Raw genomic sequence first — 72,089 nt, 5'->3', positions numbered from 1 at the left:
GTTGAAATTAGAATGGCTATATTAAGAGCCCTAAAATAATATATATCAAGTAAATACTCAAATATGTAGAAAGGCTTACATATATTTAGAGCAGACAGAAACCAGGCACTCTGTGGAAACTCAAGGGGAGGGGGTGTCTGTATCTATGTTAACAATTAGTGGTGCAACAGCTGTGAGTTGGTTACTAAACACTGCTCTGAGGATATCGAGTTTATGTCATTGAAATGCAGACCCTTTCTATCTCCCAAGGGAGTTCAATGGTGTGAGCATCTGAGTGGTGCATATCCCCCCAGTGCCAATACCAACAAGACACTGAATACACTTTACCAATCAGTGAGCTGCAAAACCAGAATCCAGAGTTTGCTCACACAATAGGTGGTGATTTCAATCTAGCAAATCTGAAAATAGTTCTACCTCATTACTTCCAACTTTGGAGTGAGGGGACAGAACATTCTGGATAAGGTCTACACCAAAGCCAAGATAGCATATAAGGCATTACCTCATCCACATCTGGGCAACTCATATCATCTCTCCATTATGCTACTATCAGCATACAGGCCATTGTTAATCAGAGAAAAGCCATCCTGGAAACAAATAAGGGTATGGCCATCAGAGGGAACAGTCTCAGCACTCCAGGACTGCTTCAAAAGCATGGACTGGAATAAGGGTACAGCCAGAGGGAGCAGTCTCAGCACACCAGGACTGCTTCGAAAGCATGGACTGGAATATATTCAAGGATTCGGCGACTATGGACCAGAAAATTAACATAGATGAGTATACAGAGTCAGTGATGGCCTATCAAAGTGGGTGGATGACGTGACTGTCAGCAGGAGCATCATCACATGAGCAAATCAGAAACACTGGCTCATAAGTGGAGTGTCCAAAAACCAAGAATAAATAAAACCAGCAAACACAAATCCAACAGACGAGGCCAGGAACACCAGCTGCACGACCAAGCTTTTATTTACCACAAAATGTAAGCGCTTTCGTTTGGTACTTGTGACCAAACTTTATCAGACAATTAAAACAAGTAACCCATTTGCTTAAATACATAAAAACTAAGCCCAATGAATTAATCAACCAATGGTTAACATAATTAATAAATAGAATAATTACATATTTGAAACTTTAAACAGTGAAATACCAGAATGCAGCAACCAGTCTCCTAACAAAAGTTTAAACCATATGAAATTGAGAATATTGTTATTTCAAAATTAAAAACAACCTTGAAAAGTTTTCATTTTATAACAAATTAATTATTTTAGACAAATAAATATTGTTTAAAAATAAAACAGAAACAATGCTAGTACTTAACACAAAAAAAAAGTATTGAAAATTTAATCAAAAAGTATTGAAAATGTAATCAAATCTTCACAGAAGCTATACAATCCCTGGCCACACAATTCAAACAAACAACCAGCCCACTCCACTACCCATGCCAGCAGAATACTACAACTACATCAGATCATCTATTTACCTTCGATCCAGTACCCATATCCTCTATAACATCTCTTCTTAAAAAACTAAAACCCACTAAGCTAGCAGCTGACCTTCTCCCAGCTGTTTCTGCAAAAAGCAGCTGAGGCCATTTCCTATCCCGTCTCCATAATCATAAACCGTACCTTGTCAGAAGCCTTCATCCCCTCCATATGGAAAATGTCCCACATTATTCCTCTCCATAAAGGTGGTAGCTCACTAGAGCTAACCAACTACAGACCTATAGCTATACTCTCACCCCTGGCCAAAATTATGGAAAAGTGTGTCCACAAACAACTGATGGAACACCTCACCAAAAATAAAATTTTAGCCAACTCCCAACATGGCTTCAGGCCAAATCACAGTACCACATCAGCCCTACTATCCTTTTCTAATACCTTCTCTAATACCATCAATAACTTCAGAAACAATAATAAACTATCATCTGCTCTTTTCTTAGACCTCTCCAAGACCTTTGATATGGTGAACCACATTCAACTCCTCCGTACATTAAAAAAACTATCACTCAGCAATTCCATGCTGAAATGGTTCCAATCCTACCTGTCCAATAGGCAACAGGCTGTTCTATGGCAGGACAAATTATCCACATGCCTACCTGTTACACTTGGAGTTCCCCAAGGATCTATTCTTGGCCCTCTTCTCTTCACCATCTTTGTTAATGACCTGCCCACAATCACCCCCATGCCACATGCATTCAATATGCAGATGATTCGACTATCATCAGCACTGCCTCCAACCTGGCAGACCTCACTGCTTCAACCCAAGACACCTTCAACCTAATAGAAAAATGGTTCTCAAGTCGTCAACTAGTTCTCAACCCCAACAAAACAAAACTACTTACTTTCTCACCCACTAACAAGACTCTTCCCCCCACCTTCTCTATTACATCCTCCAATGGAATCACTGTATCACCAGAAGCTCACACAAAGCTATTAGGTGTTACCATTGATAACTCCCTTAAATTTGACACCCATTTCAATCTAACCATCAAAATCGTCAATAAAAAGCTTGGCTCTCTATAAAGTAAAACACTTTCTCACTCCTCACGCTAAAATTACAATTGCCAGCACACACCTACTATCAACTCTTTTCTATGCCTCCCCCCTCTTTAGAAACCTAAACAAGACAACCCTTAACAAACTTGCTTCTTGTTACAATCACATAGCTAGATTTGCCACAAATTCCACCTTTAGAACGCACCACTGCACTAACTTGAAGCAACTAGGGTGGTTAGAGTTTTCCAGCCAACTCCATTTCACCGAACTCAAAACGGCTCACCAGATACTTTATCACCCAGAGAAAACACCAGCTCTGAAAAACATCATTCACCCCTATATTAACCTGCAATCTTTACGCTCCTCCAATAAGATCTTGGCTCAAACTACCAAAGCCAATAATTCTGCTGGGGATTCTCTATTCTCAAACTTTGTAGGTAAAATGTGGAACTCCCTACCGACCATGCTCACCTCAGATCCTTCACTCCTACAATTCAAAAAAAAGCTTAAACCCCATCTCAATACTCTCTGGCAATGTCCCTGTTCCAAACCTGATTAACCACTATCATTTACCCTTCTCTTACCTCACTATCCTTAACCGCTTTTTAACAAGGCGCCTCGCCTTTGTAACTGACCTGTTTTTTTTTTTATATGCTGCTGTTATTTTTTTCCCAAGATGTGATGTATCTTTATATTGTATTTAGAACTCAACTATCTTCCTTTTTTTGCATTAACAATGTTCATATGTCTGTTATGTACCTGGAGCTTTTCTCCCTGGGCCTCCGCTGAAAATGGACATGTATCCAGTCGGACTCTCCCGGTTAACAAATGTAAAATAAATAAAATAAGTAAATAAATGCTTCTTTGTCTCACCTAAAATTACTTTGAATTAATGTTAAATACAATAAAAAAAAATTTATACAAAAGGAAAGTTAGGTTTGTACATTACCTAATCACCTATCAAATACTTTTAGTTTTAATTTACTAGTAATTGAAATTACACAAGTGGAGTGTACGAGCTCTTGAAGGCACGCAATGCTGCCTTTAAGGCTAAAGACAAAGATGGCCTTAGAGAAGCAAGAGTGAAACTAAGCAGAGGAATAAGATAGGCTAAGCAGGCCTAGGGACAGAAAATTCAGGGTCACTTCTTGGATCTGAGAGACTCCAGGCATCTGTGGCAAGGTATACAATCTATATCAGACTACAGGCCCCTACCTTCTCAATGTGATGATTACACGGAGTTTCTTAATGAGTTCAACATCTACTTCAGCAGGTTCATGAAGGGAAACAATATAATGGCAATGAAACTGCCCACAAACCAAGAAGATGAAGTGGTTTGCCTTCACCCAGCAGATGTTCAAAGGGTGCTGCGATAGGTAAACCCAAGAAAGGCAGCTGGTCCTGACAATATTCTGGGGCAGGTGCTCAAGGACTGTGCTGACCATTTAACTGCTGTTCTCAATGACATATTCATCTTCTCTACATCAGGCCACAGTACCCAAGTGCTTCAAGAATGCAACCATTATACCACTGCCCAAGAAGTCTCCACCCTGAAGCCTAAATGACTACCGTCCAGTAGGACTCACCTCCACTGTAATGAAGTGCTTGGAGAGATTGGTCAACGACTACTTAACATCAAGTCTTCCTGCAACACTCCAGTTTCCTTATAGATCCAATCACTCTACATCAGATGCCATCACTGGCACTTTGCTTATCCTTAGCACACCTGAAGAACAAAAACTGCTATGTCCACATGTTATTTATTGACTTCAACTCAGCCTTCAACACAGTCATTACCCCAACATCTGATTGAGAAACTGCTCCATTTGGGTGTTAGCACTCCTTTATGCAACTTGATTTGGGATTTCTTATTGACTGACCAAAAAAGGTATGCTTAGGCAATAACACCTCAATGAGCATCACACTGAACACTGGGGTACCTCAAGGATGTGTCCTGAGTCCCATGCTGTTCACCATACTGACACATGACTGCATTGCTAGGTAACAACACCTCGGTGAGCATCACACTGAACACTGGGGTACCTCAAGGATGTGTCCGGAGTCCCCTGCTGTTCACCATGCTGACACATGACTGCATCGTTAGGCAATAACACCTCGGTGAGCATCAGACTGAACACTGAGGTACCTCAAGGATGTGTCCTGAGTTCCCTGCTGTTCACCATGTTGACACATGACTGCATCGCTAGGTACAACACAAACCACCTTATTAAGTTTGCGGATGATACTACAGTGGTGGGTCTCATCAGCAATGGGGATGAAAAAGCCTACAGAGAGGAGATGAACCAACTGATTGTCTGGTGTGACAACAACAACCTGGCTCTCAATGTGAATAAAATAAAAAGCTAATAATAGACTTCAGGAAGAGATGCAAGGCTCATTCTCCACTCTCACAATCAAAGGAGAAACAGTAGAAAGGGTGACCAAGTTCCTGGGGTTGCATATTGCTGAAGACTTGTCTTGGTCAATAAACACTAATCACATTGTTAGGAAGGTGCAACAGCATGTACACTTTCTAAGAAGGTTGAGAAGAGCAAAACTACCACCTTCGGTTCTCATAACCTTCTACAGGGGTACCATCAAAATCATCTTGACTAGTAATCTCTCAATGTGGTATGGAAATGGCACAGTTTCAGAACACAAATCTCTCCAGAGGGTGGTGAAAGTGGTGGAGAGAATTACCAGGTCCACGCTCCCATCTGTCCCGGACTTGCACCCTGCTCAGTGCCTCAGCAGAGCCATGAATATAGTCAAAGACTGCACTCACCCTGCCCATGGTCTGTTCTTGCATTTGTCTTCAGGCAGGAGATACTGTAGCTTAGGTTGCAAAACCACCAGATTTAATAGAAGCTTTTTTCCACAAGTCATCAGACTTCTGAACTCCAGTAATAGCATACACCATGCTGGTCATCGAGGTCTGGAGTTACAAGGCTGAAGTAATTTACAGACATATGCAATAACTCTATAAAAGTACAGTCTTGTAACTTATGTGCAATATTAACGATGCCGAGTTAACATTCTGTGGAATATACCAAGTTAGCATCCCATGCAATTTGAAATCTGTCTGATTCTGATGTGCAATATATTATTTCTGCTATATTTTGGGTCCTGACAAAGACGTGTAAGTGGAATAGTCTTGGTGCATGTCATTGTACTTGTTACTGCAGTGCATAAATGCCTTACTGTTGTTATTGTTTTATTATCATTAGTATATGTGTTATTGTTGTATTAATATCAGTATATGTTGTAGGCACATTGAGTCTGAAGTAGCACAATTTCATTCAGGTGCACTGTTGTGTGGTCTGAATGACAATAAAGTTCACTTTGACTTTGTCTTGACTTGAAACAGTTTCCATTTATCTGTTTGATCAAAATAAATTTGAGTAGACCTCAGCATCAGTCTTTCCATCCCTTGAGAGAAGAAAAGAGGAAAAAATCATTTAAGTTTGTTCTGTATATTTAGACTTACCAGATAAGAAAGAGTAGAGTTCATTTGTAGAAGCCACAGCATACATCCCAGACCATAAACTTCCAGCAAATCTTCACCAAACCCCCCAAATAGTGGTGCAGCTCTGCTTTTAAAATAAAACTTGCAGTATAGTAAGTCATCAGATAATCAAAACTCATGTGAACTGCTAAGGATAATCAACAGAAACCAGTCCAGCATATAAATTTCGTAAAATTCCTGTACAGCTTGCAATGAGGAGGTGAACAAGTGAAGCGCCAACAGCTTCCTGTAATGACGGGAACACAGAACCTTGCAATGCGAAAGCCAAAGGAATGAGAGTGACAGTAATCATCAGGGTAGGTTTGTGCTACACGGCATGTGATATCGAACAAAACGCAAGGTAAAAATAATGTCAAAGGATGTATACATAGCTCTTAGTGCCAGATAATCAGAGGCGTCAGATAAAATAATGTCAAAGGATGTATACAGAGCTCTTAGTGCCAGATAATCAGAGGCGTCAGATCCAGCTCAATCCACACAGTATGCACAACAGTCACAGGTCGCGCAAACAACATCCCTACATAACAGCTACAGGGAAAACAGAACATATCTTTTCAGTATGATCTGTGTTTAAAAAAACACCACCTCAAAATGAGCAGTTTAATGGCTACTCTGACACTATACAACAGAAAAACTAAGGAAAGCGTTTGACATAATGACTCTAAGGTTTAATGAAATGCAAAGCAGATACATAAAAATAAAGACTCATAAACCAAGAGATTCAGCAAAGTAAGATTATGTTATAGTTTAAGTGACCCAAGTAAACTTTTTAAATAGGAACGTTACCTTTGTAGAGAGTGAAACATGTGACTGTTTTAGAGAATCTAAATAATCACTTTAAGTTTAAAATGTAATAAATGACTACCTTCTTACCAGCATTACATATTTAAATATCCCATCTGGAATAGGGAAAATAGTTATTAGTTCAATTCAGGTAGACATAACCATTCATAAAAGAAAAAAGTTATATTCCAGTTGAAGGTTTTTAAGCTTTGTTGGTATTAGTAATGATTGATCATTTTTTTTCTTTCTTTATTGTTGGTATTAGTAATGATTGATCAGTTTTTTTCTTTCTTCATTGTTGGTATTAGTAATGATTGATCAGTTTTTTTTTCTTTCTTCATTGTTAGTTTTAGTAATGATTGATCATTTTTTTTTCTTTCTTCATTGTTGGTATTAGTAATGATTGATCAGTTTTTTTTTCTTTCTTCATATCTGTCCATGCGGTTTTGTCTGAGGTTCTCTTCAAATAGGGAGGTGACCAGTCCATGTCTTCTATTACACGTGTAAGGTTATTATTTTTGACTAATGATGAGGCTTCTTCCAAATGATTAAACATTCTTATTCCATTAGATAAATGTATTTTTATTTTTGCTGGAAAAAGAATCTGGGATTTAGTGCTATTTTGCCTATGAATTTTCACAAGAGGCTAGCAGCTCCTTCTCCCATCTATTGTTTTCATGGTACAGTCATTATCAAATCTGATTGCATTTTGTTTATATTTCAAGGGGGCTTTCCTCCATGCTGTTTTAAGTATTAATTCGTTGTCTATATAAGACAGAAATTTTCCAACAATAGATCTTGGAGGTGAAGTGTGGGAAGAGAGAATAGGTTTGCCTATAGCTGTATGAACTCTTTCAATAACATATGATAGACCTTCCTGTAAATTTACTATTTCAGGAATCCAAGTGTTCAAAAAAGAAATTAAGTCCTCACCTTCAGTTTTTTTTTCAGGAAGACCAAATATCGTTATGTTACATCTCCTTTCCTTATTTTCCAGGTCATCTGTTTTGTTTAGAAGCCAGGTATTATGTTTTAGTAAAAAATCAGTTTGTGTTTCATGTTCCTTTAGTCTGCCATCCATATCATGCAATGCAGTTTTCATGTTCAGAATTTTTGACTGTTGTTATTGTAACATTTCTTTAAAGACTTTGGTTTGTTTAAAGCAGTTTTCTTTCAGATTTTCCAAATTCACCTGAAATCCATCCATTTCCAGAGATAATTCCAGAAGCATGGATGTTAAAAGTTGTAAGTCCTTTCTCATTCAGGAATCAGCATGTGAGTATTTGGAATTGCTCACTCTCATTCAGTCATTCAATCTACAAATAAAAGTGACAGGAAAATTCTTGTGAAACTTTATGAAAATTGGGAAATAAATAGCCCAAGTTGTTATCTATCCACCTATATAAAATTATTTCAGTTGAATAATTATTTTCTAGCATTTAAAAGTAATTATACCTTCACTTAGCCATCTTGGCTCTGCCCCCCCACCCCAAATCTCTATTTTCTTAATATATTCTTTATACTGTTCACATTTACAGAAAGCACTGTAAAATTATCATTCTTCCTTTTCCTTAGATTCATGGTTTCATAAGTTCACAGCTACTCACTAGGCTAGCTTTCTTAATAGGTCTCTCTAAGCCTAAACAATTTCCTACCTTGTGTCTGAGTTAAACACCTTAACCATTATAACAAGCCCCCAATCTTTAGCTGTACATAATTTGTTTAATCCTTTTCCTTTGTTTTTCTCTTTTGTACTTATCCCTTTACATTGTCCTTGGTTGTCGTTTACCCTTTTATCAATATAGTTCTTTTTTCATTTTACTACCTCCCACTTTGTCTTCTTCATCACTTGTTTCCGAACTCTCTTCTATGTCCTGTTCATTATTTTTTCTCATTTTATTTTTCTTCTATTACTAGTACTTCTAAAATTTCTTCTCTTAGTTCATTTTTTTCTATTTTTATTTTGCAAGCCATCCATAAATGTCCAGTTTTGTTATATTTCTAACATTTCAATTCACATTTTTTTGCATCATGATCCATATCCTCACAAATATAACATTTTCTTTTGTCACTGTTACTTATCAAATGTCGTACTTTTATACAAACAAACATGTCTTGGATTGTCGCCAGTATTTTACAAAACATGCTTCTGTTTTTCATTTTCATCTCCTTTCTTTTCTTTTACTCTACTTTTGCCTTCTTTTAATTTGTTTGCATATGTTTTCTTTTTCATCTCAGCACTATTCTTCATGATTGTCTCTGCATTCTCCTTTTGTGTTTTCTCCAAAATATCCCCCAAGGAAATATCTCCTTCATTTTCTGGCTCACTCTGCACCACCATTTCTTTAAGTAAAACATCCTACAACCCACCTGACTGGAGGGTTGTAATTATACTTCCATCATTTGCTGATTCGTGTCCACCAAGCAGCTTTCTTTGAAACATGTCCTCAGAATCCTGCACACATTCTGTGGTCTTGATATTTGCTTTCTCCCTCATTTCTTTCACCTCCTCATCTCCTTCTCTCTCTATCTGCCTCCGTGCTTCTCTGGGCTGTCTCTGTGCCTGGAATGGAAACAGGAAGTGCTCCTCCAAAATGGGTCTCACTCACAACAATGATGAATAGGAGAAATTCCCCAATACCCTGGCAAAATTTTCCCTACTATTATAAATACCACTTGTGGTCTCCCATGAAAAGAGGATACTAGCCTAGTGAGAATAACTCAGTCAACAAAATATAAAATAAAAAATGACTACACAACTCCAGCACTCCATAATAATAATGCAAATGCATAAGCTGTGCCAGCATCAGCAAAGATTTATTCCGCAATTTAATACAAAGCAGCTTATAAAAACAGGCTGTATATAGTGAAAATCACATTCCAACAAAGACTGGTTTTGCCCACTGGTGTCATCAGTAAAATATATATAAAATAATAATTCATGGTGGTTTTACATGTAACCATATAGATATCAGGATTTTGTACTCAGCAGGAATGCTGCTGTTTAAATGTGAGCATTTGATCACCACAGAGTTTATTACTTGGGTCATTTCATTATGAACATCTAACTATCTGATGTTTTGAAAGCACAACTTACAAATTGAGTATGGAGTGTGAGTGTGTCCATTTTTGTTTTTTGATGCAGCCCTTGGTTTGTATAAATATTGTTTTAAGACAAATGACAACAATTTCACTGTACATCTGCCAGCTTTTAGGACACCTTCCTAAATGCAACTGTAGTCTCTAAGACTGGAGACTAAGCAAATATAAGTACCAGGAGTATTGCTGTTAGCTCTGCATTTCTGAGATTGTTTTTTATTTCATTTTTTTGGCACCTGCCCATACCCCAACCCCATGTCCATCTGTGACTACTCCTTATTGACTTATTCATTCCTACTACCCTGCACCGTAGGACACCAGTATAGATGGATGAGTACTGAGTCATATGGCTGCTCCCAGAGGGGCTGAGAACATCTCCCTTTGTCCAGAACCCTGCAGCGTAGGGCACCAGTATAGATGGATGAGTACTGAGTCATATGGCTGCTCCCAGAGGGGCTGAGAACATATCCCCTTGTCCAGAAAGACCTTTGCACTGCTTCCTGTGCTGACTTAGAAGTATTTTCACATACCTGTGAATCCAGCTATCATGTAAGCACACCCCAAGGGAGGTTCTTACTCCCTAATGCAGGTGGTGTAACTCCAGGTCTCCTCAGGTGAATCTTTTATATCAAGGCTCTGTCTACATTCTCTCTGTAGGAGGGGGTGGGCTGGCAGCTACTGCTTATTCCCATTTCTCCACAGCACGTTCCTTCAGCACCCTTTACTCCTAATAAATCTTAGGTCATTCAGGGTGAAGTTAGTGCCAAAATGTCTGTGCTGGGGAGTCAACTGGTTATTCTGAGAGCTTGATACGCTGTTTACGTTTGTCTGCAGACTGATGTAATAGTAATGACCTAAAGCTCATGTTTAATTGTTTGTACCAACTGGTTGTTCTGAGAGCTTGATACGCTGTTTACGTTTGTCTGCAGACTGATGTAATAGTAATGACCTAAAGCTTGTGTTTAATTATTTGACCCACAGTGCCATGAGTTTTATGCACTATTTCTACCGTTTGTGGTTTTGCCTTGAGTATTTGTACTCAGCGGTTTTAAGGTGTTAAACTATGTCTGTTTGTACTGGATTGAAATAATTGTTTTTTTGTACTCAGTATTTTTAAGGTGTTAAACTATGTTTGTTTGTGCTGGATTGAAATAAGTGTTTTTTGTACTCAGTGTTTCTAAGGTGTTAAACTATGTCTGTACTGGATTGAAATAATTGTTTTTATTCACAACATTTTCTAATCAGGCAGATTATAAGTCCTATTGTGTCCTACTTTGTAATGTTTTATTCGGCTAGATAACATGGGAATCTACTGTGACAGTGACCCTTAATGGCAGTTCTGCCCCCCCCCCCATATTCTGAACTCATTAGTTAACATCTGTCAGATGATGGGCATTTTGCTGGAACCACTAAGATGGGGGAGGGATAGTTCATGTTAGAATTCATGAGTACCTACACAGAGCAAAATCACACAGTGTCAGGGTACCCCTTGTCTTCATGATCCCACCCCAGGAAGTCAAAACACCATCATAAGCCTGCAACAGGAAATCATTTCCAGCTAGTCCCATATAGTGGGCTATATTCAAAGATGGTGGTTTATTAACAAGAAGCTAGCGATAACAGTGGATTTTCTGCTTTAATCTGGCCTCTCATTCATAATAAAAAACAAGTTATATTCCATCTTTGGCCTCCATTAAATTGTGGTTTTCCCTCAGGTTCCTCAATTATTCAGTAACCTGGTGGGGTATCATTGTGAGGGAAACTTTTTGGTTTAGATCTACTTTAGATGTGACCCAAATTTCTGGTGGAACTGCCAACTCTTTTTACTATATTAAAATCCTCAAAATCAGCATGGCTAACAGATGAAGGTGCTTACAGCTCTTACAGACTATATAGAAACCATAATCCAGAATAATGAAACACACTGTATCCAGAAAACTGCAATACATTATTCAATCTCTCATTTCTCACTGCTGTTACTGCTTGAGGTCTCATGAATGTTTGAGCAAATGAATCATGTGATCAAGCACTGAGAAGTTTGGAAAACAGTGTAATTCTGAATAAAATACTGTAACATTGGAGATACAGGCTGTGTGGCTATGTTAGGGTATGGGTTCCTTTGAAGACATCCTAGAAATAGTGACAGACTGCAGATTTCTCCTCATATGCTTTTCCTTCCCAGTAATATGAGGACATTTCTGCAAGAGGTTACCAATTTTGTCAGTGACACAGCTTTAGAACATTCAAATTGTATAATGTGATGTGATTTTAGCATTTGGCATAATGGCAATTTTTTTATCTGTTACACAGGACCTCCTCTCAGTTGCGGGGGATCTAGGGTTTTCTCAGGCCATTACCACTGGTATTTATAAAAAAAGGCAATTGGTAGACTTGATATTTCAGCTGGATGTGTTGATCTCAGGATCAGAGATGGATGTAGTTTCTTGGTCTGACCACCATTTAGTTCACTTCCTGGTAGAGAGCCACCTTATTAAATCAATTGATATTGAGTTGGCCTGAAAAAAGAATATATGTAATGAGAATGAAGATGGACCAACGTTTACATGAATGTGACTTGAACAATATTAACACATTAACATAGGTTCATAGACTGATACTAGGCTATCTGCCCTAGGGCATTTATAAGCCTAGCCAGAGTGTGTTTGGCTTTCACCACCCTTTTAGACTAGTTGACTGTGCCTCTGTATAGTAGGTCACAGAAGATAGCCCTTTTAAGGTTAGTTTACTGTGCCTCTGTCTAGTAGGGACACAGAAGAGATCCCAGGGGTAAACCTACGATCTCCCATCCACTCGTCAAGATTTCTCTTGAAGAGGGTCATTGAGGGGCTCTGCCTAACATGGGTTGGGATTTTGTTCCAGAGTGAGGGGAGCATCTGGGATATGAATCTGTCCCTCCAGCATGTCCTATTTATTTCTGTGCTGAGGTTTAAGTCCCTGGAGGGTGTAGCTCTAAGGGATTTGGATTTCCTGACGTGGAGCATGTCCATTAATTCTGGGTTGGACATGGCTTTATACGTCAGGCACAGATCGCCTCTGAGTAGGCGGTAAGCAACTGAGTAGAGCTGGAGTTTCTTTAACCTAACTGCATAGGGCATCTGTTTGAATCCCTTGATCCTCTTGGTGAGGTACTTTTGGGGTCTTTCCAGTTGCTGCAGGTGTCGGGTAAGGCACATCCCAAATGGGGCATTGTATTCAATTATGGGCCTGATGAGTGATGAGTAGAGGGGCACAATGACCTCTCTTGATCTAGATGTGAACCCTTTCGTAATAAGGTGGGCTATATAGAAGGTCTTTCTAACCACTTTGGCAACGTGGATATCAAAGGAGAGATTGCTATTTACTTGGGTCGCCAAATCCCTAATTACTTCTTCCGTACTTAATGGATTACCACCTATGTGGTAATTTGTAGGCACTTTGTTTTTCCCAAAGGGGATGTCTATGCACTTTTTGGCATTTAGCTTTAGGCCATGGCTCTGGCACCAGCTATCCGTCTCTGTGAGACCCTTTTGGAGGATGCTTGTGCCAGTTGGCGAGTCAATTATGGCACCTAGTTTGCAGTCATCTGCGAACTTGGTCAGCCATAGTCCTCCCGTGTTAGCCTGTACCTCAGAGAAATATATACCAAACAAAAGAGGTCCCAGGACTGAGCCTTGTGGGACACCACTTGTAACTGGTTTAGAGTCTGACATGGCACCTGTAATTCTGACCAAGTGAGTTCTATCCCTGAGCCAGTTTGCAACCCATCTTGTGACATAGGGGTTGATATTTAAGCTGGTGAGCTTATTTATGATGCCCGAGTGGGGTTTTGTGTCGAAGGCTTTTGCGAAGTCCAAGTAGGCTGTGTGGACTACCTTCCCTTTATCTATGGCCTTGGTGACTGTTTCAAAGAAGTCGACCAGGTTCAAGAGGCAAGATCTGCCCTTAACAAAGCCGAATTGGGTAGGATCCAGTGTTTGGAGGTTCCCAATGTCTTATAATCACTGATGCACTTATTTACTCTGCTCTAGTCCAGAAATCCCTGCCTCAGCTGTGGTCTGTGTGGGTATTTATTAAACAAAAGAGCAAAACAAACTCTGCAACATTGAGTTAGATTCTTTAATAAGAACAAAGTAAAGCTTTCAGATAAAATCCTTGATCAGTACACAGAATCATAGTTTTTAATTTCTAAAACACAATCACATTTTGTTAATACCTAGTAGTTGGTCCACTTGTAAGTGCAAATTCTAGTCATATTCGTTAAGTTCCAACCTGTTATTTAAATCCCCACCTCCAATATTCTTAGCTAGTGCCTCCATTATTGTAAATGTAAAGTAAAATGCTTACTTTGAAACCAGTTCTTGAACGTAAATAAATGTATTTCAGATAAGAATTTATTTTTAAGATATGTAATTTAATAATTATATTATTAGTTGCATCTTTTTATTAGCTGCATGATATCATGTGATTATGTGTTTTAGTACTTAAACTGTGATTATGAAAGAAATTTTATGTGCTGATGAAGGATTTTATCTGAAAGCTCTACTTTGTTCTTATTAAAGAATCTAATTCAATGTTGCAGAGTTTGTTTTGCTTTTTTGTTGGACTTTGGTTTGATGTTTCTCTGCTTTGTCATGCTTCTCCACTGGTGTTGAAGACTGGGTATTTAATCAACTCAGAAGTAATTATATTAGTTGGGGAATATCGGTGCTATCCATTTATGGTAGCTGTGGTAGATCACCTCCATGTAAAACTACTTTGTCAGAAACCTATTTGATTATCTGGGCATGCTTGAATGTGTACTAGATAAATGGTACATGATTTAAGGTAGCAAGTGTATAAGTGAGACAAAGTATTATTTGTAACTGCAGTTCGTGATCTATGCCAGGCACAGGTGGGTGTGTCGGTAGAAATGCACCCACCTACTGGAGGAGGAGCTTTGGCTTGATGAGCATTACTTATTTATCATTCAGAAGTCTCCCACAAGAAGGGACTCTTTTTTTTGTCTATGGGACTTTTTCCACTTCAAGCCAACCAAGCTCTTTCATATTATGAATAGGCTGTGCAATCTAGCCTGTCACAATAATCAGAGGGCATTTTCTGTCTCTCTGTGTAATGCAGCCACTTTTTACCAAGGACTGAGTGCATTAAATGGAAGCACATTAAGATTACCTTCATTAGGGTGAACACAGATTGCCCATGATTGCCCTCAAAGTTTTTGGTTTGAATTTAGCTATTGTCTGCTCCAGGGTCACTGATCTGATTTTGGTCATTTCTCCCTCAACATGTGAATTGGACCTGGTCCTGAGCAGGCTGGTTAAGCCCTGTCTGAATGTACTTGGTCCAGCTATTTTTCACATTATTTGGTGCTGTCTAAGGATGGGATGGGATATCCTTCACATTATTTGGTGCTGTCTAAGGATGGGATGGGATATCCTTCACATTATTTGGTGCTGTCCAAGGATGGGATGGGATATTCTTCACATTATTTGGTGCTGTCTAAGGATGGGATGGGATATCCTTCACATTATTTGGTGCTGTCTAAGGATGGGATGGGATATTCTTCACATTATTTGATACTGTCTAAGGATGGAATGGGATATTCTTCACATTATTTGGTGCTGTCTAAGGATGGGATGGGATATCCTTCACATTATTTGGTGCTGTCTAAGGATGGATGGGATGGGATATTCTTCACATTATTTGGGGCTTTATAAGGGTGGGATGGGATATTCTTCACATTATTTGGTGCTGTCTAAGGATGGGATGGGATATTGTTCACATTATTTGATGCTAAGGATGGTATGAGATATTCTTCACATTATTTGGTGCTGCTTACGGATGGGATGGGGCGGGGTCTATCTACCTTCAAAGAGGCATTAGTAGTCCCTATATTTAGAAGCATCTTTGAACCTTTCTGGCCTGGAAAACTGTCTGTTTCTTCAATTTGTCTTTTACTAGCAAGGTCATTGAGAAAGTGTTTGCAGCGCCACTTAAAATCATTCTCAGATCTCTTGGATTACTTACAATCTGGTCTCCGGAGATTGCATAGTGCAAAGCCATCTCTTAATAAAGTTGTAAATGACCTCCTGTGTAGAGTGGGTGAGTAATGACCTCCTGTGCAGAGAGGGTAAGTGATGACCTCCTGTGCAAAGAAGGTGAGTAATGACCTCCTGTGCAGAGAAGGTGAGTAATGATCTCCTGTGCAGAGAGGGTAAGTAATGACCTCCTGTGCAGAGAGGGTGAATAATGACGTCCTGTACAGAGAGGGTGAGTAATGACTTTCTGTGCAGAGAGGGTGAGGAATGACCTCCTGTGCAGAGAGGGCAAGGAATGACCTCCTGTGCAGACAGGGCGAGTAATGACCTCCTGTACAGAGAGGGTGAGTAATGACCTCCTGTGCAGAGAGAGTGAGGAATGACCTCCTGTGCAGAGAGGGTGAGGAATGACCTCCTGTGCAGACAGGGCGAGTAATGACCTCCTGTGCAGAGAGGGTGAGGAATGATCTTCTGTGCAGAGAGGCTGAGTAATGACCTCCTGTGCAGAGAGGGCGGGTGATAACCACCTGTGCAGAGAGGGTGAGTGATGACCTCCTGTGTAGAGAGGGCCAGGAATGACCTCCTGTGCAGAGAGGGGGAGTAATGACCTCCGTTGCAGACAGGATGAGTAATGACCTCCTGTGCAGAGAGGGTGAGTAATGACCTCCTGTGCAGAGAAGGTGAGTAATGATCTCCTGTGCAGAGAGGGTGAGTAATGTCCTGCTGTGCAGAGAGGGCGAGGAATGACCTCCTGTGCAGAGAGGGTGAGGAATGGCCTCCTGTGCGGACAGGGTGAGTAATGACCTCCTGTGAAGACAGCGTGAGTAATAACCTCCTGTGCAGAGAGGATGAGCAATGACCTCCTGTACAGACAGGGTAAGTAATGACCTCCTGTGCCGAGAGGGTGAGTAATGGCCTCCTGTACCAACAGGGCGAGTAATGACCTCCTGTGCAGAGAGGGCGGTAATGACCTCCTGTGCCAAGAGGGGGAGTAATGACCCCCTGTGCAGAGAGGGCAAGTAATGACCTCCTGTGCACAGAGGGTGAGGAATGACCTCCTGTGCCGAGATGGTGAGTAATGACCTCCTGTGCAGACAGGGTGAGTAATGACCTCCTGTGCAGAGAGGGCGAGTAATGACCTCCTGTGCCGAGAGGGTGAGTAATGACCTCCTGTGCTGAGAGGGTGAGTAATGACCTCCTGTACAGAGAGGGCGAGTAATGACCTCCTGTGCAGAGAGGGTGAGGAATGACCTCCTGTGCCAAGAGGGTGAGTAATGACCTCCTGTGCCGAGAGGGTGAGTAATGACCTCCTGTGCAGAGAGGGTGAGGAATGACCTCCTGTGCCGAGAGGGCGAGTAATGTTTTTTGTTTAATCTCTGGCTCTCCCTGATCTCTTTACTGCTTTTGATACCATGGATCATGAAGTATTTTTGGAAAGCCTGAAGTCCCGCTGTGGCCTATTTTCTATTGTCTTCAAATGGGTCATCTTTTTCATCTGTCTGGGCACATGTAAATGGTAGTTTATGGGATTAATTCTTCCCCAGGCCATGCTTTACACTGAAGGGATCCTCACATCTTGATGTTCTTTATTTAAGCAATAACCAACAATGTGGCGTGGTATATTGAAGATTTACCCACGGCTGGCATGGTTTAATGATGAGGGTGAATCCAGATTGATTAAATAAAGCCAACCATGGGTAAATTTCAATATACCACAACCATGGAGTTGGTTATTGCTATTATACAATGACATTATTTAAGAAAATAAAAATACTTACTTTTCTTAAATAATGTCTTTCTATAACGGCACATTACTGTTCTTCTGCCGGTGGTGGCATACTGCTTCCTTGTGTTGATGTACTGCGCATACGTATGGGACTTGCATTCCCTTGCATACCAAGTACATCAATGCTTTGAAATGGAAGCAATGGAGAAAAGAAAGTCTCTGTTGCTCTGTTTTTTTCTTTTTTTTTATTTATTAAAAAAAAAAGGTTTTGGACACTTTATACCAATGGAAAAAAGTCCGGGCGACTGGACCTTTTCCCGTTGGTATATTGTGGGATTTACAACAGGTACAGTGGCCAATCAGTGTGCACGTTTTGGAATATTAATGGGGGGGGGTCATTGTATAATACTGCTCATGGTACGTATGCTTCTCTTTAGAGAGGTCACATGATACAGAGGCTTGCATTACTGTCACTATACTGATTATACTTGTTTACAATGCTCCTCTGATCAGAGATATACATCATGCCTGTTATCCTCAGAAGGCCACTCGGACACTATCCTTAATTAAATGAGCAGTCAATGCTTAGCAAGAGTGAGTCAATGGCTTTTCATGATTCCTTCAGGCCTTCTGTTATTTCAAATCTTTTTCCATCACCACTGGCAGAGATTATAGGCTGGAATTTAAGTGCCAAGTGAGTCAACTGGGCATTGTTCTTGACAAGCAACTCACACTAAGAGGCTAGGTGTCAGTCATTGTTAAGTCATCCTTTTTTCCTTCTCATGGACGTCACCTAGATAAAATCCCTGATTCCACCTAAGCACCTTTTAAATGTGGTACATGCATTAGTCTCAGTTGTAGTGCCCTACATCTTGGCATCAGCTGTGTACAGACAGTACAGAATGCCTCTGTGCAGTTATTTCCCCACATGAAATATTTTAACTCTTATACCAGTTTCATTTTGTCCTTATGTTTAGTTATTGTTTGCTGTACTCATTTGTGGTATACTTCAGTATCAGAATACAGGTGATGTTGATTGCATGGGCTGTTACTGGAGCTTTGGTGACTTTTTCGCTCAGACTGTATCAGTACTTTCCAAATCTCCATATTTACTATTTTTTGAAACATCATACTACTGCCCTATATCATGGCAACTACTGCCTGTGGGGTAGCTGCATTGCTGCATTTTATGCTGTGGATTTCTTCTGTAGCTGCCATCTTTCTGCTTCGCTGTTCCTAACTGCACATCCATCACATTACATTTCATTGCTGTTTGTACGATGGCAGTATACAGCTGCCTCATTATTTGGATTGTATTACGCCGCATCGTTATCTTTGAATTAGACCATTTCATTTTCCATAGTCTGTTATCGCAGTAAGACCAGATTAGTCTGCAGCTCAATGTGATGTTAGTGGAAAACAAAAACCTGTTGAAAATGGCTACTGGAATTTGTGGACAATTTATTGAATCAATGGCAGCAGCCCTCGATCAGCCAGTGTCCCAAAGTCGGGTCCAATGTCGGCTAAAGTCGCTCCTTCCCTGACGTCAGTGCGCCATGGGTATAAAGGCCTCAGCCGACACCATTTTCCCCAGTTTTTCTTGCCGTGCGGTGCCCGTAGCAAAGCAGTTCGCAAGTGCTGGTCGGCCAACTCCTGTTTACTTTTGGTGACTTTTGTATCGAAGACTTCTTATTTTAAGCTAAGTACCCCATTGGGGAAACCTTTTTCTTGCTCCAGTCCGATGTCAGAAAAAGTTAATAACTGTATTTCTTGTGGGAAGCAAATACCTCATAAGGATTTTCACTCTTACTGTATATCTTGCCTAGGCCCTGACCACGACATAGCTAATTGAGGTTTTGTGCTAGATTTAATCAACGCACTATTAGGCGTAGGTACAATTTTGCCTTCCATTATTTTGGAAAAAGATTTAATTACAATATGTCGTCGGATTCTTATCCGGCTACTGGAGTGTATAAGAGGCGCAAGGATAAAGACAGGCCTCCGAGGTCCAAAGCGGATGACATTATTCAACTAGAGCCAGTTGCCGGTTCGTCAGTCATCAGTGATGTGCTTTCGCAGCCCCTGTCATCCGCCACTTTTGAACTGGTTGCCTGTACCGACTCCCACGAGGAGCCAATTGTGCCTTCAGAATTTCCAGGGATTGGACCTCTGGATAATGCTCTCTCAGATGGGTCCGGATCTGCTGTGCAGGCACCGGCTTCTGAGGGAGTTTTCAGGCCTACACAGCTTCATGTAAAGATGGCTTCAGTTTTGCAGTCAAAGACAAAGACTAAGGCTCTGGCAAAGACAAAGCAGCAAGCACAGGCACCTTCTGATCAGGGCCCTAGACCTCAAAGACAGATGCTTAAAATGGCAGAAGACCTGTTAACTATGATCAGGGGTTCCCATCCCCCTTCTGACAAGAGACCTAGTCTAGAGCCAGTTTATGATTCTTCAGATCAAGTTTCAATTTCTTCTGCTTCTTCCTCTGAGCAGGATTATTCCTTCCCTCCTTATGAGGATTCTGATGCTGAAGAATCCCTTCCTTCAGCTTCTCCTTCTGAGGATTATTCATTTGGGGAAACTTTGCATGACATGAGAGAGCAGTTTCACTGGGAAGGGCAGGAATACTCTGAATCCAAGGAAAGGCTTAGGGATTTTCTTCTGCTCCCACAGCATAGGCCCCTGGCTATTCCCCCTGTATTAGACATTGTGCATGATGTTTTTACAGAGGCATCTCTCTCTCTCCTGATTCTTTTCCTCCTGCTCCTGTCAAACTGGATAGGTATTATAGGGTTCCAGATTCTCACAAATTTCTTTTTAAGAACCCTTCAGCTGATCCAGAAACTATCTCTCAGGGCCCTAAGGGTGTTAAAGCGGCCTCTGCTAAGAATCCTATTCCCTCTGACCGAGAGTCCAGAGCCTTGGAAAGATGGGGCAAATAAGTTTATACTTCTGCTACATTGTCTATTAGAGCTTTGAATTGTCAATTTCATATGTTGAAATATCAGCAATACCTTTTGTCTGTGTTAAAACAAAAGATGTCTGCTATTTCTGGTGGTGCAGAAAATAAGGAATTACAGGATTTATTGCATGCTACTGATCAGGTGGGTAAACATACCCTGCACTGTGGTTTTGATTCTTTGGAGGCTTCTTGCAGGGCTGCAGCAACTGGCACAGTTATTAGAAGGCATGCTTGGTTAAAGGAGCAAAGTTTGCCAGAGCAGGTCAAGGCAAAACTTTTAGATGCCCCTTTGCAGCACAATGTTTTGTTTGGTGCCAAAACTGAGGAGGTATTGAAGAAAATGGAAGACAAAGCCAAATCTATGCAGACGGTTAAAGATTTTCTACAGGTACAACCCCCTAGATTTAGCAGGAACTGGCCAGCTAAACCTTGGTCCTTTCTGAGCTCGGACAGACCAGAGAGATTCAGATACAGGCGTTCCAGATGTAGAGGACAGGCACAGTCCCCTTTCAGAAATAAGCAGTGGAGTGCCCCCTCTCCCAAGGGAGGAGAAGATAGGTCACAACCTTACAGGAAACAGTCATTATGACTCTCCCTTACTAGCTCCAGGGGCTCCCCTCCTGGATGCGCCTTTGGGAGGAAAAATCTCTCTCTTTTATCACAATTGGAGCCGCATATCCCAAGACAAATGGGTTCTGGACATAGTTTCAAGGGGTTACAAGTTTCATTTCCATACCTTGTCAAAACCAAATGGATGGCCAGATCTGCCAAAGCATCAATGGGCAGAGGCACTACAGCAAGTTCAGTCCCTCATGGATATGAGGGCCATAAGATTGGTACCAAATTCAGAAATGGGGCAAGGATTTTATTCAAGGCTTTTCCTGGTTCCCAGGAAGGAAAACACATGGAGACCAATCCTGGACCTTTCCGCATTAAACACCTTCCTAGATATACCAAAATTCAAGATGCTCACTCTGCAGCAGCTGCTGCCTATGCTGAGCAAGAACTCTTGGATGGTGACTTTGGACTTGAAAGAAGCTTACCTGCATATTCCCATAAGGCTAGAGTGCAGAAGGTACCTGAGATTCAAAGTGGGCTTGAAGCATTACCAGTTCTCTGTGCTGCCCTTTGGCTTATCTACTGTGCCCAGGGTCTTTACAAAGTGCCTGGCATCAGTAATGGCATTTTTCAGACAGAAGGGAATTCAAATATACCCTTATCTGGATGAGTGTCTCATTCAAGCAGACAACAAGGAGACTTTACTTCAGCATCTGGCTTTTGTGCAGCATCTTCTCCGGTGCCTAGGGTTCACAGTGAACCTAAAGAAATCGACCCTGGTGCCCACACAACAGATTACTTTCCTGGGTGCTCTTCTGAGCACTACAACCCAGATGGCTTACTTGACACCAGATAAAAAAGTGCAACTGGCTTCTTCTTTCAAAAACCTGGTTTCAATGAGTCAGCTAACTGCAAGAAAAATTCTGTAGGCTTTGTGTTACATGGCATCCTGCATTATGTTAATACCATATGCAAGACTGCATATGAGGAAGATACAGTGGTACCTCAAGAGTGTATGGTCTCAGCATTGCCACAGTTTGGAAACAGTGATCACAATTTTGCCTTGTCTCTGGCAGGAGTTTCTTTGGTGGGCCGAGGCCTGTCTTCAGAACAAGGGGAAGCCTTTCTGTCCCACTCCAGCCAATCAAGTCATAATGACGGATGCTTCGGACTATGCATGGGGAGCCCACATGCAAGGGAGATGTCTTCAGGGTGCCTGGACAGAGGACCAAATGCACCTGCACATAAATGTGAAGGAGATGCTAGCTGTACAGAATGCCCAAACAGCCTTCAAGGATCTTATTCTACTGGGGCAATTACTGATAAAGACGGACAACACTACAGTGATGTGGTGCATAAACAAGCAGGGAGGCTCTCACTCTTACCCCCTGTGCAGATTGTCCGTGACTCTGTGGAACACAGCACTGGCCAGCAAGGTAAACTTACAAGCTCAATTCCTGCCAGGAAAGGACAACACTCTGGCAAACAGTCTAAGCAGAAACCTTTCAGATCCACACAAATGGATGTTGGATGTTCGAATATTCAGGATGATAACAGAGGCATGGGGGTGCCCAGACATAGATCTTTTTGCATCCCCCCAAAACCATCGACTTCAAACATTCTGCACGAGGACCTACCACAAACTAGTATGGAAAGTGGATGCTCTTTCATTCAGTTGGAAACACCTCTCAGTACATGCTTTTCCTCCTTTGCCTCTTCTACCTCGGGTGCTTCTGAAGATCAGTCAGGACAGACCGCAAATGATTTTACTGGCTCCCAACTGGCCTCGGCAATTCTGGTATTCCACCCTGATGAACCTGGCTCAGGGTCCACCCTGGATTCTGCCACAAATTCAACATCTACTGTCTCAACAAGACAACCAGATCCTGCACAGCCATGTCAAAACTCTGAATCTAGCAGCCTGGCGGATCCAGGGTCTTTAAACAGCTCTACCCTTACCAAACAGGTAATGGACATAATCCTTGAAGCTAGAAGGCCCAGCACCAGGAAATCTTATGCAGGTAAATGGAAAAGATTTTGCTCCTGGAATCAGGCCCAGGGTTTTGATTCTGCAGTTCCAAACATTCCTCTGCTTTTACAATACCTAACAGAGATGTTACATAAGGGCCTATCTTTTTCATCTATCAAAATTCATGCTTCTGCTATTTCTGCACATTACAATACGGATCCCCCAATCTTTTCTCATTGTTACTTAAACAATATCTCAGAGGGGCAAAGAATATAAGGCCCCCTATAAGAGCTCCAGTTCCCACTTGGGATCTCAACTTTGTTTTGGAAAAGTTAACTTTGTCTCCTTTTGAACTTGCAGCTTCCACAGATTTAAAGTTTTTATCATAGAAAACTGCTTTTCTTTTAGCTATAACCTCTGCCAGAAGAGTTTTGGAATTACAAGCACTCATGGCTGTGGAACCCTTCATTATTTTTCATCAGGACATGGTGTCCCTGAGGACTAACCCCACCTTTATGCCTCAGGTGGTTTCAAAAGTAGCCTTGAATCAGACTATTAATTTGCCTACCTTTTATCCTAATCCTCAAAGTGAAGAGGATAGAATTTTGCATTCTTTAGATATACACAGGCAGCTTCATTTTTACCTGGACAGGACCAAGATTTTCAGGAAATCTGACCAATTGTTTGTAGCTTATGCTTCTACTTCACAGGGGAGAGCAATCACTAAGCAAACTATTTCTAAGTGGATTGCCCACTGCATCAAGTTCTGTTACTCTCATCATGGCAAACCAGTTCCTGTTAATGTTAGAACACATTCTACCAGAGCTACTGCTACTTCAGTAGCTTTTATCAGTGTAGTTCCTATCAAGGAAATCTTAGAAGCTGCAACTTGGAGTTCTTGCATACTTTTTCTAAGCACTACAACCTCCCTCTCTATTCTAAATCTAGGGGAGGCTTTGCCTCTGCAGTCCTGCAGGGTTTTGTAGCCGCTCCTTCTGTTCCTTCTCCAGCCACCCTTTCTTAGCTGTGGGATTCAACCCTACAGTAATGACTGTAACAGTGAACCACGATGAACATATTACAGTTGTGTACTCTTACCATAAATGTAGATGTTCGAGTATGTTCACTGTTACAGTCTGGGTTGCCCTCCCTCCTATCCCCTCTTTTGTTGTTTCTTGAGTACTGTCTGTATCTCCTTGGCACTACTCTTTCTCTGAGGTATTTTTGCTGGTGATATTTGGGAATGTTCTAGTTTATGTTTGCTTATTCTTTTGATTAAGTTTTTGGCCTTTATTTTTCTGGGCACCTGACATCTGGGGCAAGAAAAACCGGGGAAAATGGCATCAGCTGAGGCCTTTATACCCCTGGCGCACTGATGTCAGGGAAGGAGCGACTTCAGCCGATGTCGGATCCGACTTTGGGACTCTGGCCGATCGAGGGCTGCTGCCAGCAGGAAGAATCCAACAGTAATGACTGTAACAGTGAACATACTCGAACATCTACATTTATGGTAAGAGTACACAACTGTACTTTTGTTGTTATGCAGAACTCAGTAACCATTTATTTTGGTCAAATGTCTCTTTGAAGGACTATCTGTTAGTTCAATGGCTTTATGTAATGTTTGTTGTTATGCAGAACTCAGTGACCATTTGTTTTGGTCGAATGTCCCTTTGAAGGACCTTCTGTTACTTCAATGGCTTTCTATAATGTTTGTTGCTATGCAGAACTCAGTAACCATATATTTTGGTCAAATGTCTCTTTGAAGGACTATCTGTTAGTTAAATGGCTTTCTGTAATGTTTGTTGTTATGCAGAACTCAGTAACCATTTCCTTTGGTCGAATGTCTCTTTAAAGGACTATCTGTTAGTTCAATGGCTTTCTGTAATGTTTGCTGTTATGCAGAACTCAGTGACCATTTCTTTTGGTCGAATGTCCCTTTGAAGGACTATCTGTTAGTTCAATGGCTTTCTGTAATGTTTGCTGTTATGCAGAACTCAGTGACCATTTCTTTTGGTCGAATGTCCCTTTGAAGGGCTAACTGTTAGTTAAATGGCTTTCTGTAATGTTTACTGTTATGCAGAACTCAGTGACCATTTCCTTTGGTCGAATGTCCCTTTGAAGGACTATCTGTTAGTTCAATGGCTTTCTGTAATGTTTCTTGTTATGTAGAACTCAGTAACCATTTCTTTTGGTCGAATCTCCCTTTGAAGGGCCTTCTGTTAGTTCAACGGCTTTCTGTAATGTTGGTTGTTATGCAGAACTCAGTGACCTTAGTGACTTTGGTGTTTGACTTGGGGTATGGGTTGAGGTTAGATTTCAGGGTAGGTTTAGGGTTACGTTTAGGGGATGTATGAATGTTGTACTGGCATGGGATGTAAGTTTTAATATTTGCAATAGTATCTGTGGTTGTATTCTCTGTGTTTTCAGTCAAGCTGTTTTCAAAACAAAAGTCTGATATGAGTGCTCTTCTTCTTTTGCCTTCAGTGGGGTCACATTTAGAGAGGTGTTTGTTTGTTTTTTAAGAGCCGATTGAACTTACTATCAGCAGATTATCAGTTTATGTTTTGCTAGCTCCTTCTGGGGATAACATATTCTGTTTCTTTGTATTAGCTCTGATGGAGGAAGAAGGTATGCTTACTGAAATGGGCAGGGGGGAGGAAGATCTTGTAGGAGATGTATCAGTAAATGTGACAGAGGAGAATATGAGACAGAATAGAAATGGTTATTTTCCTCAAGCATTTTATACATTTCTCTTCTAAAAAGAACTGAAGTGATATGTTTGACTTGAACAAGCTGCCTGTTTGAATTGTTCCTTCTGGTTACACATGATACAAACATGATGTTTTTTGTTACAGTTATTCTCTGCAGTTCCTCCATTTTCATTTGCTCATTCAGCATGACATGGATATTGTTTGATGTATTTATGTTTTTTAGAGCCATGTATACCCTTACTTACAATCTCCACCATCTGTTTCTTAACTTTTATTTCATGTTTTCCCCACCAATGTCTCCATATGGGATGCATTATTTTTTTCACTGATACAGTTGTAAAATAATTTATAGGAACAGATTTACAAACTATTTGCAGTGCTTTGCCATCCTCTTTCCCCTCATAATATACCATCTGCAGCAGATTTATTAAGTGCTGTTTAATGAACTCTGTAATGCTTCCATATTTAGCTTACATGTATTAGAATATTTTATTTTAATATTTTTGTGTAATTCTAATAATTGCAAGTCCCATCACAAAACAGCTACAAAACCTTTTTCTTTGCATTCATACACTTTGCATTCATTTTTATTTATTTTCTCCTTAGTAGTTTTCAAAATTGCAATCATTCCTTATGCGGGTTATTTTGATAGTGTCATTAATTATGCTTTTTATTCTTATAATTCTAAATACAAACATGGCATACTCATTCTCTTGAAGAAACCCAAGATTCAGTCACAGAAGGCCATTATCCAATGCAGCTGTCAGAGGTTTTCTTGGTTCTATCATGGTTCCTATATATAGCAGACTAATGCTTGCAGAATCCCATAAAACTGACCTGGTGACCTTTGCACACTCCCAGTTGGGAGACAAATGCAGTGACTTTGCTTGGATGCACAGGTTGGTGGCGACAAATTTCAGCCCTTATTTTGCATGCTAAATTACCTGTCAGCACTGTCAGTCATACAGTTGGTTGAGCTGCCCCCCTCCCCCGCCCAAGAATAGTTGAGCTGGCATTTATGGCCCTCCCTGGCCAGATCCTGCAGGGCTTTGATTGTTAATCTTATACCATCTCGGTCACAATCACAGCTTTATTCCATTATATCATGGAGCTTCCATATTTTTTGTTTGCATAAAGCAAATGATAGAACAGGAGTTCCATGGAGGTATGCATTTACTTATAATTTCTCAATTAACTTATTTAAATAGTTGCAAATTGTGTTTCATTGTTTCAATACTACAAGCTATTGTTATAAGCTTACTATAATCACATTAAAAAAAAAAAAATATATATATATATATATATATATATATATATATATATATATATATATAGATATATAAATATTTTTTTTTTGTTTCATCACAGCTGATTATGAAAGGATGAATATAAAGAGACACAATAGATTCGACTGTTCAAGAAGGTAAACCCATGTTGTCATTACTGGATGGCATTGGTAAACTAACCAGCCATTATTTCACAGTTTGGGTGCCACTAGAAACAGTGAATAAATGAAACATAGAATGTCTACAGGGAAACATGGAACAAAAGTATAGAAGGATTCTGCACTTTTGAGTTTCACTGGGTCTATACCAACAAATCAAAAAGATCGGTGATCGAACATCATTTACATCAGAAATGCCATTCATCGAGGTGTTTGTTGTGAGATGCAGTACAGTGAAGATCGGAAAATTTGCCCTTTCCTCACTGTAGTGTGATCTCAGAGTTAGCATATATAATTAGCAGGGGGTGCCCCCCACAACAATGACTTCAATAAATGGCATTTTTGATGTGAATGCCATTCGATCTCTAGTAGTACTCCTCAGTAATACAGTGTTATCCTTCACATGATTCAGCATTTCTAAATAAGTAGTACTCCTCAGTAATGCAGTGTTATCCTTCACATGATTCAGCATTTCTAAATAAGTAGGACTCCTCAGTAATGCAGTGTTATCCTTCACATGATTTAGCATTTCTAAATAAGTAGTACTCCTCAGTAATGCAGTGTTATCCTTCACATGATTCAGCATTTCTAAATAAGTAGTACTCCTCAGTAATGCAGTGTTATCCTTCACATGATTCAGCATTTCTAAATAAGTAGTACTCCTCAGTAATGCAGTGTTATCCTTCACATGATTCAGCATTTCTAAATAAGTAGTACTCCTCAGTAATGCAGTGTTATCCTTCACATGATTCAGCATTTCTAAATAAGTAGTACTCCTCAGTAATGCAGTGTTATCCTTCACATGATTCAGCATTTCTAAATAAGTAGTACTCCTCAGTAATGCAGTGTTATCCTTCACATGATTCAGCATTTCTAAATAAGTAGGACTCCTCCGTAATGCAGTGTTATCATTCACATGATTCAGCATTTCTAAATAAGTAGGACTCCTCAGTAATGCAGTGTTATCCTTCACATGATTCAGCATTTCTAAATAAGTAGTACTCCTCAGTAATGCAGTGTTATCCTTCACATGATTCAGCATTTCTAAATAAGTAGGACTCCTCCGTAATGCAGTGTTATCATTCACATGATTCAGCATTTCTAAATAAGTAGGACTCCTCAGTAATGCAGTGTTATCCTTCACATGATTCAGCATTTCTAAATAAGTAGGACTCCTCAGTAATGCAGTGTTATCCTTCACATGATTCAGCATTTCTAAATAAGTAGTACTCCTCAGTAATGCAGTGTTATCCTTCACGATTCAGCATTTCTAAGTAAGTAGTACTCCTCAGTAATGCAGTGTTATCCTTCACATGATTCAGCATTTCTAAATAAGTAGTACTCCTCAGTAATGCAGTGTTATCCTTCACATGATTCAGCATTTCTAAATAAGTAGTACTCCTCAGTAATGCAGTATCCTTCACATGATTCAGCATTTCTAAATAAGTAGGACTCCTCAGTAATGCAGTGTTATCCTTCACATGATTCAGCATTTCTAAATAAGTAGTGCTCCTCAGTAATGCAGTGTTATCCTTCACATGATTCAGCATTTCTAAGTAAGTTTCTTTTCTAAGTAAGATTCTTTTCAATCTTACCTTTAAGCATCCCTGTGACTAGCACTTTCTCTAATACCTGCTGGAAAGCACTAGGAAGCCTTAAACTCATACAAACACTGAACTCTCCTTGTTAACAAGGAGAAATTAATAGTAGGCACTAAACAGCCTATAATTGCAAAGTACCTTGCTAAGGAAACAGCTCCTATACTTTACAAAGAAAAAAAAAGCCCCAAACCAGGCATGTCCAAGGGTCAGCTTCCGGTGATTTCTCCTGTCCACCTGGTGAATCTGGGCATACTGGGGCAATGCAGCAATTGCCTCATGTACACAGACAACCCTCTCCTCCTACCACCCAACACTACAACCTGTGAGAGATGCACTTACATAGCCAAAATGGAAGCAAAGCTCTCTCCACCCAAGATTGTGCTAAACAGTCAAGAGGAGAAGGTTAACACCCACACTACACCTCAAGCAACACATAGCCCTTCTATACCTGCACCACCAACACCCACATATAGCAACACTAAACCCACATATGCAGAGGCCCTTAACTGTAACCTGCCCAAGCAACAAAGACCTCTGAAGCTGAAACACAAACAAACACCAATCACAACCAATGTGTCACATAGTTCACAACACCAGTGTGCCACCCAGCAACAGCCCCTAAGGCAAGACAATGTACCTAACACTTTAGTCATAGGTGACTCTATAGTCCGGCACACTGATGTCCCTCTCACCAGGTTGAATAAGGAGAAAATTACAGTCAGCTGCCTGTCGGGTGCCAGGATCCGCCACATAACGCATGCACTCAAGTCACTCCACAACAACTACAAATATGACTCTGTCATTGTCCATGTTGGAGTGAATGACTTGAGATGTACCTCCCTGGACTACATGAAAAGAGACATGGAAAAGCTCTCGGATCATGTGGCCCAGGCAGGTATGACCCTAGCCCTGAGTAGCATCCGGCCTTCGCCCAGAATGATACCACAATATAAGGATAAAATGATTGACTTCAACAATTGGCTAAGCTTATGGTGTCATTCAAAGGGGATCCAGTATCTGTCTGCCTGGGATGACATGATTGACAGACCACGATGCTTTGCCAGAGATGGTCTGCACCTGTCGCCCCTGGGATTCAGGTTACTGGCTAAGGCTCTTGCCACCCTATAGTGCCTTTTTAGGCAAACTTCAAAGGACAAAACCACCACCGTAACAGGTACAAGCATGCAAAATCTGAAGGTAATGCTACTCAATGCTAGAAGTCTAAACCTCAAAATGCACTCTCTCGAGGCACTCCTAAAAATGGAGAACATCGATATCTGTGCAGTAACTGAGACCTGGTTCAAGGCTCCAGAGAGCACCCTGCAATACCAGGCTACAACTCTTACCACACTTTTCGGCCACCAAACCAGGACCGAAACACTAAAGGTGGAGGAGTGTCAATATTCACCAAGGATATTCACACCACCAGGCTAGTTGGCCAACACAATGTGTCTGAAATTCTCCAAGTGCAACTAACACTAGGTAAGACTGCAATCCAAACTGTAGCTTGCTACAGATCCCCCACCATACCCCAAGATTCTCACTACACCTTTCTAAACATACTGGAAAATATTAAAATAGAACCAAACACCCTAATACTGGGTGATTTTAACTACCCTGCCATTAACTGGGAAAACTACTGATGTCCCAACACCTTTGCGCAACGGTTCTTGGAATTCATAAATTCCAACGCCCTGGATCAACTAATCCATAGTCCCACCAGGGGCTCCAATATCCTAGACCTGGTCATTACCAATATGGGAAATCAATGCTCCATACCTATGGTCACCCCCTCGTTAGTCAGGTCTGACCATAAGCTAATCACCCTTAACATCCACATCCCACCCCAACCCCCCAGTAAAGAAACCACCATAAAAAACTTCTCCAAAGCCAACTTCATGCTACTCAAGTCAGAAGTGACAAACTTCATGACACCCATGCAGACAGGAACTGAAAGTTGAACTGCTGAATCCTACACTAAGGCACTGTACGAGCACATCCACTCATGCATGAATCGTGCCATCCCAAATAGAACCAAAATGCTCTCATCCAAAAAAAGGAAGCCAATCTGGTGGTCCCCTGCCATAAACAAACTTTACAACAAAAGGAAGAAACTTTTGCAGAAAAGAGGAAAATACCAGGATGCAAAAAACTCCCTTACTAGCCTCAGTAAGAAACTGAGATGCCTCATTAAATCATCCAAAGCTAGTTACAAAAATAAAATTGCCAAAGATTCCAAAGACAACCACAAAGCATTCTATAACTATGTCAAGAATCTAAATGGCAATGCTCAGATCTGCTCTGAGCTAAAACAGAATGGCATTAAATATACTGATCCGAAGGATATTGCCAATATCCTGGCAGATCGATTCAGTGCCAACTTCACCCCCCTCTCACCCCCTAAATGGCCCATCTCAATACCGGAAGATTGCCAAATTCCAGTAATAACGGCCACACAGGTACAAAACGCACTCTCTAAAGCCAAGAATACAGCATCCATGGGACCGGATGACATCCTGGGCTGTGTACTACATGAACTACAATATGAACTGGCACCTCACCTAAGTGTCATGTTTAATCATAGCCTCACCTCAGGTTTCGTGCCCACTGGGTGGCGCAGAGCTACAGTTATCCCAATCCACAAGGGAGGATCCACCTTGGATCCCGGAAACTACCATCCCATCAGTCTGACAAGCCTTATCTGCAAGGCCATGGAGTGTGTTATCATGGAACTTATAAACAAAGACATTGGCAACCTTCAAACACTGGACCCCACCCAGTTTGGGTTTGTGAAGGGCCGATCTTGTCTCCTGAACCTGATTGACTTCTTTGAATCAGTCTCCAGAGCCATGGACAAGGGTAAGGTGGTCCACACAACCTATCTAGACCTTGCCAAGGCCTTTGACACCATCCCCCACTCTGGAATCATAGATAAACTTACTAAGTTGGGCATTAATCCTTATGTCACCCAATGGGTTGCTAAATGGCTTACTGATAGAACCCACACTGTAAAAGTAGCCAACTCCAAATCCAGCTCCAGACAAGTGACAAGTGGAGTACCTCAGCGTTCAGTCCTGGGGCCGCTCTTGTTTGGCATCTACTTCTCTGAAGTACAGGTCAACACTAAGGGACTCTGGCTAACAAAGTTTGCAGATGACTGCAAACTGGGAGCCATTATTGAATCCCCAAATGATGTGGATACTCTACAAAAGGGCCTTACAGAAACAGATGCTTGGTGCCAGAGCCATGGGCTCAAGCTCAATGCCAAGAAATGTATTGTTATCCCTTTGGGAAAAACATGTATCCATGAATTACCATATAGGTGGCAGTACACTAAACACAGAAAGTGTGATAAGAGACTTAGGGACACAGGTGGACAGTGGTCTCATCTTCGATAACCACATCGCCACAACAGTCAGGAAATCCTTCTCTGTGGCACACCTCATCACAAAGGGCTTTTCATCCAGAAAAAAGGAGGTCATTGTCCCACTGTACTCATCCCTCATTAGACCCATTATAGAATACAATGCCCCATTTGGTATGTACCTCTCAAGACATCTGCAACAACTGGAAAGGCCTCAGAAATACCTCACTAAAAGAATCACAAGCCTAAAGCAGATGCCCTACGCTGACCACCTTAAAAAACTCCAGCTATACTCTGTCACATATCGTCTACTCAGAGGCGATCTCTGCTTAACATACAAGGCCATGTCAAACCCAGAGCTGTTGGACATGCTACACTTAAAGAAATCCCAATCCCTCAGAGCTACATGCTCCAGGGATCTAAACCTTGTCATCACAATAAACAAAACATGCTGGAGGGATAGGTTCCTGACCCAGAGACTCCCCAGACTCTGGAATAGATTGCCCATACATGTCAAGCAGAGTGCCTCTTTGGACCTCTTCAAGAGGAACCTTGACGATTGGATGGGAGAAAGGAAATTCACCCCAGGGATCACGTCAGTCGCCCTGCTAGACAGGGGTCCAGGGAAGTAAATAATGTGGGAAGAAATAGCCAGGGAATTGTTATGGCTAGGCTTGTATAGGCCCTAGGGCTGATAGCCTAGTACCAACCTATGAACCTATGAACCTATAAGTAGTACTCCTCAGTAATGCAGTGTTATCCTTCACATGATTCAGCATTTCTAAGTAAGTAGTACTCCTCAGTAATGCAGTGTTATCCTTCACATGATTCAGCATTTCTAAATAAGTAGTACTCCTCAGTAATGCAGTGTTATCCTTCACATTATTCAGCATTTCTAAATAAGTAGTACTCCTCAGTAATGCAGTGTTATCCTTCACATGATTCAGCATTTCTAAATAAGTAGTACTCCTCAGTAATGCAGTGTTATCCTTCACATGATTCAGCATTTCTAAATAAGTAGTACTCCTCAGTAATGTAGTGTTATCCTTCACATGATTCAGCATTTCTAAATAAGTAGTACTCCTCAGTAATGCAGTATCCTTCACATGATTCAGCATTTCTAAATAAGTAGTACTCCTCAGTAATGCAGTGTTATCCTTCACATGATTCAGCATTTCTAAATAAGTAGGACTCTTCAGTAATGCAGTGTTATCCTTCACATGATTCAGCATTTCTAAATAAGTAGTACTCCTCAGTAATGCAGTTTTATCCTTCACATGATTCAGCATTTCTAAATAAGTAGTACTCCTCAGTAATGCAGTTTTATCCTTCACATGATTCAGCATTTCTAAATAAGTAGTACTCCTCAGTAATGCAGTTTTATCCTTCACATGATTCAGCATTTCTAAATAAGTAGTACTCCTCAGTAATGCAGTGTTATCCTTCACATGATTCAGCACTTCTAAATAAGTAGTACTCCTCAGTAATGCAGTGTTATCCTTCACACGATTCAGCATTTCTAAATAAGTAGTACTCCTCAGTAATGCAGTGTTATCCTTCACATTATTCAGCATTTCTAAATAAGTAGTACTCCTCAGTAATGCAGTGTTATCCTTCACATGATTCAGCATTTCTAAATAAGTAGTACTCCTCAGTAATGCAGTGTTATCCTTCACATGATTCAGCATTTCTAAATAAGTAGTACTCCTCAGTAATGTAGTGTTATCCTTCACATGATTCAGCATTTCTAAATAAGTAGTACTCCTCAGTAATGCAGTATCCTTCACATGATTCAGCATTTCTAAATAAGTAGTACTCCTCAGTAATGCAGTGTTATCCTTCACATGATTCAGCATTTCTAAATAAGTAGGACTCTTCAGTAATGCAGTGTTATCCTTCACATGATTCAGCATTTCTAAATAAGTAGTACTCCTCAGTAATGCAGTTTTATCCTTCACATGATTCAGCATTTCTAAATAAGTAGTACTCCTCAGTAATGCAGTTTTATCCTTCACATGATTCAGCATTTCTAAATAAGTAGTACTCCTCAGTAATGCAGTTTTATCCTTCACATGATTCAGCATTTCTAAATAAGTAGTACTCCTCAGTAATGCAGTGTTATCCTTCACATGATTCAGCACTTCTAAATAAGTAGTACTCCTCAGTAATGCAGTTTTATCCTTCACATGATTCAGCATTTCTAAATAAGTAGTACTCAGCATTTCTCTAGTCCAAAGATCAGGTCAGAGCACAAATAAAGTGACCAATGTGCAGTTGCAAACCCCCATCACATAATAATTAGTGTGAACGTATAATTAATGAAAACATGAAAATGAGCAGCTTTATCCCAGACGGCGGCACAGTTAGGAGTTCTGGACTGAAACTCTAGCTTCTGGCAAAATCAGAAAAATAAGGGTTATGGATCCAGGCAGCATATACAGTATTCCTGATAGACAGGAGTACAGCACTAATGAACACAAACTATGTTACATTTGTCCTTTCATAATCATGGATAAAGCCTAACTTTACCTGCTTTACAAGTTTTCATGTCTTAGAAGTGATCGTTCATGAATGAAACTTTGTGGGAGGACAATACTTTTCATAAAATATAGATCAGCACACCTGAGAAATTCATGTACTATCTGTCATGAGTTCTTTCTTGGGCAAGCAGAGTTAAACAACAATCTCTCTCTCATCCAAGTCAATAGATTACAGGCCCCTGTTACTGAATATACATTAGCTGTCTGAGACTCTGTAGTGAATCTCAAGCTGTATTTAACTATTCAATCATAAAAAGTCCCTTTTTATTAGCTAAGGCTGAATCAGTTCTTTATATGTCTCAGTTCAGTTCTAAAACATTAATGTAATGCAATACATATGGTTATGTTGTTAGAGGAGTCTCAGTAAAAGAAGGTCTTAGTGCAGTGATCTCCACATCTTTGTGAAATACAGCTTCTCCATATGTTTTTTGGAGAGATGACAGTATTGAATCACACTTCTCCAGCAGCTGGCACATCACAAAGCATACATATACATGCAGCGCAGCATGCATACACACACTATAGCATAGTTAGGAGTGCTCAAACTATACAATAGTTTTTGGACTGTAGTCCGTACATCTCAAAGTGTAAATCCCTCTACTTTGGCCATTGTGGCGTACATGCACACACCAAACAGTAACACACACAAGCACACATTGATACAGACCAAAGCTTACACGCACACACACCATGTGGGGGTTCTACCTTCATACACTATATTTGCTTAATACTCTAATTCTGAGTTCACCACTGCTATAAAGGAACAGGTGCTGTGACTTCTGGGGTTTTCTGAACACATAGAACACCATACTAACCACATCAGTCACTCCACGTTCACTTAATTTCCATACGTGCATTTATTTCAACAACATTCATACACTACATGAATTAAAAACATCAGTCAAAAATAGAAGTTATGTTCTTACCATAACGTTCCATGTTAGTTGTCTTCTTCTCACCTTCTTCTTGCTGGATGGGTTCGGAGCCGACCTCGGCTCCGACTCGGCCACTCTAAAAGCTCGAGAGTTGGTTCCACCGGCTCGAGGCTCCCCTTATATCCCACAATGCTAGGCGAGAGTTACCTCAGATCTCGTTTGTAAGCTAACCCAGCTTATACCAAAAACAGTATAACAGTGAAACAGAATCCACCTCTAACAGCAGGAAGAAAAGGGGTGACCTATATCCTGAAACAAGAAATATGCATAATAGCATATGACTAAGAAAGAGGTGGTAGAAAGAGAGGTCACGATCACAACTCCTCTAGGTCTGTCCAGGCCAGGGGAAGGAGGGTGGGGCCTTAAGAAGAAGGCGAGAAGAAGACAACTAACATGGAACGTTATGGTAAGAACATAACTTCTATATGTTAAGTTGTCTATCTCGCCTTCATTCTTGCTGGATGGGACCGCGTCCCTAGCACCTTGTCCCGGGTGGCCTAACGGAACAGACTCCTAAGAACAGTGGAACCAAAATTAGCTCTATGCCTAGAAGCTAAATCCAACTTATAATGGGAAATAAAAGTGTGAGGAGTAGCCCAAGTAGCAGCTGCACAAATGGTGTCAATAGGCAGTCTGTCTTGGAAGGCTAGAGAAGTAGCCAAAGCTCTGGTGGAATGGGCTTTAGGTTTATTAGGCAGTTCTTGGTGTCTAATTTCATAAACAAGGGTAATCAGAGATGTTAGCCATCTGGATAAAGATACCTTTGAAACTGGAAGTCCCTTTCTGCTTTCCGTGATAGGAGACAAACAGCTGATCAGATTTTCTGAATAGTTTCGTCCTGTCCAAGTAGTACCTTAATTGACGATGAACATCCAGGTAGTGTAATTTCTGTTCAGACCTATTTGAATACTCCGGAAAAAACAGGGAGGTCAATGCATTGGTTTAGATTTGATGTTGAAACCACCTTAGGCAAAAGGACGGGTTAGTTCGTAAGGAAACTCTGTCCTTATGGAACACAAGGTAAGGAGAACGACAACTGAGTGCTTGAAGTTCTGAAATTCTTCTAGCTGATGTGATAGCCACCAGAAAAAGAGTTTTCCATGATAATAGCTTTAAGGAACATGAAGCTGCAGGTTGAAAGGGGAAAGAATCAAAGAAGCAAGAACTAAATTTAGGTCCCAAGGAGAAGGAGGATTTCTGACAGGAGGTCTGAGAAGAAAAACTCCTTTCAAAAAGGCTTTGCAGAGTTTGTGGGACATTAGGGCAGATTCAGAAATACCCACATGGAAATTAGAAATAGCCGCCAATTGAACCTTAAGAGTAGATGGAGATGAACCTGCATGGAAGAGTTCAGCAAGAAAATCAAGGACTAGTTGGATGGAAGCAGTGAAAGGATCTATGTCCTTTCCTTGTGCCCAATATGAGAAGCGTTTCCACTTACTCAAATAAATCTTTCGAGTGGAAGATTTATGGGAAGCTATCAAAATATCTCTAACAGAGTGAGATAATTGAGGAAGCCTGGCTACTGTTGGAAGTGGAGGAACCAAGCAGTGAGGTTCAGAGAGGGGAGGGAGCGATGAAGCTGACCCGACTGATGGATCAAAAGATCTGGAACTAGGTCCAGGTTCCACGGTCGCTCCAAAAGAAATCGATGTAGAAAGGGGAACCACACTTGTCGAGGCCAGTAAGGCGCAATGAGGATCAACGAGGCCTTCTGAGCGATAGCTTTCTGTATTACTTGAGAGATCAGTGGGAAGGGAGGAAATGCATACAGAAGTCCCCGGGGCCAAACTTGGACTAGTGCGTCCCTGCTGGGTTGGCCTGGTAAAGGGAATAGAGTGAAGTATTCTCTGCACTTGCTGTTTTGGGGAGTAGCAAAAAGATCGCAGCAAGGCTGACCCCACTTGAGAAATATTTCTCTCACTACAGAGTCTTTCAGAGACCACTCGTGAGGCATAAGAATAGCTCTGCTCAACTTGTCCGCAATGTGATTGGACTTCCCGGGGATGTGCGTTGCTATCAGAAAACGCTGAGAAGAAATCGCCCATTGCCACAGTCTGAGTGCTTCTCAACACAGGGGGTATGATCTGGTTCCGCCTTGTTTGTTGATGTACCACACTACAGACATATTGTCTGTCTGGATTGCAATCGTTCCCAAGGGAAGAGAGTCTTGAAGGGCTTGCAACGCTAAAAGCACTGCTCTCATCTCCAGAACATTTATGTGCAAGTGGCATTCGTTTGGTTGCCATGTGCCCTGGACTGTCCTGCCCTGATAATGCCCCCCCCACCCGATCAGGAGGAATCCGTTGTCAGAGTAGCAACCGGAGGAGGTGGAACAAATGGTCTCCCCAACAGGAGCTGGGGGGAAGACATCCACCACATGAGATGCTTTTTGCACGCTTGCGTGATCATAATGGTGTGAGACATTGGAAGTTCCTGGTATGACCATTGAGAAAAGAGCATCCATTAAGGATCCGCATGTGGTATCTGGCCAATGGGAGGAGAGGTATGGCCGCTGCCATAATTCCCAACACCTTTAGAACTAACCTGGCTTTGGCTCTGTTGTTGTTGAGAAGTAGTGACACCAATTTTTGAATGTCTGATATCCTTTGGTTCGTTAGTGTTGCAGACATGTTTACAGTATCTAAATTTAGCCTATGTAGGTAATAGTACGACAAGGCGACAAAACAGACTTTTCGCAATTTATTGAGATACCCAATTTTTGACAGACGCGAAAAGTGTAATCTCTGGCCATCAGAAGGAGATGCTTGGTGGGAGCTGTGAGGAGCCAGTCGTCCAAATATGGAAACACCTGGAATCCTTGTCGTCTCAGGTGAGAAGCTACCACTGCCATGCATTTGGTAAACACCCGGGGGGCAGTGGTGAGACCAAAGGGCAGGGCCCTGAATTGAAAATGACTGGTTCCCAGCCTGAAGCGGAGGAATCTTCTGGAGCGTCTGTTCATTTTTATGTGATAGTACGCGTCCTGAAGGTCTATAGAGCACATCCAGTTTCCTTTTCCCAATAGGGGAAGAATGGATTGCAGCGTGACCATCCGAAATCTTGTTTTCTTGACCGATCTGTTCAAGATACTGAGATCCAAAATTGGTCTCCAGTCCCCTGTTTTCTTTGGAACTAAAAAGAACCTTGAGTAGATTCCGGATCCTTGTTGGTCTGCTGACACTGGCTGAATAGCTCTTTTTGCAAGCAGTTTTGAAATTTCCAAAGCTGCTATATCCCTTTGAGCGGGTGGAACATCTGGAAGGGATTTTTTTGACTGATTTGGAAAACGAAGAAAGGGGATAGAATAACCTTCGGAAATGATGGACTGTACCCATTTGTCTTGTGTCAAGGATAGCCAGGCTTCTGGGTACAGTGACAATCTTCCCCCGACTGCCTCCGAAGATGGGCAGTCGGGCAACACCTCAGGGATGCTGAAAGGGCTTATCGGAGGAAGTTTCTCGATTGCCCTGGTTCTGCGGACCCCCTCTGCCTCTAGGGCGACGTCTACCATTGTTGTTCCCCCCTCTGCCTCTGGCGGGGAACTGACTCTGTGCGTCAGGCGAAGTCCCTTGAGATTGTTTACGGAAAGTACAGTTTTGTACCTACCATAAATGTAGATGTTCGACGATTCCATTGCTGCAGTCCTAACTATTGGGGTATAGTCCGCATCCAGTCGGCCCGAATACCAGAGTATAAGGCTGACGTCGGTCAGGGCGCATTAGACTGACGTCAGTACGTCAGGGTACTAATGCGCATGACCGGCGTCATATCCTCAGTCTTTTCTTGCCCCAGATGTCAGAAGACCCTAAAAAGACAAGGCCCAAAATACCTGCACCAAAACATGAACAATATATACAAAAATATAAGCATGTAAACTCACCTACACAACCACCCCTAAACACAGAGGGAAGGAGGGAGGGTAAATTGGACTGCAGCAATGGAATCCTCGAACATCTACATTTATGGTAGGTACAAAACTGTACTATGTTCTTCGTTTTCCATTGCTGCAGTCCTAACTATTGGGTAGAATCCCAAAGCAGAGGTAAGGGAGGCTGGCAAATCATAAAGAAGCAGGAGCTGACAACATGCCTTGCAAAACAGCTGTGGCAAAACCAGCCCTAGACTTAGAGTAGATAGGAAGGTGATAATGCTTAGAGAAAGTATGCACTGAACTCCAAGTAGCTGCTTCCAAAATATCCTTAGTTGCCACCCCCCTTAGAAATGCTGTTGAAGTGGCAGTAGCCCTAGTGGAATGAGGCCTAATCCCAGCTGGAATCTCCTTGCCATGATGGGAATAACAAAATGCAATGCAAAGGCCAATCCACCTAGAAATAGTTTGTTTTGACACAGGCTTGCCCTGTGAATTCAAAGCAAAAGAAACAAACAACTGCTGAGACTGCCTAAAATCCTTAGTCCTGCTTAAATAATAACGTAATTGCCTGTGTACATCTAAAGTGTGCAAAATCTTTTCCCCTTTACTTTGGGGGTCTGCATAAAAAGTAGGCAAATGAATAGTTTGGTTTAAAGCCACACTAGAAACCACCTTAGGCATAAAGGAAGGATTAGTACGTAATGATACCCTATCCTCATGGAAAATCAAAAATGGCTCTACTGCCATAAGGGCCTGCAACTCAGACACCCTTCTTGCAGAAGTAATAGCCAACAGAAAAGCAGACTTCCATGACAAGTATTTCAATTCAGCAGTAGCCGCAGGCTCAAAAGGTTGTAGAGTAAGTTTTTCCAACACAAAATTGAGATCCCAAGCAGGAGTAGGAGCTCTCGTGGGGTCTTATATTCTTTGCCCCTCTAAGAAACTGCTTGAACAAAGGATGTGAAAACAATGGTGGGTCACAATCATAGTGAGCTGAGATTGCTGCAGCATGAATCTTAATGGAAGAGAAGGACAGACCCTTGTCCAGTAACTCAGTAAGATATTGAAGAGCCATACTCAAATTAGGCTCAGAAATCTCCAAATTCTTTGCTTTACTCCAAAATAAAAATCTCTTCCATTTTTCTGCGTACACTTTCCTTGTACTAGGTCTTCTAGCTTCCATAATCACATTTAAAACTTGTTGAGGAAGTTGAGACCTGCTGTGTTTCAACACAGAATATGCCAGGCTGTCAGATGAAGAGAGTGAAGCTTGACATTGAGCAGATGACCGTCCTTCTGGGATAACAGATGTGGAATCAAAGGTAAAGGCCATGGAGGCTTCTTTACCAGACTCCGTAGTAGTGGGTACCAGTGTTGCCGAGGCCAATCTGGAGCTATCAAAATCATCCTTGGCCTGTCCTGTCTGACCTTTAACAGTACCTTTGGAAGAAGAGGCAGAGGTGGAAAGGCATACACATGAAGGTTTGTCCAACTGAAAGACAGAGCATCCACTTTCCAAGCTGTGTGATGAAACCCCTTTGTGCAAAACTGTGGCAGCTGGTGGTTTAGTGGAGAAGCGAACAGATCTATGTCTGGAGTTCCCCATGACACTGTCAATTTCTGAAATACATGAAGATCCAGTTTCCACTCGTGGGGATCCATGATTTGTCTGCTTAACACATCTGCTAAGGAGTTCTGTGCTCCTGGCAGAAACCTTGCCTGAAGAGTTAGGTGCAAGCGTGGCGCAGTCTCCCATAAAATCATTGCTTGCCTGCATAGAGGATAAGAATGTGTTCCCCTTGTTTGTTGATGTACCACATGACAGTTGTGTTGTCTGTTAGAATCAACACCTGCCCTGGAAGAAGTAACTCCTTGAAAGCCAGTAATGCAAACTGGACTGCTAACATCTCCTTCATGTTGATATGTAGATGCTGTAGTCTGGCAGGCCACTTGTCTTGTATCCACTTTCCATTTAGATGGGCTCCCCAGGCAAAGTCCGCGGCATCTGTCGTTAAAATCTGACTGCCTCTGGCCGGGTCACAGAGAGTCCCTTGTTTAGGTGACATTCCTGAGCCCACCACAAAAATTCTCTTTGAAGGCAAGGTATTATTTGAATGACAGTGTCTAAATCCTGGCAGTGCTGTGTCCATACATTTTTGAGATACCATTGTAACTTCCTCATATGCAGTTTGGCATTGGGAAGCACCAGAATACAAGATGCCATGAACCCTAATGCTGGAAGGACTGTCTTTGCAGTCAGCACGGACTGATGAGATAGTTGATGGAAGTAAAGTGATAGACTCTTTTGTTTGTCCGGGGTTAAAAAGGCCATCTGGGCTGCTGTATTCAGTCTCACACCCAGAAAGCACATGTCTTGAGAGGGTACTAGACTGGACTTTATTTCGTTCACAGAATACCCTAGGCATCTTAGCGCTGCTATAACATATTTCAGATGCTGTAGAAGGTCTTCCTTTTCTTGAGCCAGAATCAGGCAGTCGTCTAAATAAGGATAGATTTGAATTCCTTGTAGCCTGAAGTAAGCTATCACTGGAGCCAGAACCTTTGTGAATACTCTGGGCGCAGTAGATAAGCCAAAGGGCAATGCAGAGAACTGATAATGAGAATCTCCAGCTCGAAACCGCAGATACTTCCTGTAACTTAGCCTGATAGGCACATGAAGGTAAGCTTCCTTGAGATCTAAAGTTACCATCCAGTGATCTTTGCCCAGCAGGGGTAAAAGCTGTTGTAACGTCAACATCTTGAACTTGGGAATGTCCAGATAAGTGTTGAGGAGAGATAAATCCAAAATCTGTCTCCACGTGTTCCCCTTCTTTGGTACTAGGAACATGCGAGAATAAAATCCTAGGCCCCTTTCTGATACAGGGACTGGCTGAATGGCCCCATTTGGAGTAACTGAGAAACTTGCTTGTGAGCCTCTTTTCTTTGTGGAGGAGGAACGTCTGGCATGCCTTTGAAAGGGGGCATTGTATGGAAATAAAATCTGTAACCGTGGTGAATGATGTCCAACACCCATCTGTCTTGAGTAATTAAATCCCAATTTTCTTTGAAAAGAGACAGTCGTCCTCCCAAAGGAGCTGCCAGATGAGAATCTACTGGCAGCTGAAAAGGACGCAAACAATTGATCTGTTTTTCGAATTTGTTGAGTCCTGTCTAGATAGAAGCGCAATTGCCTGTGAACATCCAACGTATGCAAGGTGTATTCCGCTTTGTTTGAAAATTTTGGAAAGAAAACTGGTAGCTCTAGAGATTGTTGGAGACAGAGATTAGAACAAACTTTTGGGACAAAAGATGGATTAGGTCTAAGTGATACTCTATCCTTGTGAAAAATCAAGTACGGTGGTTTGACAGATAGGGCTTGAAGTTCTGAAACTCTTCTTGCAGAGGTAATTGCAATTAAGAAGGCAGTTTTCCAAGACAGATATTTCAACTCACATGTAGCAGCCGGTTCAAAGGGGAAGATGTTAAGGCACGGTACCAAATCAAGATCCCACGGAGGCAGGATGAAAACTGGGGTCTTAAAAGCAGAGCACCTTTCATGAAAGTTTTACATAATCTGCTGCTCATCAACGGTGGGTCTATGGATTCGTGAAATTTGGAGATAGCTGCTAGTTGGACTTTAATAGTAGAGACTGAAGATCCTTGATTAAACAAGGATGTTAAAAATTTCAAGACCTCTGGTATCGGGCAGTAATAGGGTCTAAGCCTCTGAGTTGAGCTCCAGATAGCAAACCTCTTCCACTTACTGTGATACAATTTCTTGGTGGTGGGTTTGTGGGCTGAAGATAAGATGTGAATAACTTCCGGGTCCAAGGTGTGATTTCTGACTAAAGTCGGAAGTGGAGGAGCCAAGCTGTTAATTTCAAAGTGTGAAGGGACTGGTGCTGTTGTCCCGACTGATGAACCAGAAGGTCTGGAGTTAGATCCAAAACCAAGGACCGGCCCAGAGTATATTTCTGTAGGTAGGAACCATACCTGACGAGGCCAGTACGGGAGCAATTAGAATCATTGTGGACCCCAATTGGGAAGCTTTCTGGATGACTTTGGGGAGGAGGAACCGGAGGAAAGCATAAAGCAGTCCTGTTGGCCAAGATTGGACTAGAGCATCCGTAGCTGCCTCCCCTTGACGCGGGGTCAAGGAAAAGAACCTTTTGCACTTCGTGTTTTGTGGTGTTGCAAACAGGTCGCAGCACGGAATCCCCCATCTCTTGAAAATCTGAGCTGCTACTGTTTCGTTCAGGGACCACTCGTGAGGAGAGAGAATAGTCCTGCTCAGTCTGTCTGCCAGTACATTGGATTTTCCTGGAATGTGGGTCGCTACCAGGAAGTGGTTGGTAGCCACTGCCCATTCCCACACCCTCATGGCCTCTCTGCAAAGGGGGTAAGATCTGGTCCCTCCTTGTTTATTTAGATACCAGACCACCGACATGTTGTCTGTGTGGATAGCGATGATGCCTTGAGGGAGAAACTTGTGGAGGGCTTGTAGGGACAGAAGTACAGCCCTCATTTCCAACACATTGATATGGAGAAATGATTCGTTTGGAAGCCAAGAACCCTGAACTGACCTTCCCAGACAATGCCCCCCCCACCCCGTCTGGGAGGCATCCGTTGTCAAGGTGGCCACCGGAGGGGGTATAACAAAAGGTCTTCCTGATTCAGATTGGATGGCAGAAGCCACCAGCGGAGGTCCCGTTTGCACGTTTCTGTAATCAGTATGTGATGATTGAGGGGGAGATCCTGAAAAGACCATTGTGTCGATAACAGCCACTGAAGAATCCTCATGTGCAATCTTGCCAGAGGAACTAGGAGAACCGTGGCAGACATTGAACCTAAAAGTTGTAGGACCATCCTGGCTGGGGCTTTGGATCTTAGAAGCAGGGCTCGGACTTGACCTTGTAATGTTTGTATCCTTTCGGTAGGGAGGAAGATTCGCATTAATTTTGAATCTATCTCTGCTCCTATGAATCTTATGCGCTGAGAAGGCAGCAAGACAGACTTTGACCAGTTGAATGTAATTCCCAGGGAAGCACCCAGGGAGATGGTGGCTTGTAGGTTCTCTAGTAGTAGATGCCTGGTGGTGGCAGTCAGGAGCCAGTCATCCAGATAGGGAAACACTTGGAATCCGAGACTCCTCAGGTGAGCAGTCACTACTGCCAAACACTTGGTGAACACCCTGGGGGCTGTGGTGAGACCAAAGGGCAGTGCACAAAATTGGAAATGACTGTCTCCCAGGCTGAAGCGCAGATACCTCCTGGACGCCTGATGTATCGGTATGTGATAATAGGCGCCCTTGAGATCTATGGAGCACATCCAAACATCTTTCTCCAACAATGGGAGAATGGATTGTAAAGTGACCATTCGAACTTGGACTTCATGACGGACTGGTTTAGTTTGCTGAGATCCAAAATGGGTCTCAGGTCCCCTGTCTTTTGGCACTAAAAGAACCTTGAGTAATTTCCGATCCGATCTGGTCTGTGGGGACCAGTTGGATGACTCCTTTTCTAGCAGCTTTGAGGTTTCTACGGCTGCAATTTCCCTTTGACTGGGTGGTGGGTCCGGGATTTTTGGACGGTGGGGGTGAGTGTGTGAAGGGAATGGTGTAACCTCCGGCAATAATCCAAGCACCCATCTGTCCTGAGTAATAGCCTCCCAGGCTTTTAGGTGCTTGGCAACGGGCACCCGTCTGGCTGCAGAGCAGCACAGCCGGGCAATCCCTCATGGAGTGTGGGAGGCTGAAGAGCCACGAAAGGACTCGCGGTCTCCAGTGTTGCGGGGGCCTCTGCCACTTCTGGGACGGCGTCTCCCAGAAAAATTTCCCCGTCCTCTGCCTCTGGAAGGGGAATCTTCCTGCTGTTGGGGAAAGAATTTCTGTGATTTATGAACCACATCTTCCCTCCTCTTTTAGCCTTGGGATAAGGCCGAAAGGGAGTGGAATAACGTGCTCCTACGGCAGATAAAGTCTTTCCCTCCTGCTCACAGCAGATAAGAGTGTCCTTTACCTTGGGTCCAAACAAAGAGGACCCATCAAAGGGAGCGTCGGCAAAGGAAGACTTGAAGGCCTCCGAAATGACATTAAACGGAGCCAGGCTTGTCTCCGTAGAGCCACGCCTGTGCCTGCCGCTCTGCCCGCCCCTTCGGCCGCATATGAAATGAGCCTCATGGACGAGTTAGAAATCGAGTTGAGGATAGGCAACTGAGAGCTAACCGACTGGGCTAGCTGCTCAGGTAGGTTACCTGAGAGGGAGTCTGAGAGCTCCTTGACCAGATCCCTCTGTAGTCTGGTGAAATGTGCCAAATAATTCAGGGACCTCAGAGTAAAGGCCGCTGAAGTCAGGGTGCGCTTCCGCACCGGGTCCATGCTCCTAGACTCCTTATTAGGAGGATGGACGGACGTTGAAGCCTCTGCCACGCCCCTGTTGGGTAGCAGATGCCACCACCATGGCATCTACAGCCACTCCTTTCATCAAGAACTCCTTCTCGTGTGGGGCAGACAAAAATTTGTTAGGGCGAGAAGGTACTGGTTCTACAGTATCTGGATGTTCCCACGCCCTCTGACAAACCAAATCCAGGAGCTCGTCGAAGGGCGGAGACACCCAGGAGGCGGAGGGCTGAGCCCCGAAGGCCTTGAGAAACACCGACTCATCAGCGGAGGGGGGTTTGGAATTCCAGCCGCCTCGTTGCTTAAGGATCTCTAGAATGTCTGCAAATGAGACATCATCTGAGGACGACTTTGGGGACCCTTCCGCATCATCAAGATCAGTGTCCGATGTAAGAGACTCGTCGGGGGAGTCCACGTGCTTCCTCTTGCACGATCTCTTCCTTGGGGGCTCCTCCGAAGACAACTCCGAAGAACCCTCAGGAGGAGGGGAACCCCCAGTGGGGGTAACCTCAGGCCCTGGGGCTCTGCTGCCTAGAGACAGGGGAACTGCCAAAGACCCAGTCTCCATGCCCAGGGAAGGTGCCGGTAAAGCCGTAGAGATGGTCAAGAAGACTTGGCCAAGGCACTCCTCATAGCTCTGAAAGCCGGACCCCAGAATCCTGGGAGGGTCCGTCCCGAGCCATGATAGCAGACGGAAGTCCCGCGCCTAAGCACTGAGAGGGAGGCTCGAACTGACAGCATTGGTCCCAAACGTCACCCCGGTCCGGCCAAGAAGTCCGTGTGCTAAACTCGACCAAGGCGGGTTGGAGTAAAGGTCGGAGCCGACCCTAGATCTCTACTGGCTCCATCAGCACCTGCTCCGGCGGAGCCGGGCGGTCGGAGGAGGAATGGCAATGGAGTGGCTATCGGCTCCGAAGCCAATTGGGTCGGAGCCAAACAAATTTCTGAAAGACTGGGGACTGGAACAGTCTTTGGAGCACCCTGTCTATGTCCGAATCTGACATCCTTGATGACCTGGAAGAGACCGAATGGGTCCGGTAGGCCTCTCCAGCTGCCCAAGGGACTAGGGGACCGGCTCCGAATTGATTCTACAATTATCGGCGCCAAGGAATGTCCAAACCAATTTCCATCGGTGCCAAGAGGACTTCGCACTGAGGAGGAAGTGTCTGAGCGGACAACCTTCATCGGCTCCGAGATCAGTGGAGCCGATGAAGATGACCCGCCTCTCGATGCCCCAGACGACGGCTCCGAACCCAGAGGAGTCGAGGCTGGAGGCATCGAGGCAGACTGCTCCGCCCTCGGCTCTGAAGTCCGTGGAGCCGAAGGAGAAGCCTGCCTATGTTTTTTGGTGGTCGGTTCCGACGGACTGGTCGGAGTCGACGCCCTTTTCTTTTTAGCAGAAGAAGGAGAGGAAGCTAATGCCTCTTCAAATGAGGGTTTAATAAGGCCTTTTAATATAAGTTTATTTTTCCTCTCTTGGAGGACCCTCGAGGAAAACGCGTGACACACACTACAGGACTCCTGCAAATGTTTGGCGCCCAAACAGTACACACAGAGAGAGTGGTCGTCTGTGATCGACATCTTGAAACTGCACTTAGTGCACTTTTTAAATCCTGAAGGCCTAGGAGCCTGTGACATTATGGCAATCAAAAATAGTGAACTAGCCAAAAAACACAAAAAAAACACACTGACTATCACAGAAAATTTTCTTTTCTCTTTTTTTTTTTTTTTTTTTAAACAAGGACTAATCACAATACAAAAATAAAAGTAAAGGATCCAAGACCTCTAAAAATAATAGGGAATTAGCCAGACAACGGGCTGACAGGGGAAGGCCCTTCAACTCAGATGGGACCTCTAGCCTGACAATACACAGTCACTACACAATATTTTACCAAGGAAAAATACTCATTCATACACAAACACACTAGATAGCTGTTAAAACAGCTTTTATTGAATTTTAAAGAAATTCCTGACAGGAAAGTAAGTGAAAACACTACTTAGCTCAGCTAGCTCGAGACCACGCCTTCGCTTGTTAGCTGCAAACGAGATCTGGGGACTGGTAGTGGTGCATCCTGGGATATAGTAAGCTCAGCCAATAAGAGACTTCGCTCTTTGGCATAAGCTGCACAGTCGGAGCCGAGGGATCGGCTCCGAACCCATCAGTCAGAATGTAGGCGAGATAGAATCACATAACATCTGTATATTCCTAATAAGAAATGCCTCTCAGCTGTACAATGCAATGCTCCATTGCCAATCAGTTTTAACTCCAACCTCATCACTAGTATGAATTATTTGCAATGTTTGCTGTATTAATTGTAAATGTCTTGCTCAAAACTACAACCCTTGTATAAATATAATCTTTAAACTATTGTAACCTAGATTTCTATTGGAGCTTTTCTCCCCAGGACTCCATTGAAAACGGGTTCAAATGGCCCAGTGGACTATCCTGGTAAACCAACTGCAAATAAATAAATAAATAATAAATTAGGCTTTGTTCAGGTTACTTCCTCTGTTAATCATATTAAGGGGCCCATGATGACACTTACAAACTTGTCATTTAAGTGATTAGGCTTTGTTCAGGCTACTTCCTCTGTTAATCATATTAAGGGGTCCTTCACTTGAAGTTGTGCCAACTTGACATTGACATCTCAAATCTGGTGGATAATTTTCGTGCTCTGCTGATATTTGATTTGCCACTGGTAAGGTTATCTAACAGTGAACTGGTCATTCAGTAAAGCAAAAAAAAATAATAATAATAAAAAAATAGTAGTTTTAATATTCAGTAAAAAACATTTCTCCTGAACACTGCCAGTCTTCAGTCTTTTCCTGCATTTGCAGCATACAGGCCCATGCAAAGAGGGAACAGTGTTAGCTACGTACGCGGGACTTCATCTGTACAGTCTGTCAGACAACAAAGGCACAAGGCTTTAACAAAGACACACACAGTCTTGTGCTGCACAGCTGTTGGCACTTCTAGTGAACTTATCTGATGCAGTGACTTGTTATGTGTGTGTGTGTGTGTGTGTGTGTGTGTGTGTGTGTGTGTGTGTGTGTGTGTGTGTGTGTGTGCGCGTGTGCATGTGTATATGTTCTAAGCAAATACCATAAGATAAGGTGCCAGCTTCATTGCCATAAGTGCCAGGAGAGTTGGGATACCATTCCAAATCAAATGTTTAAGGAATATTATAAAGGACGTGTACAGAAAACTACTAACAGTCAAAAAAACAGGAAAATTCAAAAGAACTGTGAACTTAATGAGTAGTGGGATGTACAGTAAATTAAGTCAAATTCCTTCAGCTAAGTAAGAAGGGAGCAGGAAGTGTATAATAAAATCAGTAAATGCAATGATGCTCTAACACATGCCAGTGTTACATTTGTCAGTTATGAGTATGCCTTCTGTATAACAAACAACTGGATTTCTCTGAGTTGTATATAAAATAAAATGTTGCAATTACGTGAAGCTGTGAATGTGGATAGAAGATGTTAAATAAGAAAACAATATGTCTGACTTTGAGACTTGCATGATAGCATTAGAAAAGATGTTCATGCAGGACCACAGATAGCAATGCTTGAGTAATATGCTACAAACTGAAGTCTGACCAACTGGCTGCTCTCCATGATGACAGCAAAAGGTCATTCAGTGAAACTACAAGTAAGACCCAGCCAATTGAGAGTCTTGTCTGTGTGGTACCTTAAACCTCCTGTAGTGGAGTTGCATACCCTTTAGTTAGGAGATAAACCATTTGAAAGGTCGTAGCCTGCTAGAGCAAGCTCTGAACACAGAGAATGAATGGTCGGAAAAAATGGACTTGGAAATCTAAGTCTGAGATTGCCATTTCCCAGAATAGTCTCTTTTTTTCTAAGGTATGGTGACCTCAGAGTTGGTATATATAAGCTTGAGGGGGGTATGTCGGGCTTGTCCCCCCACATCAAAACGTTTAAAGGAGAAGACTGATGTTCAAGATTCGTGCTTCTGGAATTTGATCTTTTTTTCATTCTGATGGCACTTGAGGTTATGAGCGCAAACATTTCACTAAGGAGCCTGGTTTGGATGATGACAGAAAAGAGGAATTGTGACTAGGTGCTGGTCACAGGGTAAGAGCAGCTCTATGAATACCTTTGTGTTATAATGGCTCCACTATGGATCAATGAACACCAAAACCCTAACCATCATAATCAACAAAACCCAATGCTCAAAACATAATACCCTCAAAAACTGAAAACTGAATTTAAGTGTTTCCTCAGGAGGGGGCAAGACCTCTGCAGTCACATTATGTGTGGGGGGATGCAAGCTCCCTACACTCCCCAAACTTATATGTACTAACTCCACAGTTGTACCAACTTGAAAGACGGAGAAATGTCTCAAAAAAGGCATCACTGCCAGCACACACACACACACACACACACACACACACACACACACACACACACACACACACACACACATAGAAACACACAAACACACACAGACAAATGCAGACATATGCAGACACACACACACACACACACACACACACATAGAAACACACAAACACACACAGACAAATGCAGACATATGCAGACACACACACGCACAGACACACACACACACACACACACACACACACACACACACACACACACACACACACACACACAAACACACACACATGCACACAAACACAACACACACACACACACACACACACACACACACACACACACACACACACACACACACACACACACACACACACACACACACACACAGAATCTCACCAACGATAACTTTCTATGGGAAACAGCAAGCTGCCTTCTGCTCCTGGGTGTCTTGTGCCTCAGGCAATTGACCTTAGAGGAATCACATTTCATCCACCTGATAGAATACTGTGCTGTATTACTTCATGACAACACAGACGTGTAACATCCTTTATGTCACGCTGCTGCCATGATAGTGCCTTTAGTGTAATTTCTTCTGTACCTTCCTGCTCCTATGACAACCCCCACATTGTGATACTTTGTTCCATGCCTGTACCTTCCTGCTCCCATGACAACCCTCACAGTGTGATACTTTGTTCCATGCCTGTATCTCCCTGCTCTCATGACAACCCCCAAAATGTGATACTTTGTTCCATGTTGCTTTTGTAACAGTAACATCTACAGTATAATGCACTTTGTGCCATGATGTGCCTGTTACAATACTCAGAGTGTGATATAATTTGTGCCACACTGCTCCCATAACAACACTCACACCGTGATATGCCTTGTGTCACAGTGTCCTTGTGACACCACTAAAAGTGTGAAGTGCTTTGTGCCACCTTAATTCATTGTCATTTATCTCACTGTGGCTTTTGCCATATGAGCAGGGTGGTACAAAGGATAGGACACTGTGAATCATGTTATGCTGATCTCATGGCATTTATGGTATAAAAACACTTGATGCCATATTGTGGCCATTGTAGCACTCACAGTGTGTGGCAACCTTTATGCCACACTGTTCCTGTGACAATACAACAACTTAATACCATCTATACCCTTCTGCTGCTCTGATAACACCACAGTGTGATACAACTGGTTTAATGCATTCCCAGTACAGCACCACAGCATGATATCATTTGCACCGCACTGCTTCAGTGAAAATACCCCATTACTCAGAGTAATACTGTCGCAAGCTGCAGTGGTACAGCGGTAGCATTGTTGCCTCACAGCAAGTGGTTCTCCTGTTCAATTCTCAGCTGGAGTGCCTTCTGTGTGAAGTCTGCATGTCCTCCCCGCGGTCGAGTGACCTCTGAAAGACATGCGTGAATGGGTGTGTCTTCGCTGAAGGTTGGGCATCAGGCTGGCAACTTGGCACCATAAAAATCTACTGCCAATCATTAGCGAACCGGAGTTCCACTGTGGCGACCCCTAACCGGGAAAAGCTGAAAAGACAAACATCTCAGAGTAATACTGTCAGTGCACCTCCCAAATATCCTTAATGTGATAATGCCCATCAATCCTAGGATAATGCTCCCATGTAAAGCCCTTTGTACTGTTATGTTCCCATGATAGCATCTACTCTGTCTGATACTTTTTGTGTTACAGGGCTGATATGACAATATCTGTGTGATGCCCTTTGTGTTGCAAGATTCATATAACAATATCTGTGTGATGCCCTTTGTGTTGCAAGATTCATATAACAATATCTGTGTGATGCCCTTTGTGTTGCAGGACTCATATGACAATATCTGTGTGATGCCCTTTGTGTTGCAAGATTCATATAACAATATCTGTGTGATGCCCTTTGTGTTACATCATATGATAATATCTGTGTGATGCCCTTTGTGTTGCAGGACTCGTATGACAATATCTGTGTGATGCCCTTTGTGTTGCATCATATGATAATATCTGTGTGATACCCTTTGTGTTGCATCATATGATAATATCTGTGTGCTGCCCTTTGTGTTGCAGGACTCATATGACAATATCTGTGTGATGCCCTTTGTGTTGCATCATATGATAATATCTGTGTGATACCCTTTGTGTTGCAGGACTCATATGATAATATCTGTGTGATACCCTTTGTGTTGCAAAATTAATATGATAATATCTGTGTGATGCCCTTTGTATTGCAAAACTGATGTGATAATAGCTGTGTGATGCACTTTGTGTGTTGCAGGACTCATATGACAATATCTGTGTGATGCCCCTTGTGTTGCAGGACTCGTATGATAATATATCGGTGTGATGCCCTTTGTGTTACAGGGCTGATGTGATAATATCTGCGTGATGCCCTTTGTGCTGCAGGGCTGACATGATAATAGCTGTGTGATGCCCTTTCTGCTGCAGGCAGTGGTGGCTGGTGACATCAAATCAACAGGGGTTGCTGCAGGAAGAAACTGAATGGGTGGGGCTAACTGAAATGGGGTGAGCATCTATTATAACATGTCAGTAACCATTACCTGTGAAACTTGCTATAATATAAGCCTTTGTATTAGCATGCTTTTTAAGTCTAAAACTCAAATATCTGATGTTATTATTTAGTGACTGTAATGCGTATTGATTTTCCAGCAAAAACAATATGGAAACGCGAATGCGTCTAGCTAATTAAGAGGACTACATAGGCGGGACTGTTGTGTTCTACAGTTTCAGCTTGTAAACGCGAATGCGTCGTGCTATAATGTACTACTACATAAGAGTTTAAACAACTGCTTGATTTTTTTTTTTATTTCTAGCTTGTGTATGTATGCCGTTAAGGTATACGCAAAAGCGTTAAACAAGCAGGTACGGCTTTTGGAATAAGACTGTTCTTTTTTCATCAGGATTGCTAGCTTAGCCAGTGTACTTCTGCTTATTGAAACGCAAATGCGTTTAGCTTATTTGGAGTCCTAAATAAGCGGGACTGTTTCACCTTACTGTTCTGGCTTGTTACGTGTATCTGTTTTCATATAATGGTGAACTAATTACGTGGGACTTTTTTTGCTGTTTCTGCTTGCTCAGGAATGCTGTATATGTAAATGCATATGCATTGTATCTCTTAGGGAGTGCTGACTCCTTATGCTGTGTTGTCTCAGCCTGTGCATAGCTGTTGTTTATGGAAACGTATATGCGTTTAGCTTTGATTATTTGCCTTTACACTGATACTGCTCCGATGCTAGTCTTTAAATGTAATTACTTCATGCACATACTATTCCTGTAAACGCGAATGCTTTTAGCGTTATGACATACTGTTTTGTGTACTTTTCTTCTAGTAATACCAAGCATACTTCCTTAGAGACTACAAAATATTTCTGCTATCTTGTACATGTAATTGCTTATGAGTATAACTGTTTTATTCTGACTTGAGTGAGCATTGCATCCACGATAGCCTCTACACTGTTAGCTACGCACATTAGAAAGAAACTGCTCTGTCTAACATTGTATGCATATTTTCTATGTGTTTAAACCCCTTATATATGTAATGTTGCTCTGCTTACAAGTTGAATAACCTGCATTTTATTTACTCTTTCTGACTTTGTATTCCATAACTGAATGCTAATATTTTATTCTAACATTATCTTTTTCTCCTCTTTCCCTCTTGTACCAGCTAGCCCCTCAAAGTGACCCTGTGTTTTTGCCAGGGTTGTATTCCCTCTGCATATTAACCTTGGAATCGTTCAAGACACTGTCTTCTCCTGCCTCCCTCTACCTCAAGATTACAAGAAAGTATGTCTACCTAGTCATGCTGTATTAAGCTTTAACCAACTGTATCTGCTAAGCTATTAGATTGCCACTACCTAAGCAGCCAGCAGCTACCCTTTCCCCTTATTCCTCCATTACCACCTCACACACTCCTTGGATAGCTACATAGACTATCCTCTCTCTCCCATTTGTATAGCTCTCACCTGGAAGCTGCCCTATTTGCTTTTTGCACTTCCACAGTTGCCCACTAGATGTCACCCTTTCCTCTTCTCTATCTGGGATACTAGTATTCTTTTCTACACTACACTTTTATTCTCACCTTCTTACCCTAAACCCTTTCCTCCTTCTAATATTCTGTCTTATCCTCTCCTCCTAGGCTACCTTCTCTTGCCTCGACTCCCCTTGCCTTCTCTGATACTTTTTCCCTTCTCCTCTGGTCTACTTTGTGTGCCCCGCTCCGCTCCCCTCCCTACCCCCATATCCCACCCACCCCCAGGGGTCCTACATTTACCTCACCTTTGGACACACCTCCTACTTTTCCACCCTATCACACTTACAGCCTCGGAGATTGTAAACCACCCACCACATACACACCCACTTACCTACTATAACCAACCCCACCCCTCTCTCACTAACACAGCTACAATATTATAGCCCCTACCACACACCCTACATCCCGACAATACCTCCATCTTCAAAACACCAGTAATCCACACTGACTCAGAACTATTTTATCACAATTTCTACTATGCTGCAGTCACAACTGAAATTACCTATCTCCTTCTTATTATTATTCTTTCTCATAACTACATACTTCCTAACCTCCTATGAACACTCCATAACTGTTTCTTTCTCACTTCCCTCACAACATACCAGTACTCCTGTAACATCCCCACCTCCTTCCATCTTACATACCTCCTCACAATCCATATACCTACTTCCCAAATACCATAGGCTATTACACAGCAAACTACTAAAAACCAAAACTAAGAAAATATTCGACACATTCCTCAAACATAAACTTGAAAACTACTTTACTTTACTCCATCTACTACAAGATGGTGACATTCACCCCAACCCAGGCCCTCAAACTACTACCACCAAATCACACAGAAATCACTCCAAACCCTTCTCTCTCTCATCCATTACATCCTCTAACCTATTATCCCTGGCCCATCTCAACATACGTAGTATTTGCAACAAAATTAGTCAACTCCATGCCCTATTAGAAGTACATAACTTTGACATTCTATGCTTATCAGAAACTTGGCTAAAACCCTCTATTAAAGACAATGAAATTACCCCACCTGGATATAACATTCTTAGACTTGATCGTACCTCCAGAAAAGGAGGAGGAGTAGCTATTCTATATAAAACAAAACTAAAGCTTACTCTTCTAGATCTTACCATTAACCAACATAATAATGTCGAAATGATTTGTTCCAAAATTCAAATTAACACTACTAAAGCAATAAACATCATCTGTGCATACCTCCCCCCTGGAAATAACATCCCCACTTTAGAACAACTTCTTGAACAACTCTCTATAGACCTTCCTCAAGAAACACTATTCCTTGGGGACTTTAACACTGATTGGAAATCTTGTAACAATGCCAACCCCACTTCCCATATAAATCTTTTTGGTTTCAAACAACTAATTGATAGTCCCACTAGAATAAATAATAAGAGCAAAAAAGAAACCACCTTAGACTGGATTCTTACAAACTCCCTCCTACAAAACTACCAAACTGGCATCCTCCCAGATGATCTTAGCGATCACTCCCTTACCTATGTCATTAGAGCCAAAACTAACCTAAACTTACCTACCTCTCATAAAACAATATATTCAAAAAAACAATTTAATCCTGAAAGATTTCTAACAGAACTTTCACAATACAACTGGACCCCTCTTAAACATCTCTCACTCAACAATGCTGTTGAACATTTCAACTCAGCATTCCTTGCTATCTTAAATCAACATGCCTCCGATGAACGAAAAAGAAACCAAAAACTCACTGGTTGGATTCAAGACGCTCTCCACAAGATGCTGGAATATTTTTCCTTTTATTTACTGATAGACTTGAAGTGCGTTCAGTATCATGCACTTTTCAGCAAGTGAATACTCAACTTCTTCAGAATGCAAAACAGTGGAGCCTTCCAAAAGGCTGCCTTTAATACATCAATCAATTAACACTAATTAGAACATTTAAAAGGTCTGTTTCACTAATTAAAACAAGCATAGTAAACTGCAACCTATAAAAACAGTATGTAAAGACTAAAACAACCACCAGGGCTAGTCAATACAAAACATGCTTGATTCTATATTATAACAATAAAATATTTAGAAGTTAGAATCCATCACAGTATAAGTAACAACACTGATGTGAAGGTGAAAACTGTGTTTGTTACTTTTTCAATATTAATGTGCAAAATTAATACAAGTCATCCCCTATGTACAAAACCATCCCCCTTTTCAACAAATCTCTACTGTTTGGAGGTTAAGCAACTTTAGAAAGTTCTAAAATTGCAGGGTTTTTCTGAAACAACTTTAAGAAGTTAAAACACACAATAATAATAATAGGAAGTACCATGCAACTAAAAATGAAAATAAAATAAACTTAAAAAGAAGAATTAATGTGTCTTGCTGCAAATAGGTCTACTTCCTACTTAGTTTGCACGTAATTATGCATCCAATACAAAATGTACAAGTTGTAATGTGTGCTGATATTTAGTCTTGTAAGTGCCTAAATGTATATAAAGCATCCACCTATTAATAGGCTTGACAAGGGGTGGGGGGTGAGTTTACTACCTCTCTAAGTTCTTTAACCTCAGTATACACTGAATTGAGCACATTTCATTTATGCCAGGTCTCTGGTTAGAATTAACCCTCAATTGCCAAAGGAGCTCTTTCCTTTCGAGTTTAAGTGAGTCATGACCACCCTTCCATCACTGACCTGTTGGTCAATGGCCCTGAATTTAAACTCGTGTCCTGGGTGTTCGTTAACGTGCCTTGCCAAAGCGTTGGACAGTTTATTACACCTAATGCTGTATAGGTGTTCGTAGATCCTCTCGTTTAACCTTCTGTCCGTCTTCCCTATATAGAAGACGGGCAGTGACAACACTTGGCTAAGTACACTACCTGTTTACTGTTGCAATTGAGTTTATAGTTTGTTTTAAACTTCCACTCACCTATTTCAAAATTACAGCCTTCATCAATAAACTTACAGTACTTGCACATGTTACATTTAGTCATACCTTTCCTAGTTGAAAATCCCTGTTTACTACTCTCGAGGAGTTCTTTCATGTTGCTGCCCTTTGTATACTATCTTTGGTTTAATTGGGAGTTTGTGTCTCAATTCATCATCATTAGCCAGGAAGTCCCAATTTTTAGAATGATATTAAAGATAGCGTTGGAATCTAGGTTGAATGTGCAAGTAAAACTAGCCATGTAGTTCACCTCATTCCTTTCTCTCCTTCATTAACCACTGTAACACTCTGGGTAACACCTCTCATTTAACAGTGGTACATATACCTTCAAGGTTCTTTTTGTTTTAACTTCCTCGAAAATCTCAGTGAGGAAGTCATGAGGGTAACCCTCCTCGAAAAGAACTGAAATAAGGTTTCACATTCACTAACAAATTCCTCATCATACGTTATCATTCTAGCTGCCCTTACTAACTGACCTTTTACAACAGATTTCTTTTGATGTTTAGGGTGGCAGCTAGAAAATGGAGGAAGGAATTAGAGTATGTCGCCTTCGATGTATCTTAGATACCCAGGTTTTCTTATTATAATCTTTCCTAAGGTCGACATCTAAATAGTCTATTCTATCCTTATTGAAGTGAAATGTGAAGGAAAGGAAGTCCGTAGAATTATTGAGGTACCTAATGAACTCTTTGATCTCAGTGTTTGTTCCATCAAACATCACAAACATATCGTCTAGGAATCGAGTGTAGAAGAGGAGCTTTGAATTGTGGTCTCCTTCATTTAGTAAATAGGATCTCTCCCAAGATGCCATGACTAAATTAGCTATGCTCCCCACACATGGGGAACCCATGGATATCCCAATTTTTTGATGGTATAATTCCTTCTCAAATTTGATAAAATTGTATGACAGGACCACATCAATTAACTCTCCTACCAATTGACTTTCTTCACTAGTTGCTCCCAATGACCTTAACATAGCTGGTACCCAATCTACTGCTATATTGTGGGGAATAGAAGAGTAAAGGTCTTTCACGTCGATAGTTACAAAGAAGCAATTAGGGTGGAACCCCAAAGAATTAATAGAACTTAAAAAAGACCAGGAGTCTTTAGTGATTTGCTTTTCCATTACCGCATATTTCTGTAAAATCCTATCCAAAACCTTGGCACAGGTATATGTGATACTGTTTCTCCCGTCCACCAAGGGTCTCATTGGTGGATCGTTAATGTTCTTATGGATTTTGGGGATTCCAAACAATAAAGGTGTTCTAGGTGTGATTTGTTGCATGTAACTATATGTTTCTCTATCAATACGTGCTTCAATGTATAACTCTTCTATGAAGCTTTTAATTCTGTTATGTGCTGTATTCATCTCACTGATGGATGATTTCGAATAAGCTTCACCATTAAGAATTTGGTACATTCTTGCACTGTAGTCTTCACTAGTCATGATGGTAATGCCACCCCCCTTGTCCGGTTTCATTAAGCGGACAGGGGCCTCCCTAAGGAACTGTAATTCAGTTCTTTCTTCCGTTGATATGTTGTGGTTAATGTAACCATGTTTTGCATTTTGTCTCTTCAAGTTCCTCAAATCTAGTTCCATTGCTCTCTCAAAGATTACCAGCGTGGGGTGTAATGGAGGGTTAAAAACGCTGGATACATAAAATTGAGACTTCCTGTTTAAATCGTTGCCCATAAGGTGCAGCAAGTTGAGTTTCCTCGTGAACAATTTCAAGTCTATTAAAGTACTAGCCAGGTCAAAGTGGTAGGAAGGTACAAAAGTATGTCCTCTGGATAAAAGATCGACCGTCTCACTACTAATGTTGTAGTGGGTGTAATTGAACACCTTAAAGTCACCACTCTTATTCAATAGTATTCTACAGCCCTGGTCAAAAAGTTCCGGGGGGTCCTCATTTTGTGTTGGAATTACCACCTCTTCCTCCTGGCCCCCCTCCTTTTGTTGTTGTTCTGCCCACGAATGTGGGAGGCTCCTGGTAGAAAATTTTCACCCTGGTTGTTACTGTTCATGTTGGCCCCATTGTTGTTATTAGTACCTATGTTGTTGTTTTTGTTTTTATTATTATTTTTATTTTGATTTTGGTTCGCTATCCTTTCACTTCTCCTGGTCTCAGCTCTAGTATCTTGACTGTTGAGCTCCATGTCTTCATCCCATTGGTCCCCATTTTGATACCTTTGTTCTCCCTCCAGAACACCAGCGACATCTATATTTGCCCCTGGGTCCCCTGTGATTAAGGCCTTACTGTTGGTATACACAGGTGGTTTTGGGTATGCTTTACCAAGTCTATAATCATTAAGGTCTCTAGTGATTTTTTTGTTTTTTGTTAGATTCAATCTACTCAGGTGTTCATCAATGCTCAAGAAGCACCTCTCATATTCGAACTGGTATCTCCCATAATTAATGTCATTTTTGATGCCATTGTCCAGTTCATCAATTTCTCTGAGTAGAACATCTATTAAAAGTTGGTATTGTTCACAAAGCAACCCTAACAGTTCCAACCCATGTCTATCAAACAGTGACAACAACGCCTTGTGGAAGGAGGAACCTTCCACTAGTCCTGCAGGGAATTGCCATTGTCGCAGTCCCTTTGGCACTATTTTCAGTTTGATACATTCACGGAAGTAAGCAACCTCCAGTTGTAACTTCCGTACTTTAAAAAGTTTGTTGTCAAAAGTAGTCAGCCTAGTTGTTAAGTCATGGCTTACCTCCTCACGGTCTGCCAAGTGAGGTAACGCTCCTCCGTTGTTAAAACGAATTCTCTGTGTACCCATACATCCAGAGCTGGAGTCGCCCCGATGTTTCTATGGGCTTGAATGGCTCCGGACCCTTGGTGTCCAGTTCCTGTTGTTTCACCAATACCACGGTCATGTTGCTGTTCATCCAGGCACTGCTCGCTTCTGTTGTTACTTCCTGTTGTAGTGGTACTACCTCCCGGTTGACAGGAACTACTCCTAACTCCACTGTTCTGTACTCTCTGCATACCCGTGATACTTCCACAGGTCCTGTTCTCTCTCTCTTGTAATTCTTCGTGGAAGGGTTGTAGCGCTGACCTGCTGACAACCGTCCACTTTCTGGGTTAAAAGCTCAATGAGCATAGTGAGGTTCCCTCATTCTCTTGAGAGTTACCGATGTTCACTGGAGAGCTTCCTGGTTCCATTCGCACAAAAGACAAACCTCCGATGAACGAAAAGAAACCAAAACTCACTGGTTGGATTCAAGACGCTCTCCACAAGATGCTGGAATATTTTTCCTTTTATTTACTGATAGACTTGAAGTGCGTTCAGTATCATGCACTTTTCAGCAAGTGAATACTCAACTTCTTCAGAATGCAAAACAGTGGAGCCTTCCAAAAGGCTGCCTTTAATACATCAATCAATTAACACTAATTAGAACATTTAAAAGGTCTGTTTCACTAATTAAAACAAGCATAGTAAACTGCAACCTATAAAAACAGTATGTAAAGACTAAAACAACCACCAGGGCTAGTCAATACAAAACATGCTTGATTCTATATTATAACAATAAAATATTTAGAAGTTAGAATCCATCACAGTATAAGTAACAACACTGATGTGAAGGTGAAAACTGTGTTTGTTACTTTTTCAATATTAATGTGCAAAATTAATACAAGTCATCCCCTATGTACAAAACCATCCCCCTTTTCAACAAATCTCTACTGTTTGGAGGTTAAGCAACTTTAGAAAGTTCTAAAAATTGCAGGGTTTTTTCTGAAACAACTTTAAGAAGTTAAAACACACAATAATAATAATAGGAAGTACCATGCAACTAAAAATGAAAATAAAAATAAACTTAAAAAGAAGAATTAATGTGTCTTGCTGCAAATAGGTCTACTTCCTACTTAGTTTGCACGTAATTATGCATCCAATACAAAATGTACAAGTTGTAATGTGTGCTGATATTTAGTCTTGTAAGTGCCTAAATGTATATAAAGCATCCACCTATTAATAGGCTTGACAAGGGGTGGGGGGTGAGTTTACTACCTCTCTAAGTTCTTTAACCTCAGTATACACTGAATTGAGCACATTTCATTTATGCCAGGTCTCTGGTTAGAATTAACCCTCAATTGCCAAAGGAGCTCTTTCCTTTCGAGTTTAAGTGAGTCATGACCACCCTTCCATCACTGACCTGTTGGTCAATGGCCCTGAATTTAAACTCGTGTCCTGGGTGTTCGTTAACGTGCCTTGCCAAAGCGTTGGACAGTTTATTACACCTAATGCTGTATAGGTGTTCGAGATCCTCTCGTTTAACCTTCTGTCCGTCTTCCCTATATAGAAGACCGGCAGTGACAACACTTGGCTAAGTACACTACCTGTTTACTGTTGCAATTGAGTTTATAGTTTGTTTTAAACTTCCACTCACCTATTTCAAAATTACAGCCTTCATCAATAAACTTACAGTACTTGCACATGTTACATTTAGTCATACCTTTCCTAGTTGAAAATCCCTGTTTACTACTCTCGAGGAGTTCTTTCAAGTTGCTGCCCCTTTTGTATACTATCTTTGGTTTAATTGGGAGTTTGTGTCTCAATTCATCGTCATTGGCCAGGAAGTCCCAATTTTTTAGAATGATATTAAAGATAGCGTTGGAATCTAGGTTGAATGTGCAAGTAAAACTAGCCATGTAGTTCACCTCATTCCTTTCTCTCCTTCATTAACCACTGTAACACTCTGGGTCGAACACCTCTCATTTAACAGTGGTACATATAACTTCAAGGTTCTTTTTGTTTTAACTTCCTCGAAAATCTCAGTGAGGAAGTCATGAGGGTAACCCCTCCTCGAAAAGAACTGAAATAAGGTTTCACATTCACTAACAAATTCCTCATCATACGTTATCATTCTAGCTGCCCTTACTAACTGACCTTTTACAACAGACTTCTTTTGATGTTTAGGGTGGCAGCTAGAAAAATGGAGGAAGGAATTAGAGTATGTCGCCTTCCGATGTATCTTAGATACCCAGGTTTTCTTATTATAATCTTTCCTAAGGTCAACATCTAAATAGTCTATTCTATCCTTAGTAGTAAACTCACCCCCCACCCCTTGTCAAGCCTATTAATAGGTGGATGCTTTATATACATTTAGGCACTTACAAGACTAAATATCAGCACACATTACAACTTGTACATTTTGTATTGGATGCATAATTACGTGCAAACTAAGTAGGAAGTAGACCTATTTGCAGCAAGACACATTAATTCTTCTTTTTAAGTTTATTTTTATTTTCATTTTTAGTTGCATGGTACTTCCTATTATTATTATTGTGTGTTTTAACTTCTTAAAGTTGTTTCAGAAAAAACCCTGCAATTTGAACTTTCTAAAGTTGCTTAACCTCCAAACAGTAGAGATTTGTTGAAAGGGGATGGTTTTGTACATAGGGGATGACTTGTATTAATTTTGCACATTAATATTGAAAAGTAACAAACACAGTTTTCACCTTCACATCAGTGTTGTTACTTATACTGTGATGGATTCTAACTTCTAAATATTTTATTGTTATAATATAGAATCAAGCATGTTTTGTATTGACTAGCCCTGGTGGTTGTTTTAGTCTTTACATACTGTTTTTATAGGTTGCAGTTTACTATGCTTGTTTTAATTAGTGAAACAGACCTTTTAAATGTTCTAATTAGTGTTAATTGATTGATGTATTAAAGGCAGCCTTTTGGAAGGCTCCACTGTTTTGCATTCTGAAGAAGTTGAGTATTCACTTGCTGAAAAGTGCATGATACTGAACGCACTTCAAGTCTATCAGTAAATAAAAGGACAAATATTCCAGCATCTTGTGGAGAGCGTCTTGAATCCAACCAGTGAGTTTTTAAATCAACATGCCCCAAGTCGTATCATTAGAACAAAGACCAAAACAGCACCCTGGCTAACCTCTAATACCAAACAAAAAATTAGACTTAGAAATAAAGCTTGGAAAACATGGCGTTCCTCCAGAAACCCAACCAATCATCAAACCTTTAAAGAACTCAGAAACAATACCAAAAAAGCTATCCTTTCAGATAAAAAGAATTATTATTTTGAACTTCAGCAATCAACCAAAAAAGAACCAAAAAAGTTCTGGTCTACTATCAATAATCTACTTACCCCAGGCAAAGTAGTTACACCTAACCCACAAAGCTTAGACCCAGATAACCCCTCTTTAAAAGCCAATAACTTCAATACCTTCTTTACTACTTCCATACAATGTCTAGCTAACCACTTATCTCCTGATTCTTCCCAACTGCTCTTAAATAACATCGACAACTCCCTTCCTCCCCTGCAACTTCAACCCATACCCACCTCCTACATACAATCTCTTTTACAAAAACTTAAACCCACTACCCCCTCAGCAGATAACCTTCCTGCTGAATTTCTTCAAGTAGTGGCTAAAGCAATCGCCTACCCTGTTTCCATCCTCATAAACAGATCCATAAAAGAAAGTACTTTTCCAGCAATCTGGAAGATATCACATATCATACCCCTACATAAAGGAGGAAAATCCACTGACCTTTCCAACTTTCGTCCTATAGCACTATTATCTCCACTAGCTAAAATCATGGAAAAATGTATACACAAACAGCTACTTAATCATCTCCTTCATAACAACCTACTAGCTAACACTCAACATGGATTTAGACCATCACATAGCACTACCACTGCTCTACTTTCTTTTACCAACACCATCAACTGTAATCGTAACAACAACAAACTAACCTCTTCTCTTTTCCTAGACCTGTCAAAAGCCTTCGACATGGTCAACCATACACTTCTTCTACACATATTAAAATCCCTTGCTTTGGATTCCTCTTCCTTAAACTGGTTCTCATCCTATCTTGAAAAACGACAACAAGCAGTACTCTGGAAAACTTCACTATCTACTTTACTACCTATCTCTTTAGGAGTACCACAAGGATCTATACTAGGCCCACTCTTATTCTCTATCTTTATTAATGACCTCCAATCTTCTATCCAAAACACTACATGTATACAATATGCAGATGATTCTACCATTATCTGCACAGCCTCCACTCAATCTGAACTCCAGTCACTCACACAAACTACCTTTTCTACCATCGAACACTGGTTCTCAAAAAGATGTCTCCTCCTCAATCCAAAGAAAACAAAACTACTACTTTTCTCACCTACCCACAAATCTTCTCAGCTAAACTTCTCTATTACTGCAAGTGATAATTCCCTCATCTCCCCAGACTCTACAACCAAACTGCTTGGTGTTACTATTGATAATAATCTTAACTATGATTACCACATCAATAACACTATAAAAGCAGTTAATAAAAAAATTGGTTCACTGTACAGAATCAAACCCTACCTTACACCAGAAGCAAGGACCACTTTAGCACAATCACATCTGATCTCTACCCTAATGTATGCCTCCTCTATTTACACTAATCTCTCTAAAAGCAACCTGAAGAAACTTACTACATCCTATCACAATATAGCTCGCTTTGCCACGGCAACCCAGCATAGAACTCACCACTGTCTAAACTTAAAACACTTACACTGGTTAGAACTTCCTAACAAGATTATATATCAACAACTCTTAATAACACATAACATTCTATATCAACCATCAAAAACACCAGCTCTTAGTAACCTCTTGATCCCCTATAATAACTTGAAACAGCTACGCTCCGCTGAAAAGCTACAAGTTAACACAACACGAATTACTAATTCTGCAGGTAACTGCCTTTTTTCCAACTCAGTAGGAAAAATATGGAATAATCTCCCTTCACACATTACCTCTATAGGCTCCTTTGACCTTTTTAAAAAACAACTTCTTCTACATCTTAACAACTTTTGGCTCTGCTCTTGTACCAATCCAGACTAATCAACTTTCCACTATCATATCTCCTTACTTCAAAACTGCAATCTTTCTCTGGGATCACAAACGACTTAATGACTGAACAGTTTCTATTCTAAAAAAATGTATGAAATGACCCAAAAGGAGTGTAGTTTTTAAAAGAATTTATGCCTTTCTGAAAACGTAGATAGCACCATATCTTTTCTATTACTTGATCTAGACTAATAAGTATGCATGGTTGCTCATTGTCTATGTCACAAACATTGATTGTATATGTTCAATTTCTATAACCTTGTTTTAATCTGTGGAGCTTTTCTCCCCGGGCCTCCACTGAAAATGGAAATTATCCAGCTGGACTAGCCCGGTCAACAAATGTAAAATAAAATAAAAATAAAATAAAATAAGCTTTATGAGGAACAGAGCAAAATATGGGGCAAACAAATCACAGACATCCTGCTAAATGAGGGTCAGTTAAGAGCCTGTATGCCCCCCATACCTACATGCATGCATGCATACTTGCATATATAAATTCACACACACATACACACACATTCACGTGCACACACACACACACACACACACACACACACACACACACACACACACACACACACATATGCACACGTGATCATCAGCTACAGTCACTTGTATGATTTCTCAGATTCTGATCACAATCACACCAAATGAATGAATACATGCACAAATAACTGCCACCCAGGCATTTATCTTATAAGTTCACTGATATCAGTATACAGCTTGCACGCTAATGCCTCCTCCACCCCACTCACACACACACACGTGTACCTCTCAATTTTTTAGCTCAAAGATTATGAAAATAGTTAAAAATATTACTGGACAAAGGATCAAATGATGGACAGTTGTTACTTTTACACAGTCAGAAACTTTGTAAAATAATAATTTGAATGAGAATCATGTCTGCTGTCATTATTTAGTGACTGTAATTTTAGCAATTTCCAAGAAAACACCAAAATATCAGAAAAAAATCAGATTCCTTCTACAAAGACAGCTGAGAGCATCTACATCCTCCAAACACACATAGACACACGTATATATACATACATATGTATATATATATATATATATATATATATATATATATATATATATATCTATACACACACACACACACACACACACATATATATATATATATATATGTAGGCATATATATATATATTTATATGTATATATGATAGCTAAGATGTTAGGAGCATTTTTTTGGTTATTGGGGTTGTGGAGTGTATGACCCACTCAGGATCACTACATTGCCTAGCTGATACTTACTATTCTTTCCTTCAGCATATTATATATTTCTAGGTCCTTCTTATGCAGATAAGAGACACACACACATACCCTTGCATGTACACGCACACACACACACACACACACACACACACACACACACACACACACACACACACACACACACACACACACACACACACACACACACACACACACACACACACACACACACACACACACACACACACACACACACACACACACACACACACACACACACACACACACACACACACACACACACACACACACACACACACACACACACACACACACACACACACACACACACACACACACACACACACATACAGTGCTGTACCTTTCTACAGCATGCCTGAATTCTCTTAACTATGTAACAGCTGCTAATTTCACTGCTGAGCTCTCAGTCCTATATAGCAGTTCCCTGGGTATTGTGCCTGGCCTCCTGACTGTAGGACCAAAGACAACAGAACTAAACCACATGGTGCTGAGACTAGCTTTACCTTCCAGACACACTGTAATAGGGGCATCACAAAGGCAGTGTGGGGCGAAGTAGGGGTACTGGGATACAAATGCTCCCAGTGACTACATGGCAGCTCTGTGAGTCATACAAACCATGCGGGGTACATGCTTTGCTGCTCTTTTTTTAGGACTGTATGTAACATAATTATACTAATGTTTTTGTGTTTATCAAATTCTCTGAAGCACTTTCAAACATCTTCCTTCTGTCTTACTCTCAGCTTGCACTACTTTGCACATATTGGTTGCTAAGACAGGAATTGCATGGCGGGAGTGTTTCCCTCCCTTTTAAAAAGAAAATATCTGACAGGGCAGTAAGTTGTTAACTGTTACTAGCCCTGCAATAATTTAAATGACACGTTTTGTATTCCTTCTCTGGGAAATGTGTAAGTTAAAGCCAGAAACATACAAAATTATTCAATAACAGACCAAACCTCATCAACATCCAACCTTTAAGATATCACTGAACTGTCATCTTTGCCAAGTCAGTCTGCATAAAGAATTGAGTGTTCAAACTGTGCTTGTTATATTCCAATACTGTACAAGCAAAAACATCTGCGTCTCATCAGAGCATGGCTGGAAGGGAGATAAGCAGGGCTTATTTTTCACACTGAAGCATGATTTTTGAATGTTGTGGTTTTTTATCAGCTGCAATGAGCCTGAGAGACCTCTCATTTTAAGTCTTCCAGCTAATTAGGAAGTGAAGTTGAGACAGTCAGCCCATCTATTGTGCTGTGTACGCCAGCGGCAGCTAAACCTACTTAAAGCAAATAGCATTCCAACTTGCTTTCATATGAATGCAAAAAAAAACACAGACACTAAGTAAGGAGCAGACAGACCTAAGGGACAAGCAAGTCATTTTTCATTTTCACTTAAAAATCACTGGACATGTAGAATACATGCAACTTTTTTTTAACTTGTGGCAGGAGCCATCAGCAAACACCTGCATTTAATAAAATATGCTTAGACGTACCATTGGGATGGTAGTAATGTGCTTTCTCCTGCTGCTGCTAGTTTCCTGAGCTTTCAAGTTTAAAATATTTTGATGATGTCATTTTAATTTGACCTACGGCTGCAGTAACCTCATTGTTACACTTTAGAAGAACAAGTACATCATTGCAGTGTTTGCTACACAATATGACATAGCAATACATTTCATTACAACACTGTTCACAACATGCACACATGCAACCTGTAACAATAGGAGGTACTGCCAGCACAGCTAGCTGGAATTGTGTAAATAATTATATGTCATTTGTGAATATCAAACTGATTTATACAAGATACTTGTGTTACAAATGTATAAAAACTGTATGTCATGTATATATCAAACCGATTTGTACAGATGTTTGTGTTGAAAAGGTATTTGTAAAGTGCTTGTGTTTGAAATGTATCTACAGTGTGCCCTACTGGAGACAACAGAAATTTACATGCACTAATGTAACTGTTTAAATGTACATGTTTTAGCAGAAGAAACTGGAAAGTTAACCACTGAAATTAAACCACTTCATGGGCTAGGCCATAAAGATGCTATCTCACAGGTCTCAATGCAGCCAGAGACACACAGTCTGTACTAGGAATCTTTCTGCATTGTTTTTGGGATGAACTAATTACTACGCTAGAAGCTTGGAGGTATGAAATTGTTTTATAACTTCTAGCACCTGCCACAGATCTGAGTAAAAGCCTTGTGTGTGTATTCTTACAGGTAGGTGCTAAATCCTGCCAGCTTCCAGCAATGGGGGTTTGCATGGGGACTAGAAGTCAGATGACCAGAAGTGATGTCATTCTGCAAGCTATCCCAGCAGTAATATTTTAGATATTATTTTGAGAAGTCTCTTAGTGAGACTAAGCATTCTGTATTGTGTCTTGGGCCTGACAACAAGAAGGACTATTCACCGCATTATATGCCTAGGTCTATTAAGTAAGTAGGGAATAGTAATTCTCTTAAATTCACTCAGGAATATAGTGAAGCTTTGTTTAGATATTGTTTTTCTTTATTTGTCTGAGCCTGCACTTCAATGTTATTTTAAATATTTCCTGTGTTTTGAACTCTGATGTCACTGTGAATATATACTTAGTATTTTTTTGTTCTTTTATTATTTATTATTAAATATATTTAAACCTTTCATTTTGGCTGAACTTTGTATAGATATTTAAGTTATGAGCATATTTTCATATTTATTTGGTGACACTGTGTGGGCCATTCCTAATAGTCTTGCTCTTGGTCAAACTACCATTTGTATTGATATTAATTTCACCCAGTATATTGGATACCCTTGGAAGAGCTTTAAGATAGCTGGCAGAAGTGCCTGGTTACAGTCATAACTACCTTATAGTCTGGGCAGAAGGAGGCATAGCTAGTAAACCCGTGCCAGCCTTTCCCAGGTGTGTGTGTGTGTGTGTGTGTGTGTGTGTGTGTGTGTGTGTGTGTGTGTGTGTGTGTGTGTGTGTGTAAATCAAATCCCCAAGAGTGTGTGTGTTAGCTATTTGGGCAGGGGCACAAAGCACTGGTTGGACAGAGAGGGTGCTGGAGGTCTTGGCTTGGACACTCAGCTGAGATCTCAACTGTATAACTGTGCCATTGGGGAGTCTTATTAGGGATCTGGAGAAAGAGGATGAAACCATTCCCAGACTGTCTGTATTCCCTGTGTGCTCTTAAGGGAAATTGTGCTTGATGCAGAGAGCTGCATCTGAAGATACTTTGTGTGTACCTGTTATCCTCCCAGTGAACACCCCCTCTGGTGAGGATTGAGGCTCCTTGATTACTGGCCCAGAGGTGGAGGGTCATCACACAACCAATCAAGATGGGGCATATCGGTTATCAGGGTGGTTAATAACTACTTTAAAAAATATTGCCAAGCTTAGTTATTTTTCTATAAAAGGATTTTATTATTTCCTAAAGTAATGGTCTCACAAACATTAGATTGAGTACTTCAAATGGAAAATTGGTGGCTGAATCTGGATGCAAATTTGCCCCACTTTACCTTTGTGATGCTTCTATTACACCATTTTTGTAAGGTAAAACCAGTCTGCACTATGTGATTTAGCAGAATTTCTCAGGTACATTTTCTTCTACTTTGCTATTTTGCTTTTTGCTCCACCTTGAGAAACTTATATAACCATGTACTTCCTGCACTCTTTCAATATACTTGGGCTCCTGGATATCATCTTTCTATAGCCAACTGCTGATGATAATCTTACTTCATAACAACCTTCTTTGTTTGGTCACTGGATAGACCTCCCTCAAATGATAAGCACTGTAATGTATTCTGGAGTGTGTCTTCAATATTCTCATAAAGGTAGTGCATACAGGATGTCACATGACTGTTTTGGTTGATCAGTTGCTGCGATTTGCTCTAAATAAATGTGATTGCTTACTTGGGTTTGTGTGTCACTGTGATTATTTACTAGTTGTAGTTATCTGTGAGGAATTATTGAATTCCAGTGTACGTGGTGCTTCAGCAGGATTGTAAAAGTCATGGTAGCATCCAGTTTGCAGCACTTTGCAATCTGCAGTCTTCAGTCATTCAAATCCCAATTGCTTACTTTATCTTCAGCCTTACTGAAAAACAAACAGAAAAGTCACTAAAATTAACAAAATTGCAAGAAAAATTATACAATTTACATGAAGATCATGAGATACTGCAGCAAAAGCTCTAGCTAAGACCAGAAAATGTCATTTTGAAGTGTTAAATTCATAACATAGTCTTAGGAAATTCCTTAAGGTATGACTTCAACATGTTAAGAGTCCTGTATGAACCTTCAGAAGCTTGGCATCACAAAATGATCTTCAAAATACATTTAAAAGCTTCTTCAGAATTATAAAACAAACTTTCCAAAGGTCACTTCCTAGACCTTCCTGTAGCCACTGAACTGAATGATAATGGGGTGTGCATGGACATTAAATGAGATGCAGTTATGGTTGGCCAAAAATTAAATTGACCCATGAGCAGATATATCACAGATTAGAAAGCTTGTCCCAGATATTATTAGAATGACTGCTAAAGAAAACTCTGGTTGTTGATGACAAATATTGCAAGCAAAGTCCCCGATCTTCATGCACTCTCCTAGGCTGTGTATCAAACCACAAGTAGAGATCACAAAGGAGAGTTACCCGGTAGTAGAAGTAGGCCCCTCACCCACGTGTTATTTTGTATATTTGTCTATGTAGTTATGTATGAATATATACATTTACTTATATAATTCAACTGGGCTAATGTGCTGGTTGCAGAACCTTGTTTTAGCTAAAACTCAAGTGAAAGGCACAAAACTACAGTATTGGAACAAATATGCCTAAGTTCATTTAGGTTACATTTCAATAAGGTTACATACAGTTAGCATAATGAACAATATAGTGCAAGACCAGTTTAAAATCTTGTATAGGAAATGTTCTCCATAGTCTCTCACTATTCACAGCTGCTCTAAGAGATGCCAGTTTGTGCAGAGTTCAGTATCATTGCAGTTCATCTGACAGTATTCTGCGAATCACTTTCACTTTGGGTCTATGTTAAATATTCGAACGATTAAATGTTCGAATCACTAAAGATCTACCTTTAGTGATCGAACATTTAAATGTTCGATCACTAAAGATCTACCTTTAGTGATCAAACATTTAAATGTTTGAATATTTTAAAAAATTAAAAAAAAACTAAACTAAAAAAAAAAACTAAAGGGTGTAAGTAGGGGGGCAAGCCCCCCTGCACCCCCACACCCCCTGCTACTTAAATATACCAACTCCAAGATTGCACTGTAGTGTAGGAAATGGGATATTTTTCATTTCCGCACTGTAGCATACTGAAGTGCGTTCTCGGAGTTGGTATATTTAAGTAGCGGGGGGGTGCTTGCCCCCCTGCTTACACCCTTTACGTTTTCTTTTTTCTTTTCGTAAATATTCATTTTTTATATGTTCGAACATTTAATTGTTCAAGTCACTAACGATCAATCATTAGTGGTTCGAACAATTATGCGTTCAAACATATAACATAGACCCCTCACTTTGACCTTTAAGTGACTCTCCCTACTCCTTCCCATCTACTAAGGATCTGGTATAATGGAT

Source organism: Protopterus annectens, chromosome 10.part0 (assembly GCF_019279795.1).
Source record: "Protopterus annectens isolate FY-2018-M chromosome 10.part0, PAN1.0, whole genome shotgun sequence".
NCBI lineage: Eukaryota > Metazoa > Chordata > Ceratodontiformes > Protopteridae > Protopterus > Protopterus annectens.
The sequence above is the reverse complement of the archived record's forward strand: the minus strand, read 5'-3'. Positions refer to the sequence as shown.